The sequence below is a fragment of the Trifolium pratense genome, linkage group LG2, assembly GCF_020283565.1.
Source record: "Trifolium pratense cultivar HEN17-A07 linkage group LG2, ARS_RC_1.1, whole genome shotgun sequence".
Taxonomy (NCBI): Eukaryota; Viridiplantae; Streptophyta; class Magnoliopsida; order Fabales; family Fabaceae; genus Trifolium; species Trifolium pratense.
Window position 1 is genome coordinate 40,443,672 of NC_060060.1, and position 58,178 is coordinate 40,501,849.

The 58,178-nt window shown below is 32.5% G+C and overlaps 8 protein-coding genes and 1 long non-coding RNA gene across 9 annotated transcripts in view; 5 read left to right on the forward strand and 4 right to left on the reverse strand.

Annotated features, from left to right (window-relative positions):
* The window catches only part of LOC123908134, a 4,421-nt gene extending 2,162 nt beyond the window's left edge, over nucleotides 1–2,259 (reverse strand). The window contains exons 1-2 of the long non-coding RNA XR_006809559.1: nucleotides 1,355–2,259; nucleotides 1–1,317 (exon numbers count right to left, since the gene is read on the reverse strand). The exon at nucleotides 1–1,317 is cut by the window's left edge and continues 1,502 nt beyond it. This is a non-coding gene — a long non-coding RNA (uncharacterized LOC123908134). The remainder of the gene's footprint in view (nucleotides 1,318–1,354) is intronic.
* Nucleotides 2,260–2,348: 89 nt separating this feature from the next.
* Nucleotides 2,349–4,296, forward strand: LOC123908133 (myb family transcription factor PHL8-like). Its single transcript, XM_045958672.1, has 6 exons — nucleotides 2,349–2,780; nucleotides 2,876–2,952; nucleotides 3,065–3,119; nucleotides 3,202–3,277; nucleotides 3,392–3,461; nucleotides 3,542–4,296. Exons 1-6 carry the CDS (start codon nucleotides 2,627–2,629, stop codon nucleotides 4,160–4,162), a joined length of 1,053 nt encoding a protein of 350 aa, XP_045814628.1. The 5' UTR covers nucleotides 2,349–2,626; the 3' UTR covers nucleotides 4,163–4,296.
* Nucleotides 4,297–10,282: 5,986 nt separating this feature from the next.
* Nucleotides 10,283–12,032, forward strand: LOC123909039. The gene is made up of 4 exons (XM_045959816.1): nucleotides 10,283–10,791; nucleotides 11,013–11,205; nucleotides 11,362–11,455; nucleotides 11,526–12,032. Exons 1-4 carry the CDS (start codon nucleotides 10,448–10,450, stop codon nucleotides 11,834–11,836), a joined length of 942 nt encoding a protein of 313 aa, XP_045815772.1. The 5' UTR covers nucleotides 10,283–10,447; the 3' UTR covers nucleotides 11,837–12,032.
* Nucleotides 12,033–16,181: 4,149 nt separating this feature from the next.
* On the forward strand, nucleotides 16,182–19,532 carry LOC123910842 (organelle RRM domain-containing protein 2, mitochondrial). Its single transcript, XM_045962117.1, has 4 exons — nucleotides 16,182–16,487; nucleotides 17,838–17,906; nucleotides 18,135–18,241; nucleotides 19,230–19,532. Exons 1-4 carry the CDS (start codon nucleotides 16,319–16,321, stop codon nucleotides 19,329–19,331), a joined length of 447 nt encoding a protein of 148 aa, XP_045818073.1. The 5' UTR covers nucleotides 16,182–16,318; the 3' UTR covers nucleotides 19,332–19,532.
* Nucleotides 19,533–21,525: 1,993 nt separating this feature from the next.
* Nucleotides 21,526–24,394, forward strand: LOC123910054. Its single transcript, XM_045961082.1, has 2 exons — nucleotides 21,526–22,074; nucleotides 24,174–24,394. Exons 1-2 carry the CDS (start codon nucleotides 21,743–21,745, stop codon nucleotides 24,229–24,231), a joined length of 390 nt encoding a protein of 129 aa, XP_045817038.1. The 5' UTR covers nucleotides 21,526–21,742; the 3' UTR covers nucleotides 24,232–24,394.
* A 68-nt stretch (nucleotides 24,395–24,462) lies between these two features.
* On the reverse strand, nucleotides 24,463–29,664 carry LOC123910053 (organic cation/carnitine transporter 4-like). Its single transcript, XM_045961081.1, has 2 exons — nucleotides 29,078–29,664; nucleotides 24,463–25,778 (listed from the first exon to the last, which is right to left on the reverse strand). The coding sequence occupies exons 1-2, from the start codon at nucleotides 29,472–29,474 to the stop codon at nucleotides 24,604–24,606; spliced, it is 1,572 nt and encodes a 523-aa protein (XP_045817037.1). The 5' UTR covers nucleotides 29,475–29,664; the 3' UTR covers nucleotides 24,463–24,603.
* A 1,097-nt stretch (nucleotides 29,665–30,761) lies between these two features.
* On the forward strand, nucleotides 30,762–35,385 carry LOC123909078 (putative anthocyanidin reductase). Its single transcript, XM_045959853.1, has 6 exons — nucleotides 30,762–31,056; nucleotides 33,109–33,276; nucleotides 33,396–33,613; nucleotides 33,687–33,846; nucleotides 34,726–34,936; nucleotides 35,021–35,385. The coding sequence occupies exons 1-6, from the start codon at nucleotides 30,903–30,905 to the stop codon at nucleotides 35,172–35,174; spliced, it is 1,065 nt and encodes a 354-aa protein (XP_045815809.1). The 5' UTR covers nucleotides 30,762–30,902; the 3' UTR covers nucleotides 35,175–35,385.
* A 3,917-nt stretch (nucleotides 35,386–39,302) lies between these two features.
* On the reverse strand, nucleotides 39,303–42,046 carry LOC123909589. Its single transcript, XM_045960455.1, has 2 exons — nucleotides 40,905–42,046; nucleotides 39,303–40,433 (listed from the first exon to the last, which is right to left on the reverse strand). Exons 1-2 carry the CDS (start codon nucleotides 41,566–41,568, stop codon nucleotides 39,802–39,804), a joined length of 1,296 nt encoding a protein of 431 aa, XP_045816411.1. The 5' UTR covers nucleotides 41,569–42,046; the 3' UTR covers nucleotides 39,303–39,801.
* A 7,454-nt stretch (nucleotides 42,047–49,500) lies between these two features.
* Nucleotides 49,501–56,045, reverse strand: LOC123910252 (formin-like protein 5). Its single transcript, XM_045961340.1, has 6 exons — nucleotides 55,137–56,045; nucleotides 53,025–53,769; nucleotides 52,171–52,945; nucleotides 51,887–52,086; nucleotides 51,445–51,680; nucleotides 49,501–50,471 (listed from the first exon to the last, which is right to left on the reverse strand). The coding sequence occupies exons 1-6, from the start codon at nucleotides 55,299–55,301 to the stop codon at nucleotides 49,617–49,619; spliced, it is 2,976 nt and encodes a 991-aa protein (XP_045817296.1). The 5' UTR covers nucleotides 55,302–56,045; the 3' UTR covers nucleotides 49,501–49,616.
* Nucleotides 56,046–58,178: the final 2,133 nt, after the last annotated feature.

Consider the following 58,178-nt stretch of genomic DNA (forward strand, 5'->3'; position numbering starts at 1 on the left):
ACAAGAAAAAAAGTTAATAATCCAATCATTAAAAAATGCTAAAAAAAATACTTAGTTTTAGACGTACTCCCTCCGTCTCATATAAGTAAAAATTGACTATAAGTAAAAATTGACGTTTTAGAGATAGAAGAGAATAATTTACATGAGATAGGAGAGAGGAATAATTTACACTTAAAATAAAAAATTGTAACATCATTTTTTTTAATAAGGCGAAGAGCATCTAGGTATTAGGTGATAAAGCAGGCTTCGCCTCCATCCTTTATCTATATCTCTTTATTATATATATATATACAAAAATCGGGGGACATGGACCTAACCCAGTAAATCTACACAAAAGCGTATAGGACAATGAAACATGAACATACCAACCTCTAGATAATCATAAGGGACAACATAGAAGTCCTAAAAATTCTAGGCGAGTGAACTGACCGTTAACACGGAGACAATCCACGTACCTGCTACTCCCTGCAGCTACAGCAAGCAAGCGTGGCTTTTTCAAGCTAAAAAATATTGTAACATCATGTCACACCTATGTAATGTGATCATCTAATACTATAATACTCATTTAATAATACTAACATCGTTTCATCTATATAATCAATCTCATAATCTAACAAAAACAAAATTCTTTGTGTAGAAATTATTTAAGTTTATAAAAGTTATACTTCGTATAAAGTGTAGCTAGCTAGTCCAATGGCTTGATTTGGAATATTTTGTTCAACAATTGAGGCAGAGTAGCTGGGAATACACGGTGTTATAGTGGCAGTGTTTTGAACACCAATCATTGGATTTTGATTCTTGTGATCCAACTCTACACCACAACCCAAGAAATCTAAAAGAAAGACTTGATCGAATGGCTTTTTTAGATATGTTGTTGGCCATTATACTTTTCCTTTTTCTTTTTCTTTTTCTTTTTTATTTTTTGGTGAAATTTTCTTTTAATCTTCATCTTTTTCTTTCTCTTTGGAATAATTTCTTTGAGACTTTTGTCCAAGAGTGAGCCATTTTAGATTGCTTTCATAATGCAAAGAAAAGTGAACGTATTCCCACATATTCTTTGTATTCTTGGCATCTCATTGTGAATTGGGTATTCCCTTCATATTATATTTCATTTCCAACATTCAATCATATAAATTAATTTCCAACATTCAATCATATAAATTAATTAATCATGTTTTAATTTATTCCCTTTAATGGAAATTAAATTGTTGGCTTATATAAATTACTATTCTAACCTATGATGCACGGGTACTCCATTTAAGGGAGAGTACCAGTATCGGGTACGTATCCGTATCAGTACCGGGTACATACCCGTACCTTTTTTTTTTTTTTTGATAAGCATACATACCCGTACCTTAATTTATGCTCATACATGTACATTAATTTTTAAAAAAATGTCGTACCTCGTACTGGTACCCGTATCGGGTACCAGTACCGCACCTAGACAACATAGATTCTAACACAATTTGACACATGTGATCATCGCATATGTGGTTGTTAGATTAAGATTAAACGACCCAAACTTTAAATTCGATATTTACTTGTTTAACAAATTTAAATATAAATTGTTTAATCTCAATCCAACAATTATAAATGTACTGACCGCATGAATGCGTCAAATTCTTAGTTGCAATTCAATTTTCACCCTAACCTAATGATTAATAGGTTGGTGCTTAGTTTATTTTTTATTTTTTTACAGAAGGTTGGTGCTTAGTTATGACTAAAATGTGGGTTTGAAAATTCCTTAATTTGTTAGGATAATCTTAAGAAATTATGACATGTTAGATGTCTTGAACGGACACATAACTTATTAGTGTCGTTTTGATATGAGGTACAACTTTATATCTCTTGAAATGGTTGATTAGTTTTTTTTTTTTTCCTTATCATACTTTTCTTAAGAGAAAACACGGAAGCTCTTGGTCCAAAAATCTAATCATAGATTCTTTGATTCCTCCATCCCTACAAAGAACAAAAAGAATCTGCCAATTGCAATGCCACACACATCATATAAAAAGAAAACTACAAAATTAAAGTTGTTAAAAAGGGAAAGGAAATTTGAAAGAAAGATTGATTAATTTAGTTTACACTTTCAATCACCACAAAAACGCAAAATATCCAATAATACATCATTCCTATAATTTTTTTTCTTTTAAATTTTACCTGAAAGTTTATCACAGCATTAAGAAAGTAGCATCCATTATTCATTATGGTGGGCCTACCCAATTCAGTATGGAATCAAACCTTAGCAAGAAATGAAAGTGGGAAAACAGCAAGATAAAAACAAACCAAACACTTTTCCTTTATTTTTATTTTATTTTTCCTCTCCTTTTTAGACTCAAAATTGAGCTGTTTTCCTTTCATTGTTTTTGCTGTATCAAAGATTCTTTCCACCTCTTTTCAAGTCAAAGAAGAAAAAATAATGAAAAAAGAAAAAGTGAATATATGAAATATGGCTACAAGCTCATGGCATATATTCCCCCAACATAACCCCACTCATGCTTCCTTATATGGAGTGAGATCAAACAACATAACAACAACAGCACCAATTTATATATAAATAAATAAAAACTATAGTTGCCACATGTTCATGTATATATAGTAAGCTTAAAGCATCAAAAGTATATTTATGTTTCAGTCTCTATTACAAAAAAAGCAAATGGATCAGCAAAACCAAAGTATGCGTTTGGTTCTTTCTACTGATGCTAAGCCTAGGCTGAAATGGACTCATGAACTTCACCAAAGATTTGCTGAAGCAATTAACCAGCTTGGAGGTGCAGAAAGTAAGTGACACAAGACCTTACTATTTTAATATCAGAATTTAGATCATATCATAAGTACTAATTAATGTATTTTTCACACTATGCATATGTGACAGAGGCAACACCAAAGAGTCTTATGAGGGCTATGGGGATTCCAGGACTCACTTTATACCATCTAAAGAGCCACTTACAGGTATTTTGCATTTTGAAATTATTCTATCATGGTTTTTTTTTCCCCACACTGAAGCAAAAGATTATTTGAGTTTGAGCTTATTTGTATTTCTTGTTATTAATTATTATTACAGAAATATAGACTTGGCAAAAGCCAACAGGTAGAAACATGTTCTGACAACAAACAAGGTGAGTTACTGTATAACAGTAATAGAATGATTGGCAGGTTTCTGATTTGGCATAATCTTGAATTCTTGATTCATGGATGCAGATTACATAGAAATCCAAAGCACTGGAAGTCAATGCAGCAGAGAAATTAGTGTTGGAAACCAGAATCAAACCACTGAGTAATAGTTAATTTGAATTCGAGCGAATATTGGAGCGTCTTTTATTAATGGTTGAAGTAAATAAATAGTATATTATCTAGAACTTTCATTGATCAAATATTTTCTGTTTATTAGAAGCTTGAAGATTTCTGAGGCTCTCCAAATACAAATGGAAGTACAAAAGAAACTTTATGAACAAATTGAGGTAACACTAACAAATTATGATCTATATTCCGGATGATGCATTACATGTTAATCAATTTGGAACATGATTACAATTTTCAGGTGCAGAAACATTTACAGTTTAGAATTGAAGCTCAAGGAAAGTACTTACAATCGGTACTAATGAAGGCGCAAGAAGCACTTGCAGGACACGGTTCTTGTTCGACAACAGGTGTAGAACATGCTAATAAAGATGAACTACTTTCTCAGTTATTATCAATAATCAACAATGCATGTCCTAGTTCTCCCATTTCAGAACTAACAGAAACAAGAGGTTTAAGTTTAAACTTTGGTGAGAAGAAACAAAATAGAGGAACTATGTGTTCTCTAGAAAGTTCTCTTACATCATCTGAAAGCTCTGAGAGAAAAGAGGAAAATCAAACCATAGATGAGGCAGAGAACACTTCAAATTATAATAGTATTTCAGTTGAATTGCCACTAATTTCCATTGTAACAGAAAGTAAAACATTCAAGACTGATACAAATGATGAAGCTAGTGGGAAAAAGAGAAGTGCAACTACTGATTTTGATGGTGGTTGTGTTGATCAATCAGATGGAAAAAGATGTGGCAAAAAATTGAGGAAATCTGAGTTGTCACAAATGCTTGACTTGAACATAAAATATGAGAGAGACGTTGACTTAAGTTCCACAGAAATAGATTTAAATTGTAGTTCAAGCTTTTGAGTACAATGAAGATGGTTTATTGTAATATTTACATTTGAAACAAATTAAGTCACTCTCAGGAGCAAATTAATGTATAAACTATGTATATTTTATAATGGAAATGTATAATACTTATATGACAAATCTTTGTTCAATCTTTTTTCTTTTCTTAATCTTGTTGCTCATATGGGATCACAATGTCAAATAAAATTTACTGTAACTTTGTAACAAGCATCTATTGGTCTAATTTTATTATCCTTTAGATGCTTATGAAGACCCTACTACAATATTGGTTGGTGACATCAAAACAAACCCGATTTAGTGACCGATTTTAGAGACCGGTTTAGTGACTATTTTAGTGACCAGTTTTGTATAGTGTTGGTATTGAGTTTAAGCTTAAATGCAGTTTTGGCCTCCCAAGTTTCCAAATGGTTTGATTTTGGGCCCCCTAATTTCAAATGCTTGAATTTAGCCCCTCACTTTTATGGCCCCCTCTTGACTATTTTGACTAAAAATTATATTTTGTACATGTGTCTTAATTTTATTGGATAACATGAAAAGGTTATTATTTATTTAAAATGAAATTAAAATTAGGACAGAAGGTCACGTCACGTGAGGCTTTCAGTAACAATCTCGATGGTTACTGTTTATGCTAGATACCCATTTGGAATCCTTTTCCATTCTCAATCTCTAAATCACAGTTTGGACTGTTCAATCTTCCAATTTCCCCTTCGCTACAAATTATGATACTAAGTTTACAGTACACTTCAAATTTTACAGGTGTGTTATAGTTTCTTTCATATATACCAAGTTTCTTGCCACCCCCTATTAACCGTGGCTAACATTGTTCTGTTTTTTTTTTTTTTTTTTAAAGCTGCTATTCTTTCATGCCATTTTTTGTCTTTCTTTTCTTATACTATTCAAACTATGCAAATTGATAAATTTAAACTTTATTAACACTAAATTTATCTACGGTGCTAAGCTAAATTTCTCCAAGCCCCTCATACACGACAAAAAATTCGCAACATATTTGTGACAAGAATTATATTCAGGTTAAAATCAATGTCAAGAACTAATAAGAGTACATACATGGAATACAACAACTATCTGTAGACCCACCCAAGAATCATAGGATTGAAAGCCTAAACATATCCGTACGATTAAAAGGAGTGCATTTCTTTATATCTAGCTTGCAATCATGCCAATCAGCAGCATTTGGTGCCAAAATGTGCTTAATATGTATCAAAGAAATATATCTTGAGGATTAGAGAAAAGCCTTGTTGCATATCTAATGTTGAGCAAAACAATAATCTAATAATCTAACCTGCCATGAGTCGATTTCCAAATTTACAAAGAAGATTGGTGCAGTGATTTGTGATACAAATTTTTGAGGGAAAAAGCACTGCAGCATAGTTAAATATTCAAAACTATTATTAACAGAACTAAAGAAGGAATTGAATTACTAAGGTAGAAACATAGAACTATAGTTCACAAACTAACCAGCTCTTGTAGCTATATTGAAACAAGAATAAAACTCCATATGCATGTAGCTATATTGATAGACCAACAAAGATGTATGAAACCTGAGTAAATTGAGGTGTTATCTAGCAGACCAAGCTAGTCTGCAACCAACAAAATACCAGAATAAAAAACTGAATATATTATAATGTACAATATATCATTGTAGTCAGAAATGAATTCTAGATACCAAGTATCAGTTCTCTTCAGGTTTATAATTAAACTATCAGTGTTTGAAACCTTATCAAAAAGAGTACTCTTCCCTGCTCCTAATTCTTAGCAGAGCTTTTATGACTTTATAACCGGGAAAGTTGTATTTTCACGAGTAATATACATTCTCCTATTGATATACAAACCATATAGTATAGAAAAGAAAGAATCCCTACTTAAGATTATTATGATATTAGTCTAGGCCTATAAGCCTTCAGGATTATTGCAATAAAAGTCATTCAGACAATCACAATTCACAAAGAAAATTAGCATGAAATTTTGTATAAATTACAAAACATGTACATTAATAAGCAATGCCAGAATTTGGAACAGTCAAAGATAAGTTAAGAAAAAGCTAAAGAAATCAAAGGGCCACTCACACTAAAACATCACCAGCTGGACCAATTGCTTTGAATATAGACATATCAGTCATAGCAATACCATTAGCTGCTCCTCCTTGATGTTGTTCCTGTTTTCCAAATCAACATGACAATTATACACAATTTCCTCAAAATAAAATCTCAACTTTTGGAATGAAATGAATTGTAGAATGGAACAAACAATTACCACTGCTCTATATTGCATAAGAAATAAACCAGTGATTATGGTCACCTGAAATACAGAAGTACAAAACCACTATTAGGAGCAGAGGCCAGTACAATTACCACTATATCACATATATGTACAATTGTATCTGAAATTCAGTAAATCAAACAAAAATCCTCCAACACTATTAACTATCACAAATGTAAAACGCCAAACGCATGTGCCAACCACTTACAGCCGCTCTGATTTGGCTCAATCCTCTATTGCATGACACCTTAAAGTAACCATTGTTTTTATAAACCCCTACAAACAATCACACAAAAAAATATCACCCTCTGGAACAATTGGGATGTACTCCATCAACCCATTCAAAACATGATTTTAATACATGTATGCCTTTACAATCGAGTGACGATGGTAAATGACTACGGTGACAACGGTAGCAATCACACACCCACAATTAGGAGTTTAGGTTTACAATTACTCTGATATATGCATACATATCAATTGTGAACGATGATTTCAATTAGGACTTCAAAAACCCTATTTCTACCTGAAAACTTATTGGTACACAGAAATTGCAAAAATTGCAAAATCAGAAAAGAAAACAAATGAGAAAAGCAAACTAAAGCAAACTAATACACAAAATGATCAAGGAACAAAGTCAGGCCTCATGTCAGAGCATCATGGAGGTATACTAATTCTAGTACATAGGCCTCATGTAAGAGCATAACCCAACACAAATAAAGAGAGCAAAAACTGGGAAGCAGACATAGACAAAAACAGTTCAGGATATAGTGAATACTCCCTCCGGACACAATTATAAGCAAAATTGCATTTTTAGATTCGTTGAATAATTGATGTATCTGTACTATAATACAGACCAGATACATCTATTATTCAATGAATCTAAAAAGTACACTTTTGCTTATATTTGTGTCCGGAGGGAGTACTTACATAAAAATGAGAGAAGAGTAAGCCTGAGTATCTGTGTATACAGAATTCAACTTCTTAAACAAAGAAATATATGCACGACACTTTCAAATAGATTGGAATATTAGATTAAATATATATGGATATGCAAACTAACTGGTCAAGAAAGTGGGAAGATATACATATTTCATTGAGCCTCTGCTTTTTCCTCTCATCCTGCATTCATCACACAAAATAACAAAAAACTATTACCAAAAGTTAAGAAAAAAATAAAATTAAAGCAACTCTTTAATTTCATCTAAAGCATTCAGAGACTATATTTAGGATGGATGTCAACCCATCCCTGATTTTATGCAGTCAAAATGACTTATTCTTCTTCTTTATTCTTTATTGTGTCAACTAATTACAGTAATTATGAACCAAACAAGAGAGATATATCTGCATAGTGCATATGAAATGACAATCAACACCAGACCCTGTTGTTTTGTCTGGTGTTTTTAAGACCTTTGATCCCAACACCGGGCCTTGTATAATTTTATGCAGAGGTTATCAGAAAATACAATATTTTCCTACATAGTGGGATATCAAAATAACAATGTTATATGACATTACATGATTGACAACTTCTATAACAATAATTCAATCAATGCTCCAAAATTATTAGCCCAACTTTCAACATACTTTATAGGAAATTCAAAATGTGCTAATTAGTATCTATTAGTTTGCATATCCAATATGTACATCGTATCAAGGTAGAGCCTATCAACAATGATATGATTCCATGAATTTTACAGTCTTTAAGCCAAAGGATCCTACTATTAGTGTCAATTTTGCTTACTTTAATTCCTTTTCACCCAATCTAACCTTGAACGGTGACTTTAGGCATGGTTTTTACAATAATGAGCCCAAGTTATGGAAGTTTCAAGTATCAAAATTCCATAGGTTGAATTTAGAAAATCTGAACCTCTTTCTAGTTCTCATATTACAAATATCAACTTATATCATAGATGCTACATATTAAAGTCAGAATCACATAGCTTAGTTTCAATTCAACAACAATGTGACAATACGGTGAATCATATAGTTGCATGTTATACAAATATGAAAATAAAATTCGATTTACCTTTTAACCTATGTGAAGGGAGCAAGGGAATCAAATTGAAACCTAACAGGAGAAGTAAAATTAGGTTACAGCAAGGCAAAATTAGTAAAGAAATCTGAATGAAGAACTGTGAAATTCGAATGACGAGTCGTGAATTCAGAACAACTCGACGAAACGTGAAATCCGAACAAAGCAAAAAAGCAAGAACGGTGGCTATTGTCGATTAGGAAAACGATACCTTGAAGCGATAATGGCTGAACTCACTGAGCATAAACACAATTTTCGAGAGCGATTTCCGAAGGGATTGTGGAAATTGGGAAATTGAGAGTGAAGATTGTGCTGTCGCTGAAGAAAGAAATTGCGAAGCTATTCTAAAAATTGAGAGATTGGAAGGTTCTGAAATAGGGAAATTGAGAAAGTGAAATAAGAAAGGAGAAGACGAGTGAACAAATAGCGCGTATGTTTAAATGGAATTTTGTAACCAAGGCTCAACTAATATAGTAATACTAACCATGTTTTCCGCCAAATAATCCCATTTTTTTGACATGACATGGCAAAATGATGGTTATTTGTTAAAAAATCGTGTAAAACTATTTTACATTGTCGGTGCATATCAATTAAACTCTTAATTTTATTAATTAATTATGTGTTAATTTATAGATTTATGTGTTTTAGGTAGAATAATTAATTAGAAATAGAATAAGGATAATTGTGGACTTTATATTGGGCTTAGAGTTATGAAAGCGGGTGTTAAAATGAACCAAAGATATTTTCTCTTTAGGTCCCCACGTTTCTTTTATACCCCCTTATTTATATTTTTGCCCCTGCACGGTGTTTTGGGTTATACGAATCAAACTTTAAAAAAATTCGGTTAATAGAAATCATTCGCTTTTTTCTTCGAGCTTTGTTAACCGAAGTTAACTGATATAGAAACAGAAGCTTAACTTCTGATTTCAATTACGTTTTTTCTCCTAAACACTACTCCTTCATCCTCTTGTGTGCGATTTTGTGGAAAACTTCAACATCCTACCTCAAACCATTCTTAATCAAGTAAGTTCCATACATTTACATGCACTTTTTCTCATTCCATGTTTTTCTTATCACATGCACTCTTTTCTACGTTTTTTTCCCTCTCTGAGTAATTTTTTATCTCAAAATTCTATGTTTGAATTGTTGAATTAATGGTTAGTTGTTAGTTTAGTTAGATGTTAACATGAATGCATGTGATATTAGGTTCAATTTGTGTATGTCATTAGTTGGTATTACGGTGTACACTAAGTGTTTGACAAAATGTGTAAGTAAAATTCAATATGCTTCCATATGAATAATGTTTCTCATAGGTGTTAGGATTAAATGTTGATTGAATTATAGTTTGAATTTATCATAGTTTATAAGATTGTATTGATTGTGAAGATATTTTTCCATGTTAGGATAAATATGGAAGAAAATATTGGGAGAGGTAAGCATGGAAAGACAAGCAATGCAAATATTTCCGCTCGTAGAGAGCTTGCTGCAAATCGCCCTGCCAAACGAGGTCGTAGTAAGCAGCAAGGACCAACTCCGGCGCGAGGAACACATGATGCTGAGGCGGGTGGTTCGCGTACACGATCACGTTTAAGCCAAATTCAACGGGGTACATCTGTATTGTCCAAATTACCCTTCAGTTTAAATTCAAATAACATAATGGTTATTTCTTATTAAAGTCTTCCAACTATCACAATTCTTACAGAAATTTAAATAAGATACATTTTTTAATTACAAAACTTTATTAATCCCTCATTTTTAATTTCATAAAAGTTTTTTTTTGACATAAAAGTTTTAGTGTGATAAATTTGTTACCGAAATTTATTTATATTGAAAAATGAAAAATAAAAACCGGGACCGGCACGTTTGACGGGGATGGCACGTGTGATTGAATGATTATCCAGAACCAAAAAAATGAAACGATAAATAGGTAAACTAAGCGATACGATAGCATTACTTTGATTCGCGTGATAATGGGCGGGGGAGGAACCATGAGGACGGCAGCCAAACTCGCTGGAATCGGTGTAGCCAGGTCGGGATTCAGGGGATCACCGGCATCATACTCGGTAGAACATTCTGTTCGTAACTCGTCGCGTGCGTCATCTCCTACAAGAGTTATATCGCAGGGAGCGAAAACCACTGACGTGAAGCCGCTGCATACATCTGTATCGGAGGATTTGAATGACTGGGAATTCGCTGATGAAGGCGATCTGTTTATGTCCGGTGGAGAGCCTATGCCGAGAGTGGTGTTCGGTGATGTTCCTACCTTTCAAGAAGCAAAGGAAGCTACTGCTGAATTGAAGGATGCTATTGATCAGTAAATATTTTTCTATTTCAATGTTTCAATTAGGGTTTTTTTGTTTTCTTGTTGGATATTTCAATATTTTTGTTAGTTTCTTTTTTGGTTGATAATAAATAGTCAAAGGGTTTTAGTCTGAGTTAGATTAATTAACTTCTGTTATTTTTATAAAACTAAGATGTTTAATTTCCTGTGATTTATGTTAGTTTTTGTCTGATATCTTCTTTTTTACCTTCCAGAATTTACCTTTCATCTGGTAATTCTCGATTTGAGGGCTCATCTCCTGGTAGCGAACTATCTGTTCTGTCTCCTCCTGCTAAGGAACCAGTGACCAATTCTAATTCTTGTCTTGTTGAGGCTATTTCAAATCCCTCAGTGCCTAAGCATGCCATTCATGCTTTTCAATTGCTTAGCTCAAGTGCTGAGGCCCAGGTGATATACCTTATTTTCATGTCTGGATGAGAGATAGTCAATATTAATCAATAGTAGCATTTTTAATCTTGTTAGTTAGTTATGTGTAATATATCGAAATTTTGATGATTTGTTGAATTGACATTATACACTTGTCTTTGGTATCATCTCGACCAGACTGTTGTTCAATCCATTGCCTGTGACCCTAATATATGGAATGCTGTCATGCAAAATCCTGCAGTCACTAGTTTCTTCGAATCACAGCTGGCAGGTAATTGTTTTCTAACCGCTCTTTTGTTTATCATTTGTGCTGGATTTTCATGCAATGGTTGATTTTGCAGCTGCCGAGTCAACAAACGGTGCTGCTTTTTTCGCTTCTGAAGCTGTAGAAACTCCTGAAAAAGAGAAAGCAAACGAGTCTCAGTTAGACACTGTTTTTGATTTTATGGCTATTCTGCAGAATTTGAAGCTTACAGTTACTGAAATGGTAAGCAGAATGTCCAATTTCTTTCAGAACATATTCCCAACCGCTGAGAAAGACAAATCTTCAGCTGATGGAGCAAATTTCATGGATTATAAAAATTTGATGGGAGAAAGTTTCATGGGATTGGCAGTTATGGTGATTATGGTTGTACTGATGAAGAGAGTCTAAACACTCACCAGACAAATATTACGCAATCCGTCGAGCTTTCTTGTCGTTTTAAATGCTTGTTAAATATAATAAATACATTTGAAGCAACAACTTATGATCTAGGTAGGCAGTGTAGCTATTTGCTACTCCTTTATGCATTCTCTTAACATTTGAAGTATTAGTATTTTTGTTTGAGTAAAAGTGAAGTCTTGATGCATCTGTTGGAGTTAAAAAATTTACTGGAGTTTAATAATCTTACGCTTATTGCTTGAAAATTTAACGTTTTCTTTTTTAAGCCATTTCCTAGAAGTTTTGGAATGGTTATGGATTGAACTTTTTTATAAATTATTGAGTAGTGAGAAATTGTACTTTACCCGTGATGTAAGGACCAAACGGTTGGTCATGGACCAATCTGAACGTATTAGCCCTACTGTACTGTACTGGTAGATATGGATAAGTGATAGTGAGCTTCATTTGGGCACAAAGCTGAAAATGCTAAAGTGGATACAGAAGCTTCCTCCATGCTTTGAAGTTTTGGCTTCATTTGTGCATTAGTGCAGGGTAACATTTCTTATATAGAAAGGAATTTCGAGAAAAAAATATCAGATGCTTGTCCGTGCGTAACACTTGGTGTAAAAAGGATTTCGAGAAGGAATTTCTATTAATTTTTTTCTCCTTCTCCAAATCAAATTATTAGTAGTTATAACTTATAAGTCATATTTTTAGTGTTAACTTTTATATGTTCAAATAACATAGAAACTATCAATTTAGTCATTAAATTATCTTTCTTTTTTTTCATGATTTACATGCTGTTGCTTTTAGGGTGAGTCAATATTTTACATTTTTGTATTAAATATTTGATATTCTAAAATTCTAAAATTACATTTGGTCCGTGTTTTCTCAATCCCAACACTCGAAAAATGTATGTATTTTAATTTATTTTTTTTTGCTCAAATGTATTTTAAATTTTTATTAAACTTTCATTGCCATTAAAATAATATTAAGCATTTCTTCTTAAAAGCTTTGTATAATTTAAATTTAAATATTTAACATATATCTTAGAAATACGAGTGGTATACACTTGCCATTATACTTTTGTATTTGTAAGAGAGCAATTCAAATTTCACTAATAATTTTCTGAGTTTCCAATCTAAGAATATTTTTGAACCATTGCACAAAAGATTTTGGTATCTTAGTAAGGTTGCTTTTGAAATCCACATAGGCTTCGGCGAAAATAATGGTTGGCTCATAAGCTGACTGATAGTTTATAGTTTATAGCTGATAACTGATGACCGATAGCTGATAAGTTAATTGAAGTGTTTGGTAAAATCAACGGTTCAACTAGCTAATAATGTAAAATGACATAAAAGGACATTCTTAACTCATAATAAAATTGATATTAATTTAATATTTGAGATACTTTAATTATTTATAATTATTTATTTATAATTAACTTTTAAACATTTATATCCATTTATAATAGTATTTTAATTTTATTTCATATCAAGTCAATATCTATCTTCATTTTTTTTTGGTATAATTATCTTCATTACTTGTGCGTAGTATATTTAGTTTCATTATATACTCCATAAACTAATATTATATATATATATATAGTGGCGGATCCAAGACCTTGAGTCAGTGGGTGCAAACTTTTTTGCTCTACACATTTTTTATTTTATTTCTCACAAAAAATGGCACAAAAAATGGCACATTTTAGTATGTGAAAATATATTTGTCTATAAAAATTGTCGCTGCTATTAGACTAATGTTGATTCACTTTTTCTTTTTTTGACAAAATGTTGATTCACTTTTATATATCATATTTTGTCATTAGTCCTTCTAAATAATGGTCTCTAAATGTTTTTCGTCAATAAATTTGATCCTCGTTGTTAAAATAAGTTGTACACAAGATTCTTTGGTGTTTTAAAAGGCAATGATTTTGGAATTTTAATTTTTTTTTAGAAAGATAGGTTAAAGGTTGAGAAAGAAAACTTAAAATTTTGTTACTTATAGATATATTTTATTTTATTTTAAGACATGTAAAGAAAACATTGTAATGTTATGTCATTTCATTTGTGATGGCACGATAAAACTCACTTTTTAGGATATGCATGACAAATTTTTGTTCACAGTACAACTATAAAAAATATGAAAATACTTCTTTTATTGTCCTGTCCTGTGTTATTTTGTTTGTCTTGTGTTATTTTGTCTAGTTTTTATTGTTTCACGAATCAAACGCACCCTTAAATTTATTGGAAAATTGATGTATATGACTTATAATATAGACATTAATTTTTGAATGACCTAAAAATTGATTTTTTGCTTATAACAATAACCGAATAAAATATTATATATGTAAAGAAAAGCAATGTAGTGGGGCATTTTGTAAGAGAACAAATGGTGGCTATTGGTCAATCTCAAATGACGTGAGAGAGATGAGAGGTGCAAAGTAAAAATGTGAGGGTGGTCAACATGTGAAAAATTATCCTTATACATGGAGTTTTTACAAATCCAGTGGGTGTAAGTGTACACCCTCATTATAGGGTGGATCCGCCCCTATATATATATATATATATATATATATATATATATATATATATATGTGTGTGTGTTTTTTTTTCCTGGTAAATGTTATCTTTGAAATGCAAGCATTGACAATTGTTTTTCATTCAGTAGATTAAAAATTGATCGGTTGAACAATGAATAATATAAGTATATAAATTGAAATTGAAATGAGTCAAGTCGTAAAGGTAAAATATAAGAATTGGAAAGCAATCAGAACATGACTAACGTAATTATTTTATTTTATATTATAGTAATACTATAATAAATTACAAAGGATAAAATTGAATTTTTAGGTATAATGATTAGGGTATAAATGGAAGAAAAAATGATAAGCTAGAAGCTATAAGCTCAGAAGATACTTGAAATAGCTTTTGGAAAATAAGCTATAAGTCAGTAAAATAAACTATAAGCTCTTTCTGAAAAGACCGTTACCAAACAAGTCTTTTAATTTATAAGTCATATGACATAAAGTATAAGATAACTTTTTTGACTTGCCAAACAGACCGATAGTAGAGCTCAAACTGTACTCTATATCCCAAGTTCCACTCCCAATTGTCAAACAATGACCACACAAAGTAACCATCTTCCCCGCATTGATTTCATGTTATCATAAAATCAAGGTAGCTACCGATTAATTTTTTTTTAGCGAAGAATTGTTAGTTGTTAGTATTTACAATGTTATGTTAGTTAAACCTAGAGGTGGGAATAGGCTAGGCCGAGCTAGGCTTTGCCAAGCCTGAGTCTGGCCTGTCAAAAAATCGAAAGTCTGAGCCTGGCCTGTGGCCTATCATAGGCTTAAATTCTAGGCCTGAGCCTGGCCTTTTGAAAGTCTGATGTGGCCTGTTAGCCTGTTTAAAAGCCTATTTCATATGAACATATTTAAATAAATAATTATATTTATTTTGAAATATACTTATGAACTAATAAAATAATGTTCCATTTGATATTTTAGAGAATTTGACTATATATGTCATCATATTTCAATTCTAGTTTATAATAATACATTTATATATGTTAAAAACTAATGTAGATTAATAAACTTAAATTACTTAAAAAGTTAATAGATTTATAATTTAATCAAAGTATAAATTTTAATATATAAATAATAATCGTAATAAAAATATTATTCATGTTAACTTAAATAGGCCGGCCTAGTAGGCCTCAAAGGCTTTTTTAATGGCCTGCGGCCTGGCCTTTTTAGCTAAATAGGCTTATAAAAAAGCATTGGCCTGCTCTATTTAAAGAAATAGGCTGGCCTGGCCTGAGCCTATGTAGGCTAGGCCTTAAGGCCATGTAGGCCGGCCTGGCCTGTTCCCACCTCTAGTTAAACCCCCTGAAATTGTAAAATGTCAATCAAATTACCGCTTGCTTTATTTGCTCCGTCTATTTTGGGTCTCCAAAAACATATTGTTTGATCTCCAACCTCTTTACAACCAGGTGAATAACAAGGAACCAAAACAACAAAACTATAATCATTATCATTATCATTGATTTCAAAATCAGAACCAAGAGGTTTTAGCCACCCAATAGACCAATCTGAATCATCAAATTCATAACAAAACAAGAAACATCAATCACCAACATCATACTCTTTATCAATTTTTGTCTCATCCATCTTTTCTTTATCAAAATAGACGGAGTAAATGGAACACGGAGCAATTTGATTGACATTTTACAATTTTAGAAGATATTTACCTATTTTCAAATTTTAAAGGGTATTTAACGAATTTTAAAATATAGGAAATTATTTGGCATTTTAGGTTACTTGACCCGATCTATTTCCAAAACAAAAAAAGAAGAGTCATTTAGGTTACTTGACCCGACAATCAATCAGCCACCCAAACGGCTCGGTCTGTTCTCTCTCTCTCTCTCTCTCTCTCTCTCTCTCTCCATCAACCCACCAAGGGTTTTACATTTTTAGCTTAAACCCTATCCATGGCTTTGACGATGAGGGCTGCAGTGGCGGCGCCCCGCGGTTTACGCCGACTTTTCTGCACCAACCCAACCGCTTCTTCTCCCACTTTCCCTTTCACTTCAACGCCGCCTTCCGGAGCTACTTCCACTCGACAGATGGCGGATCCCAGCACCAACCTCTTCGTCTCCGGTCCGTCTTTTCCTTCCTAATTTTCTCTTATCACCGTTTCCCTTCAATAATTAATTATTTTTTCCTTAGCTTATTACTAAATATTATTATTATTATTATTATTATTATTATTATTGTTGTTGTTGTTTTTGTTGTTGTTGATTTGAATGTGTGTTTTAACGTTGTTGTCTTAGTATGCATATGAATAAATCTAATTTTTTTTTTTATTTATTTTTTATATAATGAAATCTATTTTTCCTTTGTTTGTTTGATCTTTAGAATCCTTTGAGTAAGTGATTTATTGTCATGTATTCATTTCAAAACTAGGCTCATTAGTCTTACTACTCAGAGAGTTACACATATGTATGGCATAGTTCTTAAGAAAGATCGAGTGGTGTATAAGGAAGCCTTTTCACCTTTGAAGGAGCCTTTTCCTAGTTGGTTTGTTAATAAGGAAGTTCTTGAAATGATCAACTAGAAAATACACTGTAAGAGGTAGAACTCGCGAACAAATCAATGAGTATAAGTAGAAACAAGAGGGGATTTAATCCTTTTAAGTTCTTGACTGTGTCTACATAAATGGTCTAATTGTATTCAGAAAATATTAGATAGATAACCTGTTTGGGTAAACAGCTTATTTGCAACTTATAGCACAAGTGTTTATCATGATAAATGCTTATGTATAAGCTTACATAAGCGATTTCTATAACAATAGTTAAAATAAAATTGTTTTTGTAAGCTATCTTGGAGAACTTATGACAATAAAAGTTGAAAAAACCTTATGATAAATGTCATAAGCTGTTTTTCCTAAGTTCTCCCTAATGTATCACAAACTTTATGCCAATAGATAAGCTAAAATAAGCCTAATCCAAATTGGCCCAATATAACCTTAGAGAAAGCTTCTAAGAAATGATCATTTCCCAATCCTTTCTCAAGTGTCTACTCGGAACATACAAGTATGATGGTCAAACTCAAAAGAACATACGGTCTAATAGGAACATATTTCTTACAAAGCAATCTCTGAAAAGATTTGAGTGAGTTGTGCATTGTTTGATTGCACTGTTGACGCCCTAGCTATTTTGATCTTAACCCACAAACTTAAAGCTCTGTTACCGTTTGGTCCCAGAGCAATGTTTTTGATACTCTAAATTTCCAGGACCCAAATTCCCTTAATTTTTCCTCTCTACATGCCATGCCATGCCATTTATGCTACAATTTTCATTTGCAATTTTTATCCTCTCTTCCCCTATGCCATAAGTCAATAACTAAACATAATTTTTTTTATTGCCTTGTGTCGACCTTTTTCCAATGCAATTTGTCACCTGAAATATTCAGTTGACTGTTGATTTTTTATGTCTCTTAAACTTTCAGGGCTTTCCAAACGTACCACAACAGAGAATCTGAGGGCAGCATTTCAAAAGTTTGGTGAAGTTGTTCATGGTTAGTTCTCCATCCCTAAATATATTTGAACTATTAAGCTACATGTCTTTTTTTATTTTTTTTATTTACAATGGAGCTGAGGATCGAACCCAGGACCTCTAGCATATTACTCAAACCCCTCACCACTAGATCAAACCTAGTGGCATAGCTATCTGTCTTTTTATTATGGAATGATGTCTTTGAAAATCTTCTCTGAAACTACAATGGTTTTCTGTCTGCCAATCTCAGCTAGGGTGGTAACTGATCGAGTCTCAGGTTACTCTAAAGGGTTTGGTTTTGTGCAATATGCTACTCTAGAAGATGCTGCTAAGGGCATCGAAGGCATGGATGGCAAGGTATGATTTATTAAACCCTTATGCCTGCAACTTTTGCAGGAAGACTGAGAAATGTATTTCTTTTAGAACATTGTTGTCTTGGATTTGTCTCTGCATTTGTATATTTAATCAAAATAGGACTTCAATATGAACACCTAAGATAAACTTATTTTATCAACACCACAACATATACACATCACATTGAACTCTAAGGCTTTGTTTGCGAGTTTGGAAGGGAGGGCTTTGGAGGAAGGGAAGTAGATGGAAAAATAGAGAATTCTCACATTTTTTCGGTGTTTTTATAGAGTGATAATAAATAAATGCTTATGATTAACATATTTTTTATTTTGAGAATATTATAACAACATAAAATAAATTTGAACAATTCATATAAACCCTCCAAAACCCCCCTCGAATACAATTTTTGAGTTCCACCAGATTAGAAGGTTTTTGTGTTATGAAGAAAAATGAACCCTCCAAACACCTCTCCTCTCCTCCCAAACATATACACTTGTTCCTCTTTTTTTCAAAACCCTCCCCTCCAAACTCGCAAACAAAGTCTAATTGTTTGACATTGCCAAGTGCCAACAATGCATTAACTGTTGTTGAAGCACAAATTTTCATGGACCTTTACTTATGTTTGCAGTAAATTTTATTTGAACTCAAGTTTTCTCAATTTTCGCCCTTCCTCTTGACATATAATTCAATGATCTAACTGTTCAACTACATTTAAAGATTTGCTTAATCACCCTGAACCTGTAAATAATTTTTTGATTGATGGCTAATCTCAAATAAATATGCATTGTTTGGCATAACCTCTAATGTAACTGTGAGTTTCCTTGACAGTTGGTTTGATGTTTTAATGAATTTTTCATAACCTTATTTTTGATTACGTCTGGGAAACCTTTCTTGTCTAGTTCATCTTCAAAGTTGATATCATGGTTGTTATTTTCTTACCAAATATTCTATTCCAATAATGCTGCCTGATATGTTTTCTCTTGCAATACAGTTTTTGGATGGCTGGGTTATATTTGCAGAGTATGCAAAACCAAGACCACCACCCGGAGAAGCTGCAAGTAATATGACTAAACAATATGGCCGACCTTACTAATTCATGGTCATCCAAAACATTTTTGTGCTTCATTGATCTAGTTCTGTTTGACGTTGCAAATCACAAAGTATTATTTATTTACACAATGGCATGGAGTATGCCTAGCTGGTCTTAAATTAACCTTCTAAGATATTGTTGTAATGCAAGATTTCTCTTTGAAGCCCTGAACATTTTGCGTTAATGATTACTAAGTTTACTTCACTTATTTATCTTGATTACATTGTATACATTTTTGTTCAATTGAGAATTGACATGAGCTGTATGTGGTCTTCAACCCTAATTAATGAGTTCGATTATGAACACTATTCACAAGCCTTCATATAAAAGAACACTTACATCCTATTAACACCACACTTTTTACCAACACTTTAGAATTTTCCAAAGTTTATTTTTAGAGGAAGCACTTTCTAACAAATTTTGCAAGTAAATATAGTCATTTTAGTCTTTGAAGTATTGTTACTATAGTTTAAAAATATAGTCATTTTAGCAAATTTTTCTGTAATTACACACTGCATCTGATTTTTGTTGACTCGATTGTTTTTTATAAAAAAGATAAGAGGTAGTGTCATTTGAGTTTTGCACAAACTCTTGGGTTTCTTCTATATTCATTTTCAAATTTATTCAACAGGTTAACTGTCTTTCTCAGTGTTGTGAGTCCTTTCATCTTCTAACAAGGTGCTATAATCCAACAATTATTAAACTTGAAACATGTTGTGTCAGAAAAAACACTTGACACATGGATCAAAATTAAGAATGCCCCATGAAAGCAATTCTAAAATGGACCAATGGTGTTAGTGTAATACCCTGCTGACCAAGTAACACGAAACACATTTAATTTATAATGTCATTGAGAGTAACCGAACATAGGATATTTTTCATTCAAACCGCTAGGTGTCACCAAATTTGGACAAATAATCTCGATATTAAGAATGTGTTTGATCCGCTAAAAAAACAGTGGATTGGACAAGACAATTTTTGTTGTATCCTGTTTGAATTATAAACTTGTAATTGGATTGGACAAAACAAGGCATGAGACGGGACAAAAACAAGATTTTTTGTTCTCACAGAGCCACATGACAATTTTTTGACCCAGTACAACTATAAAAAATACAAAAAAAAAATACTCATTTCATTTTTGAATATGAAAATATTATCATTCTATCTTTACGTCGTAACTTTATATTGTCCAATACTATCTTGTTATGTCATATTCTGTTCTGACCAATTCTTATTGTTTTGTGAATCAAACGTACCATAAAGAAATCAATGAATCATCATCTTGAAGGGAATTAAAAAAATGACGAAATTAAATGCGTTTTCGTTTCACAACGGCTTCATCTTTATTTGAATGTGTTCAAGACATGTCACTGTTCTTCCCCGGGACGTGGCAAAGAAACAAACAAGAAGTTTTCAGAATGGGAAATTGTGGCATTACAAAGAAAGCCACAACAGCATATAGGTTCTAGTGTTAGTAATTGTTGTGTCTTTGATAGAGAAATGCTAATGAGAATGAAATCTCAAGTATGAACAGAATCATCTTATGAATAGTACATGAGTATATTTGTTAGGGTTCCTAAATTCATTTGTCTATATGCCTGGTTATCATTTTAACTACACGAACTATGCGAAGCTAGGAATAATCAGCCGACTAGCCCCAATGATATTTGAAGTTCGAATTTGACCTTACCTGATCAGAATGTTGATGGCGTCCGATGTTGCTTCTCTTCCGTTCCGGTGAATGGGAGGGGGTTGTGTACCTGCAGGTGCTCTGACGCTCAAGTCAGGAAGAGTGTGAAGCAAATGTTTTCAGAGTAAAAGATTATGTACCCGACTCCTCTACATGAGAAAAGTATATAGAGCCCCAACGCTGGGTCAAAGCCCCTAATGGTCATTAAGTACCATCAATCCATGATGAGCAGTTAATGCTCATTATTCCGGTGGTCGGCCATTTCAGTAGGGAAATTATCTAAAATTTCTTCTTATGATAAGGACAAGAGGGAATAGTATAAAAGTATTGTCATTGACCTGACCAATATGGTAATTTAATTTAATCAAATTTTATAGAGTAGAAAAAAAACGGAAAACAAGTCTACTATACTATACTGGGTGAGTGGCTGTCCAAAACAGTAGGCCATAGTTTACACAGAAAACCGATAACGACAAATAATAGCTTATTTATTCGATACACACACACAGACACAATCCATAGGCCATAGCTATCAATTGCGTCTTTCTCGTCCTTATAAAATTAACAAAAACAGTTATCAGAGTTTTATCTAAGAAAAATACTATAAACAAAACACCAAATTTCACAATCCATTTTCAATGGAACTCGTTTCCCTCCACCGCCTATTCCATTTATAGCTTCGAATTCCTTCCATTTTCTTCTCATTAAACATATAATAATAATAATGGAAAATAGGTGCCGGATGAGGTTTTTTTTGGAGTTCGTTTATTGTTGTGCAACACCGCGGTCAATTCCGGATGAGGATCAGGAAAGGCGGCTAGTTCCGGCACCATCTACTTCTACAGCTTCCACATCCGTTTCTTCTAGCTATCGATATCCTAAGAATCAGAGAAAGGGTGCGCTGGATTGGAGACCTTCGTTAGGATCGATTTCGGAGGATATTGACGTGCCGGTGAAAAGTGCAGTGGTGTCGAGGGAGGTGAAGAAGAAGAAGCCTGTCACTCGCGGTGGTCCTACCAAAGTTTATCACCGGAGTTACAGCGATGATTATTACAGGTCAGTTAAAAAAAAACTCACTTAATCACACGGATTAACGTAGTTTCTTTCTTTGTTGTAAATCTTAAAAGTTGGATTTTTTTATATCCCATTTTTTTTTATGGATTTCTTTATTGTAGATTTTAACATAGTTTTTTTACGAGTTTTTTAATAAAAGAGTTTTGCTGCTAAAAAAAGACATGTTTTATGTTTTTGTGAGTTTGTTAATAAAAGATTTTTGTTACTATTAAAAAATTAAGGGTAAAGTTTTAAATTTTTCTGGAAAAAAGTTTTCTATCTTTTTTTTCGGGCACAAAATTTTCGATTTTTTCTTTTGGAAAAAAAGTTCCTGATTTTTGGGGGAAAAAATTTCGATTTCACATAAAAGCAATTCCAGAGTTTTTCTGGGAAAAAAATTTTCCGTTCTTTTTTCGGGAAAAAAGTTTCGGATATTTTTCAAAAAAAAAAGTTTTTGTTTTTTTATGGAAAAAGTTCAGATTTTTCCCAAAAAAAGTTTCCGATTTTTTGGGAAAAATAGTTTCGAAATGTTCACCTAAAAATTATTGTCGATACAAAAAAGAGTAAAAAAATAGAAAATATTTGAAACTTTTTTTTCCGAATAAAATATTGGATCTTTTTCAGAAAAAAAATCGGAAACTTTATTTTCGGAAAATATCCGAAACTTTTTTTTTTTGAAAAAAGAACGAAAACTTTTTTGTTCAGCAAAGACTCCGGAATTGTTTTTTTCTAAAATCGAAACTTTTTTCCTTAAAAATTTGGAACTTTTTTTTTGAAAAAAAAAACCGAAATTTTTTTTCCAAAAAAAAATAGAAAAATTTTATCCGGAAAAATTGAAAACTTTTTTTTTTCAAAAAAAGTAATAAATAATATAATACTGACAGTACACCATAATATCATGTACACATTCAATCCAATCCACATATCATATGGTGCACCGGTGAGAGACATGTCATGGTCTCCCACCCTAGCATTGGCCCATGAATGAATGTATGTGGCTTAACTACATCCATTTTGCAATATACCACAAAAAAAAGTCAATGATTATAAATGTAATCGGAGGAGCAAGTAATGATTAACAGATCAAAGTAGGTATATATCCCTATCCCTATTGCTTAAACAGGGCGTTATTTTGCTTATTCATTATACAGTTAACTTAAAGTTATCTATAAAAACTACTCATCCTAAAATGAGTGAGCCATTTTGACTATATATACTATTCACATATCTTACTTTGACCTCCTTTTTTTTTCTACTAATAAATAAAAATAAATATTAGCATATAAGATGTTGGATTCATCCCGATGAGTATTTTTAAAATATCATATTTTTGTAATTTTTACTATTATACAATTAAAAATATTAATCGTCAAAGTTATGCATTAGCATGACATGCGTGACGCAGTGGCTCGCTCATTGTGGGACGGAATGAGAATACACAGGCAACAACAAAATATTTAATAATACGGGGTTTTAGTTAAAATCAATTGGTACATGTATATAGGAATTAATTCAATGGATTATCAGAATTACTTGTTTTCCTTGTTAATAGGACATTATTTGGCATGTATTAGACACGTTTGTTTCAGCTTTAAAAAATGATTTTTTTTTTGTATTTTTGAAAATAGATTTTATAAAATTGTCTTTCAAAATATTACAAATTTTTTTATATTAATTTTTTCTAAATTGAAATACTAATTTTATGAAATAGCTTCAAAATTAAGTGATTTTTTGAAATTTGGATATCTAAAAATATTTTCAATAAAACAATAAAATACCTAAAATAATATTTTAAGAATAATCATTCAAACCAATTTTTTGAAGCCGATTTGATAAAAAAAAAACAGTCACGGAATGAAGGGATAAGAATAGGAATTATATATACTATAATGTTCCTACTAGATAGGATGATATTTTTTAATTTTGTTTGTCATTTGTTAAGTGGAGAGGAGCTATTATTGGATAGTTGTTTATATTTTTATTGTCTTTTGTTTTTGTTTCGATTTATGTCATCGTGATATATGAATGGTTTGAATATGATTTTCTTAGAATGTCAGTGTCAGTGTCACTAACAGTCTTAAATGTTTGGTATAAAATTGCAGGTCATCCTCTACTCCAATGATTATGCCAGCATTCTCTCCAACGCCATTCATGTTTTGATTTTGAATTTTTAAATGTGATGTATTTTGTGTTGTGTAAATATATGCTACTAGGCAAAAATCTTCTTGTTGAGGCAGTAAGTCACCACCTTGTAATTAAATTAAAGTAATCCTCTGTCACTTTTTTCTAATAAATCAACAAATCAATGCATAGCTAGTTCGAATCCTGATTCTCTATTTTGAATGGGTAATTTTTTTAGTGATTTATCATTTCGTCTATCTATAAAATAAAACAAAACAAAACAATACTGTAACTCCAAATTTATACAACAAATATTAAAATCCAAAACAAAACTTCAATAAGTATAAAAGAGGTATTATTTAAGTTGCAAGAAACTTCCTTTTATCCAAAAAAAAGAAATTGCAAGCAACTTCATACACTACTATCCTTAGCAGAGGTAACATCTTGCCCTGCCTCCATTCCAGTTAATGTATCATAGAGTGGTTGGTTTAGTGTCTCAGGTAACCAAAATGAAAAAAGCCCAGCAAAAACTCCACACAAAGCAAATAAAGCAAACGGCAATGAACCACCCAAAACGACAACAACTGGTGCCAATATTGCACCCATTTGTGCTGCTTGTGTAGCACACCCAAGTGCTGCATTCCTAACAACTGTTGGAAACAACTCTGATGTATAAATAAAGAGCAAATTATAAGTCCCTGCCATCCCAAATATTCCCAAAATTCCACACACCATTTTCACTCCTTTCCACACCCCTTTATTTGTCATCAAACTCCCCAAAAAACAAAAAAGTCCACTAAACCATAATGTCCCTATTGTTAATGGCTTCCTCCCTAACTTATCCAACAAAATCGCTGTTATCATGAAGGCTGGCATCTCCGCCACCGCGTTGAGTATTACATTAAGGTAAAGGTTTGTTTCGAGGTTTACTACATTTAGGCTTAGACCGTAGTACACTACTGAGCACAACAAGTTGATTATTATCGCTAAAATCAAACGTGATCGTGTTACTGGTGAACGAATCACGTCAACTAGAGACCCTGACACCGCATCTTTGTCCTCAGTACTATTATTAAATGAGGGTGATGATGATTCTTCGTCGAGTGTGAGATAAACTAGGCGTGGAATGCGGTTCCCATTAGAGGTAGCTATGGTGGACATGGTTTTCATGGCTTCTTTGATTCGTCCTCGAACAAGGTACCATCGAGGGGACTCCGAGATGAAGGGGAGGACGAAGATTAGGAATAAGAGTGAGGGAAAGGAGGAAACTATGTATAGTCTGCGCCATGTTGGGAAGATATATGCTATGCCTGATAGAACTGCTATGCCTGAGGAAAAGAAGTAGAAGGTTGACATGCCAGCGGCACCACGCATTGTGGGGCCCACGGGCTCTGTGGCGAGGACGAAAGCACAAAGGCCAACACCACCTGTGCTGCATCCGGTGAGGAAGCGGATAATGAAATAGGAGATGTAGTTTGGGGAGAATGCTGTCAAGATGCCAAATATGCTGTTTAGGATGCAGACCACTGTGAGAGATCCTTTTCTTCCTAGAAATGAATCTGAGAGATGACCAAAGATTCCAGCACCTATAAAAGGTGAATAGACCACCTCAAATTACAAAACTTGGATGACATTAAAATTAAGCTTAAAAATGCTTAATAGAAAAAATATACTATATTTTAAAAGTTACGCACTAAAATCATGAATTAATAATAAATAAAAAAAAAACTCGTAAATGAGAGTTAATGTTCACTAGCCAAGGGTACATTTTGATAAACAACTTATATATGTGAATGCTTATAATATTAGAGCTTTTTAAAACGAGAGCTTACATCGTAAGCTCTTATGCTTAATAAGCTATTTAAAACGAGAGTTTTTGGATGTGTCATTACATAAATAATTATAAATTTCAGATTTACCTTGCATAATTCATTTGTTGTTTTGCTGAGAATACATGTATTAATACTCTTACTTTGCTGAGTTATGTGGGGCTATGAGAGCCATTGAGATTGCTACTGATAATGGTTGGAGAAATGTTTGGCTTGAACCTGACTCTACTCTTGTAGTGCTTGCCTTTAAGTCAGCATCTTTAGTTCCTTGGAAGATTAGAAATAGATGGAACAATTGCATGCACAACATTACCACCATGAACTTCATGATATCCCACATATATAGGGAAGGTAACAATTGCGCTGATGCTCTTGCAAAAATTGGTCTAACTCTTGTGCACCTTTCGTTTTGGAATGAATTACCCCAAGCTATATTGGAAAGTTACTCTTATGGTAGACTTGGTAGACCTAAGTATAGATTTTCTAATATGTAAGGAGGTTAAGAGGTTTTGGTTTGGTCCCCTCCTTTATTTTGTATCTTTTATATATATATATGAGTCAGGATCCGTTGACACCAACTAGTTTGACACCAAATGTTACACCTCTCAATAACGTTTTAACCGATATAAATTTTATAAAATCCACCGTTGGATTGAAAGTTTACATCATATAGATCATTTGTGTAAAATTTCAAATAAATCCAAAATCATTTGATATGTTATTGAGATACATCAAAATTAACGGTTTTTGTATTTTTTTAAATGCCGTTAATCTTTATGTGTCTCAATAGCATATCAAATGATTTTGGATTTGTCTGAAATTTTACACAAATGATCTATATGATGTAAACTTTCAATCCAACGGTGGATTTTATAAAATTTATATCGGTTAAAATGTTATTGAGAGGTGTAACATTTGGTGTCAAACTAGTTGGTGTCAACGGATCCTGACTCTATATATATATATATATATATATATATATATATATATATATATATATATATATATATATTGAGGTAGTAGCACTTTACTACTCTTCTTTTTGTTAAAAAAAAAATCTACCTTGCATAAAAATAAATAAAATAAAATTGAGTAAAAAAATAAATTATTATTTTTTTGACAAGAAATAAATGGGATACTTTTAAAAAGATAAGAATATGCTAATATTGTGTAGAATTGAGGAGGCGAGACTCGAAGTAGATACTTTTTCATAAGCTCCACGTTAAGTTCTATGATAACCATATTTTGAGAGCTTATTAAAATATAATAAGTAATTTACGAAATTGTGATAAACACTTTTTATTAATTTATTCAAACAGTCATACAAACGACTTATATCAATAGATAAACTCATACAAGCTTAAAATAAGTCCTTCAAAACAGAAGTTTATTAAGGTTGAAATGTCCATTATTGATTGCTCTCAAATTGACATGATGACTAGAAAATTCATATGGAAGGGCAACTCCAACAAAGGGATTCATTTAGTTGGGTGGAATGTGGTCACTAAATCTAAGGAAGATGGCGGCCTTGGTGTACGTCTTGCAAGAGAAGCAAACACAACAATGTTGGGTAAATTGGTTTGGGGGTTGCAACAACAATCTGATAAGCCTTGGGTTCACATGCTTCAAGACAAGTATCTACACAATAGGCCTCTTCTCAATAGCAAAAGGAAATTTGGCTCCCCTATTTGGAATTCAATTTCTAAGGCTAAATTAGCCCTCCTTGACGGATTTTATTACAGGATTGGTGATGGAAACTCCTCTTTTTGGTACACTCCTTGGATTTCTAAGGATCCTCTCTGCAAATCATTAGATTATGTGGTAATTCAGGATAGTCAGTTACGCCTTAAGGATGTATTTTTTAATGATTCTTGGCACTTAAATCAGCTTTACACTCCTTTGACGATTGACATAAAGAATCTCATCTCAAATTTTCATCCTATGTTGAACGTTGGTGTACCCGATTGTTTTACTTGGAATGGTAGCCTGGATGACGTTTATACTGCATCTTCTGGTTATAGCTGGTTGTTGAAAAAGAAGCAAGAAAATCCTAACAATAAGTCATGGAAGTGGATTTGGAATCTTCGAGCACCGGAAAAAATTAAATTTTTTATATGGTGTATTTGTCATAATTCCATTCCAACTCTTGATATGTTGCATCATCGACATCTAGCCCAAAGTAATATTTGTTCCAGATGTTTAGCAAATGTAGAAACTACTCTGCATTGCCTTAGAGATTGTCCAGATGCTGCTCGTATTTGGGATGCTATTGGCTTTCGAAATGGTGAATTCTATAGTCAAATGAATCTTGATCTTTGGCTGAATAATAATGTGAAAGGTTCAGGTGCTCAGTTATTTGTAGTAGCGTTGTGGTGGAATTGGAGAGCGAGGAATATTGTCTGTGTTGGTAAAGAAAACATCAGTTTGTACAAAATTGTGTTGGAAGTGCACAAACTTGCTGATATTATTCATTCTTGCTTTCCTGGTTCAATTCAGACTAATGATTCCATGAGATGGATTTCATGGCATCCTTCTCGACAGGAGGGATATGTTTTAAATGTGGATGGTAGTTGTTTGGGCACCTCGGGCAGAACCGGTTTTGGAGGTTTAATCCATAGAAACGATGGTAGCTGGATCATTGGTTTCAGTGGCTACTTGGGCTTAAAGGGCAATACTTTTGCGGAACTTATAGCAATTTACCATGGCTTGAAGATTGCGAGAGACTTGGATTTTTCGAGCATCTTGTGTTATTCGGATTTCCAAACAGTCTTGGATCTTATTTTGAAGGGACATAACATCTATCATTGCTACGCTGTTGTTATTACTAACATCCAGGATATGTTGAAGTTGAATTGGGACATTACTTTATCTCATTCTCTCAGGGAAGGAAACTTCAGTGCTGATTGGCTTGCTAAGTTGGGTTCGACGAAAGATACCAAGATAAAAATTTGGGAGTCCCCTCCACCCTAGAGCTTAGTTTTCTTTTTGTCTTTTTTCTTTTTAGCCAATGTACAAAAAAAAACAATATAAAAAAATTAATTAGAGAAGTAACTAACCGATCATACAGCCGGCGAAAAACATGGCTTGAACCAACCCAACTTTAAACTTATCACCACAAACCAAACCCCATTCCGCTACTGTCGAAGAACCGATACCTCCGACCCATTCCCACGAACCCGGTTCAAGTTCACACACACTCTTCGCCGCAGAATCGCAACCCGAACCGGCAACACCTTCTCGACACCGCCATTCCGGTTCACGGTCAGCAAATATCATGATCATTGTATGGAATGCTTCCAATGCCCATGCGAGACTCGTCAATACGAAATGCTTCAGCTGCCATCGTCCAAACTCGCCGCAGTAATTCTGAAGCATCTCATCGATGCATTGTTTCTTCGGTATAGAATCATCCTCCGGTGATAAGAGCGGAGATTGGAACTCTGTGGTTGGCATTATTATTGAATCTAAATTATAATGAAACTCGTGTTTGTGTTTGATCTGTTCCTATGCGCCAGTTGTAATTTGTGATGTTCAGATATTTCAAGAGGCAGAGAACCATTGAATTTTGGTCACATCGTTTGATTGTCGTCAAGTTTCTGCATTTCGAAGATTGGATTGGTTTTATTTTATTTTATTTTTTGAAGATTATCTTCTTGTTATTATTTATTTTGTCTTGGATTTTATCTTTTTAGAATAAAAAGAAGAAATAAAAGATAAAAAATGAGAGAGACGGAGATCAATTACCCTGGAAATTTAACTAAGTTCAACCGGAATTAGACATTCTTGTCTATTACATTTAAAATGTATAAATTTTGTCCCTTACGTTTTCACTATTTGTATTAGTTAGTCATTTTCGTCACTTTTATCACATGTGACAAACAATTTACATATGTGGGCTGACATGTGGACACCTGAACACGTGTATAGTTCAAACGGTGTTAGTGAAAAAACTGGCATAAATGACTAACTAATGCAAATAGTAAAAACGTAAGAAACTGAATTGATACTTAAAATCATTAGGTTGGATGTCGTGATATGGTAACTCGGACTTCTTCACTTGCGTGTGAGTTTTTTGTTTTAAAAAAGATGATATTTGTTATTTCATAAGTTGATAATGAAATTTTCTTCATGTTTGGAGTTGATTTTGACATGATTTGAAGTTTCCTGCACGATTGGTAAGGATAATGAAATTTGATGTTCACTTTTGTTATAGTATAATATTTGGCGGAAGAACAATAAGAGATACAAAGTTAATCAAAGTCCAAACAAATAAACGGACTCGACAACCAACTATGATAGTTTGAAACTAGATTTATATTAGTTGTCTTCAACCACCAGTAAAAATAAAGTTTGACCTTGTCCAGCAATTAAAGAACGGACATCTTTGAATTTCTGAATAATATGTGATTTCTAGTTTGTGAAAAAATGAATTGAATCATAAATAATTTGTGAGACCAAATTAAGTATTCGCTTTAATTTTTTTTGTCTAATAGTTTAGTTGCTAGAAATTTCACTTTAAACGTGAATAAGTAGAGTTCGAACTTCGACTCCTATGTTATTACCTACCAACTGAGCTAAGTTCAATGAAACTATTCGCTCTAAAATTTAATTAATTAATTAATTATTTTTTATTTTTTTATATAAAGATTTGGGTCTAGATAACATTTCTGTAAATATTATACGTGTCTAGATGATTCAACTCATGTATTTATATATAGCACCACACATGGCCTGCCTTGTAGATGTTTGCCTACTACTAAACTATATATTATTATTATTATTATTATTATTATATAGTAACAATAATAAGAGCTGGGAAGGGAGAATAAATAGTTGAAAAACACATAGTTGGGGTGTTTTTGGTGGTAAAGAAGCTAGGAAATGGAGGAAGCAGCAAAGGTGGTGAGAAACAGTGGACAAATTGTTCCTACTGCTAAATACTGTGTTACAGGAGCCACAGGCTATATTGGCTCATGGCTTGTTGAAGCTCTTCTTCAAAGAGGTTGCACTGTTCATGCTACTGTTAGAGATCCTGGTTAGTATCCTCCTTCAATCTCTCTGTTTATTTCTTCAAACTACAGGGACAAAGAATAGAATAGGATCAAAGAAATTACTTTTTTTTTTTTTTTGTTTACAATGTTGACAATGAGGATCGAACCTAGAACATCATGCATACTACCCAAATCCCTCGTCACTAGACCAAACCAAAGGTGACGAATCAATTTGAGTCCATATAAAAAAATAGGCTTAATTGCATTTTTTTCTCCTATTTTCACCATTTTGAATAATTAGTCCTCCTATTTTAAAATTTGACAATTTTAGTTCTACGTCAATTTTAGTTGATAGTGTTTTAAATTAAGTTTATAAAGAATAACGATGTTGGTATTTTCTAATCATCAGATCATATACCACATCGGTTAAAACATATCACATCGCAAATTTATAGTTAAAAAATATGACGGGCTGACCAAAATTGTGAAATTTTAAAATAGGGATGTATAATAATAAAAATATGAGGACCAAATATGCAATTAAGCTAAAATATAATACACACAATTGTCTTTTACATTTCTATACAGAGTATCTCATTCATTATTTTTATTTTTATTTTTGTCATGATTTATCATATTGATTAATTAAGGAACTAATTTCGGTTCATAAATCCTCTCTCAACCGAGAGAAACATCAAAATTGCTAGTGTCGGACACTATGACCAAGGTTCGAACCCGATCCCTCTACTTTGTGTATGTCAGTTTCCAATGATTTTCCATTTCGTTTATCTACCCAAAAAAAAAGTAATTTCAATATTATTTTATATCGATGACGTGACCCGAGAAAAAAATAATGAAACACAAAATTGCATTTTACTATTTTATTAAGTTGAACACTGTCCCCGAGCTCAGTTGATTGAGATATCATATTATTATATATGTACGGGTAATAGTTCGAACTTCAAATATACTCTGGTATCCAACAATGTTTGTTGGCTATCAGTATTCCCATAGACAAAATTAAATATAATATAATATAATATTCTCGTAAAATATAAGCAAAATAGTTCAAAGTAAAAAAAAATAAATTAAATGCTACATCAAATACATCTGACTTTTTGGATTTTTGCACATATTTTGTTAAGGAATGGGTGGGTTTGTAAAATTTGATAATAATAATAATAATAATAATAACCTACCGAGTTTGATAAGATGAGGGGGTTCTGAACAATGTGGAGGGAGAAGAGCAATTTATCAAATACATGTTCCCTTATATAGTTTGGGCCCATCAGATACTTGTTGGATCAAATGCTTCAACAACTCTGGCCCACTATGTTTTATGCTATTCGGAGGTTTCCATCACTCTCTTATTTCCTGAAATTTCGTTTTTGCCCTTGAGAATAAAGTTCGAAACGTTGATTCCGAACTTTTTATACAGTATTTTAACGGGAAATGTTGTTATGGACTTTTTCTAAACTAAAAAAAAAAAATCAAAATTTACGTCACAAACTTTATTCTCAGGGGCAAAAACGAGATTTCAAGGATAAGAGACTGATGGGGAGGAAGAGAAAAAGCCATGCTATTTAATTCTGCTTAACATTAATAGAAATAAAATTGTGCAATCAATAATTATAAAAAAAAAAAAAAAAATTGTGCAATCAACTTAATTAAATAGTAAAATGCAATTATATGTTAACCATTTGGCTTTGATCTCACGAGCCCGCGTGGAAATTATATGTTTTTAAAGGCTCCCTGATATTAGTTTCTATTACCTCGAGGAATTAATATTTGCAGTTGCGCAACAACACTGTACCCAACAAAATATATTTGCTTATTTCATTAAAAAGTGGTGCTTTTTCATAGTTTTCTTTGATTTTGTATAGGAAACCACGTACAGAAAGAATAAAATTTAACATAATAAAAAATCATGCATATATGGCAAACACTATGATTTGCCAAAGGCAATTCAATATACGATTAATAGAGACAACATTAACATAATTAATCATTCACAGTCAACAGTTTTGGTAGTAAATTAGTCTAAAGCTCATTAATAGTCACATGATTCATAATTTCTCTTTGTTTCAATATAACAGAAAAATCGTTACACCTCCTGTCATTGTGGAAAGGCGGTGACCAATTGAGAATTTTCCGTGCGGATTTGCAAGAAGAAGGAAGTTTCGATGATGCCGTAAAAGGATGTGTTGGTGTGTTCCATGTTGCAGCTTCAATGCAGTTCAATGTCAGTGACAAAGAAAACACTGGTAACGCAATGCATTCATAATTCAAACAACCTAACATATACACAATGATTTTAAAATTTTGTCTTTTGAATTGTAAGTTGGTAACTGACACATATTCTTACTCTGTATTGAACTTGCAGAGGCCTTTGTTCAAGCAAAAATAATTGACCCTGCAATCAAAGGAACCATAAATCTTCTCAAGTCATGCTTGAAATCAAATTCTGTGAAAAGGATTGTTTTCACATCTTCCATAAGTACTATTACAGCTAAAGACAACAATGGAAAATGGAAACCTATTGTTGATGAATCTTGCCAAACACAAACTGAGATTCTGTGGAATACACAACCAAGTGGATGGGTAAGTACAAGTAACGGTATCGTCCACAAAGTTCAAAATTGGTTCATTGAGTTTTATTATTTTGTGGTGGCAGGTTTATGCACTTTCAAAGCTTCTTACAGAAGAAGCAGCATTTAAATTTGCACAAGAAAATGGCATTGATCTTGTTTCAGTTATAACAAGCACTGTTGCAGGACCATTCTTCACTGCTAATGTACCTTCAAGTGTTAAAGTTCTATTGTCACCACTAACAGGTGATTTTATAGTTAATTTACATGTCATGCATCCACACACATTCTAAACTAGTACTTCTGTCTGAGAGGAAATAGAGTGTTTTCAAAACGATCTCTATCTTTTAACTATCATGTCAGAGGATAAGAAAACATGTGATCTGTCTCGTAAGGGTAGCTCAGTTGGTAGCTATCCTGAGCGCTAGGTGTCCTCCGGGCAGCATTTTTCTTGTGCAGATGGGGTTTTCTTATGTTTTTGGGTTCCAATCATTGTGTCTCTTCGTGGATTTGATTAAGATGTTTTGTGTCATGATTATAAGTGAATAAACACATCTCTTGATTCCAAAATCTGATCATATATATCATCAATAGGACCTAATTTGATGAAAGGTTGTTTCTCATATAAAGTGGTGTTTTTCTCCTATAAATAGTGCATCTTATTCACCTGAAAAGCACACGAAAGTTGATCAGATTATTATCACCCTTTATTATCCCATTCTCATACTCTAAATCATCATCCTCTCTTCTCTAATGCATGAGAACAAGTGATATACACGTTTTGGAATTTCTACATGCAATTCTAATCATCTTCAATCTTCGTCATCATCTTCTTTTTTCCAAATTTTTGCAACTCACATATAACAGAGAATAGAAAATCCGTCCAAGACACGATACCTCACAATGCTAGTTATGAATAATGTACTCCATAGGATCAACGCACCATTCAAGACACGATACCTCACCTCTGCCCTAGCCAAAAATCATCTCAGTCCTCATCTTAATGTTAGTGCCAAATTCCCTGAAAATCTTTAAATTGCACCATATACAGACTTCCACCGGAAAAAAAAGTACTGCAAGATCCTTAAAATATATAGTGACCAACTCTATCATTCACGTTTATAGGTGAAGCTGAAAACTACAAGATAATATCTGCTGTAAATGCAAGAATGGGGTCAATTGCTTTAGTTCACATTGAAGATATATGCAATGCTCACATATTTTTAATGGAACATGCTAAAGCAGAAGGTAGGTACATATGCACCACCCAAAGTTGTACATTGTCTAACTTGGCAGCTCTTGTTTCCAAAGAGTATTCTTCTCCGAATACGCATAGGTAACGTTCTTTTCTTCATTCTACATGTATACTAAATCCTGCAGATTCATATTTCTGATGTAATACTCCTACATATATCTGCAGCAGGAAGAGTCAGAAAAGTTATGACAAGGTTCCTTCTGAAATTTCCTCAAAGAAGCTAAAAGATTTGGGTTTTAGTTACAAGCATAGCCTTGAAGAAATAATACATCAAACAATTATGTGTTGCCTAGATTATGGTTATTTACCTTCTGTTTAGCTACTAGTCTTTCAACACAACTCTGTACATGATTCAAAAAGTAGTTGAGTTTCTTTTGTAACAGAAAACAAAGTATTGAGCTTTTGTATTTTCGATGCAAATAAATAAGGCAAAACAGCTCCTATGTCCTTTAAATTGATTTTAAGTTTCAAACACTCTTACCATTTTTCCATCAAGATAACATTTAAATTACATAATGACTGTTACAAAATTTAATCAATCAAAATTAACATGATCTGTTTTACTTAGTGACCTAGCTATGAATGAGGGTTTGATTCTGATACTGAGTGGTGAAACATTTTTATAGTATATATCATTCAATGATCATGTACACAAATTTATTTTTTATTTTTTAAAACTCGTGTATCTGGTCCAATGATCGACTAATTCGAGGGGACCAATACCACCGCCCACTTGCGAGGGCTCTGTTTAAACCCAAAGTTTTTTTTTTTACTCTCTATGGACTAGCCACCGAAATTGACACCAGAGGGAATCAAATTTGAGACCTTGAGAGGAGTACACTCCAAAGTCTCAAGTCAACACCACTATGTCAACCCAAGTGGGTTGATCATGTGCACAAATTTGTAACACCAAACCAAGGGGAGTCCGGGAATCTCGAAAGAAATATCAGGTCAAATGTTTCTGGACCACAAGAGAGGTATATACACATCTCTACCAAAACCTTAAGGCATTAGGTTAATGGGTCACCTTTCTTATAAATCCAACATTTTTTGAGACGGGAAAAGTGGATTCTAGGGACGAGAGTTTTTAGAGAGAATAATATATTTATTATGAATTTGAGATATTTATTTTATTCACTTAGATGACTATATAAAGACAAGTTCACCAATTGTTAGTTGGTTGGCGTTGAACTTGGTAGGGAGGATCACGGTTTGATTCCCGCAACTGTGATCGGGAGGGGGCTGAAACCATTTGATGCCACAACAGACATTCGAACCAAATTAAACTGTTGGTGAAAAAAAAAACAAACAAGTTGGTAACAAATACCAATCATCGTGTATAAATAGAAAAATAATAACTAATGTATCTGAGATAATTTTATTTTTTTGTGTGTAGTTTAGTGGCTAAAAATTTCACCCTTAAGATGGATAAGTGGGATAACCAGGATTCGAACCTTGATCCCCTGCATATATAATGCAATGTCCTACCAATTGAGCTAAGCTCACGGGACATATGATTAAAAATAGATCTAACTATGTCTCCGTGCATATATCATTACATCTAACTATGAAAAATAGCAACTAACTAATATTAATCTATTTTTTAAAATAAACTAATAATCTAATACTTAGTGATTTTTTATGATTCATAATCGATGTGAAACTTAACTACTCACATTTGAAATCTAATAAGTTCAATGGTGCAAACTTTTTGAAAGATAAAAGATTAAACTGACAAGAAAAAAGATTAAATAAAGACTTATGGAAAACTTCAAATGAAGTCAACTTTCAAACCACTAACTTACTTTACTAGTGTTTTTTTTTTTTTGGCTTTCAATTTTACTAGTTTTGTATACACTACTTTTATCTTACCTTGGTTATAAGAATAGTATTTCATGCCCATCATTAATTATACATAGAAACAGAGCCCTGATTCTTTCAACATCAAAAAAAGAAATAGAGTCTTGATGCCAAAAATTTCAGGAATGATATACGTTAGTTACACACTTTCACCATCTCTTACCCTTATTACAATTATATCTCATAGCTAACATTAATATATCAATAGAAACTATACCCTTAGGCCAAAAATTTCAGGCGTGATATATTGCATCTCCACTAAGGTATTGATGAATTCAAAATTAGCAAAAACTTATAGTTGTGTCGGGTCTAATGTGAATCATCAAAATTAAATGATGGTTGGTCCATATGTTGAGTGATTGAAGGTTACCTTAGATGACAAAGAGGCAAACCTGCTGAATAAATGTGACCAAATTTAATTGTACTTTGATGAGTAGGTTTTCTGAGTCTTAGAATGGGGACCAAAGTCTCCTACAAGAGACCAACCCTATTTGAAATCACTTCAAAAAATATCTAAGCTAATTTTGATTAAGTAATATCTTATCAACTAACTCCTTCATGATTTTGGTAATGCAGTTATATTATGAGTAGCTGTGAATCATTTTCACCATTATTAGATAGCTGATTTGTTATTTGAATTCTTCACTTCGTTTACATTACATTGACACTTTCTTCAAGGTTTTTCCTTTTTCCTATTTTAGAGAATACCCTAAAATTAGTCATCCAATCACACTGTTCTTACAAAGTTTTTATTACTAAGTTAGTCTCAAATATTTGACTTATCACCAAATTATACTAATGTGATATCACCCTTAATTTATTTTTTTGGTAAACCAAAGGTATGCTACGCGCGCAACTGCAGAGATTAATCCCCTCGAAGTAACTGAGATTCATATTTTGGTTTATAACAATTACTACATATTTGTCAGTGGACAAAAAATTTGGGTAGATACTGACAAGTTAGCAATCATTGCTATGTAAATATGGTCCTAAAGATATACTAGACTAGAGCTAAGGAAATTTCGTTAAAAACTGTAGCTACGTACAGCCCAAGCATAAACACAAGAAGAAAGGTTAAGTTGGTAAATCTACTAGTAGTTTTTGGTTCTAGTCTAGCATTGATGTCTTTATCTTTCACTGTTTTTTCCTTGGCATTATTGAATATCTATCAACAACTAGTGATGTATGCATCAAACATTAAAAAAAGAAACCTATCAAAACTAAGAAGATTTATTAGTAAGATTTGCAGCCTAATTTGCAAGTTAACCGCAACAACCTCTTCATATTTTTCAAACTAGTACTTGAATTATCAAATTTGAAATATCCATAGGAGTTGCATTCAATGACCTTCATTACCAAACCAGGAAGTGTAAGTAATGATGGTTAGTACACATTTATGAGATGCATGTGGCGTTTCAAATTAAAAGCTGTGCAGATGTTACTGCAATGAAGTGACATTACCAACCTCTCCACCTCAGCTAGGTACACGCTCTTGGGAGTTATTGCCCTCAAACTGACTAATTAGTTTACCATGTTCACATCATACTCATTTATGGATCTTCTACCGCTGCAATATGGTTTTGCAACGGTAGCAATTGTAAAGTTGCAACAACATATTGCAACTTTAGAAGTAGAGCGGCAACATTGTGTTGCAGGTGTAGGGACCTTCAAACAATATACTGCAACTATAGAGGATCTAGCTTTGGTTGAGATGTCCCTGCATTCACGTAATCACACATTCAAAACACGGGGAAAATATGGTCCGTTTGATTAAAATTGGATGGTTCATATCCTGTAATTGAGCGATTACAGGCAAGACAAATCCATGGGGGGTCCAGAGTCTTGACCTTATCTTAAATGGTAATTGATCATATCAGGATGATCCAATAAAATCCTAGAAAGGATAACTGAAAATTAAGCATTAACAAAACATCTACAGAACCAAAAAGGAGGAAAAAACAAAGCCAACTATATGCCTAAACTAAGAACAATAATCATACTTCTGAGTTCAAAATTTCAAATCCTTCTTTTTATTTGTCCACAAGTTTAGAACCGCCTTTGTCAGGACTTATCTAAGGAGGGTCACATGCTATAAATTTAGGATACTAACATTAAATACAAAATGTGACATCTTGCCATATATATATGCACTAGGTAGGACCTTTCACACTTTGAGGTAGAGTTAACATATCCTTTATAATAATATATATTGGACAAAAAAGAACTGATTAGCATATTATAAATCTATATAACCCACTTATTATCACATTTGGACCACTTGTATATTGAGTCAATTAAGACTTCATTCATTTAATGAGCACTCATGTAATCTAATATTCAATACTATTGAAGTAAACCATATACACATTCACACTTTGTCCTAAGGCTACTAACTAAAATTAAATGGACAATACAACTAAGATTCTTCCATCTTTCAATTTGACAAGCAAGAATTTGATTTCAAGAGCTTAGTTGGTTACTACTACTATTACCTATTTCAATGACTATTTTATTTATAGACCCTTAATTAATTAACACTGACACAAAGATAGAACCTGCAAGCAAGCAACTACACTGTGCATTCCAATGAAAATAAACTATGGATAGTTATTAAATCTGACCATAAATTTGATGACATAATTTTACATTACAAGTCTTTCATATTTATTTCTGGTTGTGACAATTCAAATTTCTTGCTGCAGATGTAAAAATATTCACTGTCATTAAGAAGAAAAAAAATACAAATGTATGAATAGGAGGTTCATACAATTAATATTTAACATGAACAAGCATTGGTGACTTGACAAAAAATAATCAAAAATCTTCAAAAGTTGTAGGGCAAAGAACCTCCATAGAAAGGCCAAAATAGGGGGGATGGTAGGGGTTCATAATACTACACAATACAGTATGTAAGTGCATGTTTGGAAATCATGGCGATTTTGAAGAAATCACAGTGCTGTGGTGCTTTTGTTGAAGCTTTAATGTGTAGTTTTTTAAACTAAAAATCATGATAATACACGGTGATTCTGCCAAATTCACTGTTAATCCAAACATGTACCGAGAGAGACTCTAATCCTTTTTTGGGTTCATGGTTTGCAAATTACCACAAAACAAGGAAGAAGAGCTCTAGGATTAAGCAAATAAAGCTCCTCAATATTTGAATACAGACCTACTTTTCCAGCCAATGAATCAAATCCAGTTTGTGCTGCCATTTCTTGAATGTTCTCAAGTGGCCTATGAACCCTACCAGCAATTACTCTGCATACTATCAATGCTTTTCTTAATGATGGTTCATTATCTAAAATCTCTATAGATTCAAAAGCTCTTCCACTTGTAGATGTTGTGAAAACACCTATGCCACCTTTCAACTCCTTCTTAGCAGAAAAACCACTCCTAATAATTCTACAAACACAACATTTTTCTGATAGGCATAGGCTTGAAGAACCATTGAGACCAAGAGAACAAGAAACAGTGGTTCCATAGAACCTTAAAAGTTCATTCCCATCAGCAAGACACCTAGGATGCTTCTTCTGGAGTTTGCTTGCTTTGATTTTCACCATTTCCCTGTATTCTTCAAATCTAGCTAAAGTTTTTTGCATGTTGTGTACCTTCAAAACTCTTTCAATTCTACCACAGTTGTTTTCTGACTTTAACCAACTTGTCCTGCATATTATCTCCACTATTTTCCTTGATGAATCTCCTTCCACAAGTTCAGTAACTGCACAAGGGTAACACAGAAATTTGCTCTTAAAATTCAAAATTTATGAAACTTAAAATATGTCAAAAGCTTGAAGCCACTAAACACTCAATTGACTAATAAGCACAAGTTCAGATTGAATCATTCGAGAGAATCCGAGTACGAAATAATCTTCAATCAATTTTGAATTTTGATTACTATCACCAACTCAGGATAAAGTAGAGATAAATAGACACTTTTATTTATCCTATATTTTGAAGATAAAATTAATATCTTTTGGAGAATACTAACAATTCTAAATTAAAAATGTATCAGCTTTGCTATCACAAATTCAAAAAGTGTGTTGATTTTATAAGATTTGTCACATCTTACCATAAAAAATCTTATGCATATATCTTATAAAGACTGAGGCCAAAAAGTTTGTGGTCAGAAAAATGTTTGGATAACCCAATGCCAAGAAGAATTAAATAAAAAAAAAGTACCATTACTTACCAGCATGTTTGGAGAGATGGTGAGCTTCAGCAGCTTCCCATTTGTTAAAGTGTTCACCACATTTGTGACAAGTAACAGTTGAAGAACCATTAGAATCTGTCTCAAGGGACATCCTATTACTTGAATGAACACCAGCAGCAGTAGCACCATGAAAACCAGACCCTTCTGACAAAAGAAAAGGAGATTTCCTTGGAGGAGTTGAAGAAGTCCTAAAAGAAGGGTTAAAGTAATGCATTGTAGGGTGTCCTCCAGGACCAGGTGTACCAGGTCTTAAAGTACCAACAAAAGTTGAAGAACCACCACCACCACTACTACTACTACTACCACCACTAGCATTGTTTCCAATACCTTCTTGAAATCCAGTGATTTTTAACTCACACCTTGAGTTACTCAAAATAACTTCATGAGTTATTGGGTTTAGAAACTCACTGCTACCTATAGATCTTGGACTACAACTTGGTGGCTTTTCAATATGTCTTTTGCTTCCATGAATAACATCTTTTAGATTTGCTATTGACCTTGAACAACCTGATCTACCTCCTCCTCCTCCTCCTCTTTTTGTTAAGATTGTACTCAAATGTTTCCTTGTTTGTGGATCATGTACATCTGATGGTTCTGATTTGCAATGTAGTGACTTCTTCAAAGAAAACCACACTGTTGGCATATTTTTGGTTTTCTTTCTTCTTTGTTAGAATATATTATATTAGATTACAAAAGGGTCCATTTTTCTCTTTGCAAAATCTTCTTTATCCTAAGCTGAGAGAGAAAATGAAAACAGAAACAAACAGATAAAGATAACAACTTTAGTTGATTTCTGATTATAGAAAACAACCCTTTTTTGTTATATGAAATTTTCTTCCACTTTCCATGCATCAAAAGGGTTATCTCTAAAAACACAGAATGAGATGAGTTGTGTAATATCCGTAGGTAAGAAGAACAAGCAAATGAGACAAAAGGGTGTGAGATGTATAGTTAAAAACACGGGTGTGTGTTTACTGATTTGAAAGAAAAAAAATAAATAAATAAGAATCTTTGGCTCTTTATATTTGGACAAAACATCTACTGAAACACTGTTGTAAAACTTAAATGTGAGTTACTAATTTCTGAACATGTATTGTTTTTCTTTTTCAAACTTTTTCATTACATTGTACTAGTACTCTGTCTTTTTATTGGTTGGTAAGGTTGTTTAATATAGAATTAGTGTATGTTTTAGGAAACTAATTATAGTGTGTTTGGTTCTGCGGCGGAGAGAATTGATTTTGGCAGAATTGATTCTGTAAAATTGATTCTGGCCAAAATTGATTTTAAGCTGAAGTGGTTTATGTTTGGATATATTCATGAAAAAATGAGTTGAACAAAAAATTTGAGTGTAAAAATCAATTCTAGAATCAGAAGCTACGATTTCTAGCTTCAAGTAGAATCAATTCTGGAGGCAGAATCAATTCTACTTTTGAGAAACCAAACAAGTCAGAATCAATTCTACACGTCCAGAATCAATTCTGGATGCTCCAGAATTGAAACCAAACATACACTTACTCTTTTTGTCGTAAGTTACTTTGGTCAAATTACACGATTTAAGAATTGTAGTTAATGTTGTATAAAAAAAAAATTATTAGTTAGTTTACAAAATTATCTTTCATTAATAGTATACAAAAGATAAACTGATGAACCGAAAGAAGAGATAATAATAAATAACTAGTTTAAAGACCCTTGCATTCGCACGGGTCCATTGATTTTTATTTGATATCTAAGTTTGTCAATATGTTAAGGTAGAAAATTTATTTAGAATTAAATATTTAAAAATTTATTATATAATATTGTTAAAATATAAGTGAAATTATTGTGTTTTTTCTTGTAAATTTATTTATTCAATTTTTTATGTTTCAGTGATAAATAATTGTTCCGTGTATATTTTTAATAAAAAATTATAAGTTTTATTAAGAATATTTAGGATAATTTAGTAAGTTTGATACTATTTATGTTGATAGTAAACACATGCTGATTGTCAGAACACGCTCTCTCATGTTTGATCACTTTACTTGAAGCAGCTTTGAGAACCGTCTGTCCTACAATAAAATCTCCAGTCGTCAATCCCACAAGTGGAGAAACTCCAGTCAAGTCCACACATGCATGTTTCCCTCCTACCCAACCGTACACCAGAACATCGGCTGACCTCAATGTAGATCTCCCCTCCATTTGGTCAGTCAATAAATTCACAAGCGTCTCTTTCTTCACATATACTCCTGCGCACTTGAAAACATCAAAAAGAACATCTCGAACAATGTCATGTCTGTATTTATAGCCTTAAAGCTCTCGACAATGAAAATGTATTGTTTTCCTCTTTCAACTTTTTACTCTGTCTATCTCAATTTATAAACAACAAAAGACTCTTTTTTTTTCCTCCAAATTATAAGTAAAAAAATAATTTTTATCTATTATGTTGGTTCAAAAATTTATCTTTTTCAAGATGTTTTTTACTTATTACTGTGAAATTAAATATAAATTGCATTTAATTTGTCGTCTTTCTTTTTTCATAGCCAGTGATCAATAAAAATTGTTTTTATATCTTCCCATAAAATTTATTCCAATAAAAAGTTATGCTCCAAATTACATTTGTATTTTTTTTTAAGTTTAAAATTGGGTTAGTTTCCGTTATATATATAAAATAATTACACATGAGTGAAAGATAAACGACAATAAATGAATTGGTTATTCATACCAAGATTATCTTATACCTTAGGAACATCTACTCCCTTCGTCCTAAAATAAAATGACCTACTTGGTCATTTCATACATATTAAAAAATTTATAAAAAGTAAAGAAGACATATGCTATCAAGTATCCCAAATACATGATCATAAAAATTTAAAGGGTCATGCTAAATAGTATCATCGGAGCACTTGTTAAGCATACCAAAAAATGAAATAAAAATAAAATTAATATTGAAATGACAATTTTTTATACTTTTGAGGTATTTGAATACACGTGTTTCAAGACAAAACTTTTATTTTGATATGCTTAATCAGTGTTCGGGGCACTATTTAACATTTTCCAAATTTAAATTATAACTTTTCTAAAATAAAATCTTTTATTTTCATTTTTTATTTCTTAACAAGTGCTCCAAGAGCAAGACCCAAAAAAAAATAGTATTTCTACTAAAATAATCTTACTAAATAGTATTTGTGTATTTTTTACTTAGTATTTGTGTATGTATAATCAGAAGATGTTGCATTAATAAAAATATTGATGTAAGCGTAGTATAGCCTTAATTAAAGGGTAGAATTGAAAAATAATACTCACTCTGTACCACAATATATGTCGTTTTATTTTTATATTATCAATGAAGCATTTAATGTTATCTTTCAGTTATTCAATTTTTTTTTCATACCATAAATAAAAGACAATTTTGTAAATTAACTCATAATCTCTCTTTTTTCCATAAAACATTCATTACACCTTTCTTAATATGCGTAAAAATGTCAAAGCGACGTATATTATGGTATAGAGGAGTAATAATTAGTATTATACTGAAAAGTGAAAACTAAACAAATCAGGGGACAAATTTTTTTATAAAAAAATATTAAAACTCATTTTGGGAGAGTGAGCTAGTATAAATAACAATGTAATCTAGAAACGACAAACAAAGTCGAGATAATGTTGGGCGTTAGGCTCTTTTCTCTTGTTAGTTCATTATATCTCACATCTCACATATATATATATATATATATATATATATATATATATATATATATATATATATATATATATAAAAATGGAGAGTTGTTAGGGTTTAATATGTTTTTTCTCTATAAATTCTTAAATTTTGTTTTTAGTCCCTATAATAAAATTTAGAAAGTTTTCGTTCTTCAAATATTTTCTGTCATAATTTTTGGTAATTACTTTTCAGTCAACTCGTGTATGTCATTTGAAATTTTTAATTTTTTACACAGTCTTGTTTAGTACATTATAGGAGTCTATCTTGTAGAAATTTAAATTTTTTTTTTCTAACAAGAGATGAATTAAATATGAATTTTTTAATTTTTTGTACTTAGAAATTCATAAATAATTAATCTTATATTAAAAAATTCTAAATCTTTGCAAGAGAGGTTCTTATAATATTATAAACATAAATAAAAAGATTTTTTTTTAAAATATGAAAGTACACAATTAAAATGTAAGGACCAAAAATTATGGTAGAAAATACTTGAGGACCAAAAATTGCTAAAAAAATATTATAATGACTAAAAACAAAATTCTGAGTTATATGAATTAAAAACTTACTATTTAACTCTTTAAGATTATGATAGCAGGTAGCCCCGCTCTTTATCTTACCTTTTTAATTAGAGAGATCTATGGAACTTTTACTTCTTCTCATCCTTAATTTTGGGGATTAGTGGGGAAACAATAATGAACACAAACTTGCTTAAAAAATAAAATAAAATAATGAACACAAACTTCACAATAACAATGTGGCACTCGTACTTGAAAATGATACTCTCTCTCTGTGACATTATTTAAATAAAAAACATCTTTTTAGATTTATTGTTTTATTAATATATTTTATTTATATTATAGACCAAATACATTAATAAAATAATAAACTTAAAAATAAATTTTTTATTTATATAATGTCACGGATGAATTACTCTAATAAAAAAAATGTGCTCTTATATGAGAGCTCATTATTAGTTTTGACTTTTGACCATTACCAAGTTGTGAAAATCGAAAAGGTGGTGAAACAGATGCAAGATATATAGAGATTTGAATGTGGGAAATTGGACTACATAATCAATAAACAACTTTGGCTATGTTTCCTCTTAGGATCCTCAGAAAAATTTGGCTATATATGTTCTCCCTCATTTTCTCTTATATTCTTTTCTTGTTGTCGTTATGCTGCCCTTAATTAATTTATTACATAAAACATTTCAAAGTGGCTTCTGCCAAGAAAATTAGAAAGGTTTTTTTTTTAAAAAAAATAATGAAAATCAGTTGTGTGTTATTGTAGAGATTAATTTCTCGAGTCATGTAAATGGACGGCAAATTTTACCTAAGAGTTTTAACGATGCTGCATACTTAATTCAAAAATCGAACCCAGAATTTTGATTAAGTTAGAAGAGACATGTGTAATCTCATCTAAGTGTTCTTGGATAAAAATTTAAAAAATGTTTAAGATAAAGTATAAATTTTAGAGTTTAAAAGGCCATAATTGAGAGTCTAAATAATTCAAATTACGGTCATGGAGGAGAAAGGGGCAAGGCAAAGAGTGAAACATGGGAAAGTGTTACACACACAGAGTGTCCCTGATGATGATGGTTCGGACACGTGTTGCTTCAAATCCATATTTTTCAATTCAGTGCTTAAATGCAAGCACATGATACCTTTACAATTTTGCCTCTGGATGGACCATTTTCGATCAATTCAAAAAAAAATAGTAATAAATAAATAAATGTGAAATAGCACATGATCAAAACCTTAACTCGAGAACCAATAGTAAGTTGGTTCAATGATAATTGACGTTGAACTTAGTAAGGAGAATCACGATTCGATTTTCCAGAACTACGATTAAGAGGGAACTAGAACAACTTGATGTCAAATTAAAACTGATACAAATTAGATTAAAGTACTGATGGTGAAAAAAAAAAAAAAAACATTAACTTGACAAGGCTAAATTTGACACTGCATCTGTTATTTTATTCTCATTTTGTTACCATGTTTTCAATTTAAGGTCATCTTTTATGGAGGAGTGGTGGAAATTTTAGAGGATTCATGCTGAAAATTCAGTGTCCTATAAAAATTTATGCCATTCAATAAAGATCAAGAGTACTGTTAAGAAAGATGGGTTAGTTAAATGTAAATGTCTCTTATGCTCTAAAATCTCTATTTGTTTATTTTTGGAAAAAGTTATCTACTTTATTAGTTTATTTTATATTTTCTATTTGTTTGGCGAATCAAAAGTACAAATGCTTATTTCATGAGGGGGATCTAGATATTGTATGCAGTCAAAAATGCATACAGTCATGTAGTCAGAGAAAGAATATTCATTTGATGATTAAATCCAAATCGATTACAATAACATTAAAGGATTACAATAACATTAAAGGATGGTGGACAAATTCATACATTGACCTTTGATATTCGTTTCTCTCTTTAGCGCGAATACTTTGAATATTTGGTAAGGACTTCATAGAAATCAAATATATAGACAAAGAAAAAAATTATTCGCTTCTCTCTATTTTTTTAATCAATTTGAGTATTGAAAAAAAATATACAATTTGAGTATAAAACCGATTTAAAATTGGTTTAAGTGAGTAACCCAATTTTTATTACAAACTGGTTATAAACTGGTTTCAAATCGGTTATAAACCAAATCCAATTTGGTTTTACAATTTTTCATTGAAATGAGTTTTGGAGCTAAACCAAAACATAAATTAAGCTTTGCGTGGTGTGATTTTTAAACTATGCACACCTTAGGTTGAACGGGTCACCAATACCAACACTCTTACTACCAACTTAATTAGACTTACAAATAGGGATATAAATGAATATCCATTGGGTAGATAGTTTGATATATGTACCCTCTCTGTTGGATAACTATAATATTCATATCCGCACCATATCCATGCGGGTATCCGCTAAACGGGTAATCCACAAATTTTGAGTTATCCACGGATATTTACAGATATCCATGAATAATGATTTTTTTTTTTTTTTAAAAAAAATAGTGATTTTTGTAAAGATTTTCTTATTGACGCATAAAGAAATTTTTACATTTCCCGAAAGAAAAAAAATTCATACATTTCATTTATAATAAAAACAAAGTTCTAATAAATTTAAAAGACTCTTTTATATTTAATAATAACTAATAATTTTTTTATAATTTCTTAGTTTACTAACGGGTACGGATATCAACGAATATGGATATCATTCAATCTGCATCCATATCCATTAACTAACAGATACTTAAAATATCTATTTATTTCATCCACGGATATCCATTAAACAATCCGCATTCCATGTCCGTGGCACATTTTATTCTCAAATACGGATATTTTTTTAACATCTTTCTACCTTTAATATTGACAAACGCACACATAAATTAATTCAAGACGAACAATATTGTTATTATTAGGGTAAATAGTGTTATACCCCCTGCAAAATAGGCGAGTTTTGCGTTACCCCCTGCAAAATATTTTTTTGAGATTACCCCCTGCAATGTCAAGATTCTTTGCGTTACCCCCCTGGCTCAACAAGTGGGCATATGGCATGGAAGAATCTTGACGTGGCATGACACATGGAAATTAATTTATTTTTTATTTATTTTTAATTGCCAACTCATTAATTAATGTGGGTTTTTAATTAAAAAATTGTAAAAAAAACTTAAAAGTTGTTATATTTTTATGAACTTACTTAAAAGAAAGTTTTTTTTTTTTTTTTACTAAAAGTTGTTATTATATATATATATATATATAAAAAATTCTTATATATATATAATAACTAATAATAGAGTAACCAAAAAAAAATGAAGATGAAAAAAAAACTAACAATAATAATAGTAACCAAAAAACTAATAATAATAATAATAATAATAACTAATAATAATAGAGTAACCCAAAAAAAAAACTGCAATCACATAGTAACGCAAGAACAATCGCTTTGCCCTAACCCCCAAATTGAAATTGAAAACGAAGAACAATCGCTGCATATGAACGGAACGAAAAAAAAAAGTTTCTTTAAATAAAAAAATTTCTTTAAAAAAAAAGTTTCTTTAAAAAAAAAAGTTTCTTTAAAAAAAAAAGTTACCGTAAAAAAAAAAGTTTGTTTAAAAAAAAAAAGTTATTTTCATTTTTTTTAATTAAAAAATAAATAATTACTGAGTTGGCAATTAAAAATAAATAAAAAATAAATTAATTTCCACGTGTCATGCCACGTCAAGATTCGTCCATGTCATATGCCCACTTGTTGAGCCAGGGGGGTAACGCAAGGAATCTTGACATTGTAGGGAGGTAATCTCAAAAAAATATTTTGCAGAGGGTAACGCAAAACTCGCCTATTTTGCAGGGGGGTATGATACTATTTACCCTTATTATTATTATCATTATTATTTTGAGGCATGATGAAAGATTTATCTAGATATCTGAAAAAATAATTCGAAATTTATATAAACAAAAAGTAATATGCTGCATTGTGTCCCCTTTTAAGAAATACATACATGAACATAATCAAATAGAATAAATAATTGTTAAAAAAATAAAATAAAAAGACCCTACAAAACTATCCCTTTAAAAGTGACTTGAAACTATGAAACTAATGAATAATCAGACTCTGAAAAAATTTGTACCAAAAAAAAGACTGAAAAAATCATCATAATAGGATACAACAATGATGATAGTCAGTAACTGTATAACTTGATGTAAATCTTTAAAGGTGGTCTCAGGTTAGATTTCCACTTCAGCCTTGGTTGTACATATCTCATTCTAGTTTGAAGTGTTAATATGACAGCCAATTCCACAATTTATCAAGAAACACGAGTAAATGTGTAACCATGCTCCCTGTAAATATAAGTTAAAAAGAAAGAAAGAAAAAAACTTTGAATTCAAATTCAAATAATATAAATCCTTCCAATAATAGAAAAGAATACCAAGTCTTTAACTACAGGCTGTACAAGGATATGTTAGTAAAGACAAAAATTACAATACCATTTCCAACTTGAATCTATGGACTCTCATCATCTGAACTAATGTCATCTATCCTCCTTTCAGTGATAGCCGGAAAAAGCCGCTGACGAAAATCAGAAGGTGGTGGACGTGTATCAGATGAAGACGATCCTCTTGAAGTTTCTTGTTTTACAGGTTTTGATGACTTCTTCTGTGCATCTCTCACCTCCTTGCATACCTTATCCACCATTAGTAAGAAGTCTCTTACTATTACAAATAATCGCAAGCCATCGTCCTTCGTTGCATTCCCGTGAAAGTAATCGCCCGTGCTCTTCACCAGAGCCATGATTTTCTTCTCATCTTCCAGCAGTTTCTTAACATCAGCCTCAGCATTTTGGAGAAAACTTTCCAATGTCTCACGAAACCCTCTATCATCTTCCACATTCTTCAGGTTTTTGTTCAGTAGGTCTTTGGCTTTCACGAGACCGTGGCCAAGTTTGGTAGCCGTAGCTGTTAAGCTGTCCGCATCTAGAACAGAACCTCTCTTAACATTCTCGAGCTCACTGCTCAAGTGCGATACCATCTCAAGACCAAGTTCGCGGTAGTGGTCTTCTATTTCACGTGTGTTATCTTCAACAGCCTCGTCCGTTTTAATATTGGACAAACCCTGGCTCTCTTTTTCCGCTCGGGCAGCTTTTATGCCCTCCGAGCGGATAATCTCTTGAACTACAAAGTGTAAGAGTGTAGTCTTGCCATCTGTTCCTTTTACATCGGATAATTTCAAAAGCGTATCAAGTTTAAATGCTTGTGCACCACCACGGTATGTTCCGTCGTTCATACGGTTTCCAGTTTTGAGAACGGCTTCGAGAAGCTTGTGAAACAGCCGGCTGTTTCTTAGTTCCTTACAAGCAACCTGACATATCACATGAAAGTTGCCAGAAAGATCAGATTTTTTCCCGGGTTAAAATGTCATAAAAAAGAATCAGATGTAGGGGGAGATATGAAGCATGGGTACTCCAAAAATGGTGAAGTACACGTACCGGGTACGCACCAATACCGGGCATGCGTATGGTACTCGTTGGGTACTTACAAATCCAAATCCATTTTTATTTGGTTGGTTCGGGGTGGTGGATACGGCAAAAATGTGCAGGTGGCATAAAATATACATATTTTATTTTTTGGGTACAAAAGAGGGCCAAAGGCCCAAATATTTTAATTTTTATTGCATATTAATTATTTATCTTGCTTTTGATAAAAACAGTTGAGGCGGTGGACAAATTCACTCAAAACATAATTATTCTGATATTCTATATTAACATACCCGTACCTTAAATTTTTTTTAAATTCCAAAAACAAAGGAATTAAAGTGAGGATGCACGTTACAGTTACAAAAAAGTGTTGTGTGTATGTGATGGTACTCAGCATAAAAATTGATTTACCAGGTTCACCAGCATTTCAAATAGTGAAGTTTTAAAACCAATGAATTACTAAATTGAAACGAGTCAAACTCAATGTTTCATATTAAACTATATATTTCTTACAGTGTAGGTACAGCCATATAGCATGTATTTGAAATATATGAAACTATAAACTACTCAATAGTCAATACTTAATGCACACAAATTAATTAATAGTCTAAATTCTCTAAAATTTTGCATACAAAACAAAATATTAAGTTGGATTAGGCGAGTTAAGGAAGTTTAACAGAGACGTGAAATGATCACTAACACTGTTTTTGTGTATGTATATTGGACGACTACACGGTAAAGCCATTCTATGATCTGATTTAGATTTACTCAACTATACGCTTATTAATTTCATACCAAATATGTGATAGAAAGAGCATGAGCAATGCAACTGAAGGGGTGATGCAATTTAGATCATACCTCTAAAACTGCAAAAGACTCCATAGTAGTAGTGAGCTCCTCTTTAAATGTACACATAAAAAGCAGTACTTCCATTCGCTTAAAGGCAAAGGGAATGTCAACCATGGATTTCAGGAAACGGTCAGCAGGCCCAAGTTGAGACAGATTACCACTAAAAAGTCTAAGCTTAAGTTCTTCGTCTGATGTTGGCGCCATCTTCAACAAGGTTTGAAGGAACTCCGACGGTAGCTCATTTCCTGATTAGCCAACGACTGGTTAGAAAGATTTCATACAGGTGGAAAAGAGTCGCCTGAATAATTTAGCTTCTTAATTTATATGTATACTTTCATCAAGTTTCGTCACTAAATCAAGCAAGGGATAATTTATTTTGTTCAAAATAACCTAATATCCCTATTACAGTTATCAGCATTTTCTTAGGAAAATCAAAGGAACAAGATATCACCTTCATAGAGTGCATCACAAACTTCTTCCATTGTCACATTCAATGCTCGCAACAGAATTAATAAATTTTGTGATTTCTTTTTGTCAACGATCTGGATATACTGAGGTGAAGGATCTTGGGAGGAGGAAGACTCCTTTTGTCGCTGACCATTATTTACAGCATTATAACCAAAAAGTGTCTCTATCATCTCTTCGTTAAACCTGTCAAATTGTCATTTAGGAATATTAGCAGCTATTGATATACTATAATCTGTGCTCAAAATAATTTTTGGATTTATTCCTTACTGGAACGATCCTGATTTGATCTGATTCCAAACCATTGATTGATCAGAATTAGCTTGAACCTTATCCCAGAAAAATGGCTTTAGTTTGGCTTTGGAAGTATCAGCTCCACCTTCTGCACCTGCTTCAGCAATCGCTGTAGCTTTTAGTCCACCAACCTTTGGGCCAACTGGAGGACGAGGAGGAGCTACACCACTCTTAGGAGGAGGAGGAGGTGGACGAGGACCAGGTTTAGCACCATGTGGTGCTGGTGGTGGAGGGGGGGGAGGACCAGGTTTGGCACCAGGTGGTGCAGGGGGTGGTGGAGGACTAGGTTTGGCACCAGGCGGAGCAAGGGGTGGTGGAGGACTAGGTTTGGCACCAGACAGAGCAGGGGGTAGCGGAGGACGAAGAGCAGCAGGTTTGGCACCGGCTAGTGTTGAATGTGGGGAAGGAGTAGTAGGAGGTCGAGCACTGCCAACACCAGATTGTCGAGGAGGAGGAGTTGCAGCAGCAGTAGATACGGCATTATTACTAGAAGGCCTAAATGAAGGTGGCTCAGGGGGGAGAGGATTCATTCTTCCTGGAGGAGGTCTTAAAGGTGGCATTCCAGAATGGATAGTTCCCACTCTTCCAAGAGGAGGTGTCAATTCAAATGGTAATCCAGCAGCAGTATGAGCTCCTATTGATTGATGTTCTTGCACCGAGGTCTTCTTGTTGTCTCCTAAATTATCACTTGATGACTGAAACCCATGTTTCTCCCCTTTTGTCGAATTTCCAAAAGCATGATTGGAAGGACCTGTAGGATAAGTCAATATTGTCACAACTAGTAAAACACATTAACAAAGTATGAATGAACTGTAGTATATGATATGTACCAAAAGAATAGTCATTCATGCTCAAGCTCAGAAGTGGCCTCTCATCATTTTGTCTAAGCCGGCGAGTCTTACGAAGGCATAAAAAGAACAGTGCTGCAGCTATAAATATCACCGATATAGTTATAACTACAGAAAGAACAACTGTTCTTTTTGTACTATGCTTATCATCCTTCCCGTTCGTGTCAGAAGATGGAGGAGCAGAAATATCAGCAGCTGCTGGTGGTGTAAGCTTCGGGAAAAATGGGGTTGGTGAGAAAGAAGGAGATGGCGGCTTAGGAAGTAGAGGCACTGGAGCAGGTGATGGAGATAGACTGGGTTCAGACGATGGAGCGAGAATGGGCTCAGGTGATGGAGTGAGACTCAGTGTAGGTGATCCAACTGCGGGGTCTGAACTAGGTGGTTCTGATATGTGCTGGAGCAAAACACGGACCAGATTTCTTCTAGGAATACTGGATGTGGAAAAAAGATATCCCGTATTCGTGACATGCCATTTCTTGGAATCATTGTCTTCTCCTGAGACAGATAATAGAAGATTATTTTTTCTCAAACAATGAAGAAAGTTTTCCTTGATTTGAGGATGGCAACCATTAAGCAATTTTTGGATGTCTGCTTGTGCAAATGGTTGAATTGTTGAACTGAGTTTGTTGGTGCTAGCAAACAATTCCAGTGGGAGGCATAAATCACGATATACCACTTTCTTTAAATGAATAAAATCTTCACAGCAGGCGGTCCTTAATACCTTTGCCTGCAGTCATGAAACTTGAAACTTTTAGAGTTTGTGAATTCATTAATTGGTCATGCTTATCATGCATAAGGTAAGAGAAGTTCAGAGTGCACTCTGGTTGAATGAGAAGCATTAGCAGCATTCGTAGATTATACATTGTAGTATCATATTTCTTCATCAAGTTAATGTGTTTCCCGTGCAAATATAGCACATTTAAAAAAATTAATTACAGGAAGATTGTCTAATGGAATGCATATGCTCAAGCAATAAAATAGCAACCATTTGGTTCGCCCAAGTATGACAGATGATCATAGAACAATCAATGCCGAGAAATTTAGTGTCAAGTGACTTTAGCAATAATTACATAAGAAAAGTTATAAATTTATCTTTCCAAACAGAAGTAATTGTTCATGCTAATTATTTGAAAGGTAAGAGATTTTCATAGTGCAATCAGGTTGAAGCAAAAGCACTTGATGCACTCATAGATAATAGTATCGTATATCTTTATCAAGTTCATGTGTTGCCCATATAAATATATAACATGTAAAAAATTAAATACTGGAAAATTGTCTAATGGAAAGCATATATACTCAAGCAATCCAATAGCATAAGAAAAGTAAAACTTGGCAAATATGAGATCTATGGTGATCTTTAAGAAACTTGGGAAAATAGGTTCTGCAACTAATAGCTAGGAACATACAAAACGAGGAAGACACGGTTTAGTATCAGAACCCAATGTCATGATGGAAAATAGTGGAAAAACAACAAGTCTAGTACACACTCCCTTCTTAACCTTTTCTCCACATGAATAATAGCTACACAGAAGATAAGCATATAAGTAAGACCATCCTCTTCTATCATGCTACCTAAATTCTGACAAAAAGTGCAAACTAGTATAACTCTGTAGATGGCAGTGTTGTCAATCGCGGATTGCGGAAAATAGAGGCTCCGCTACGCAATAGTGCCATTATATCTATAGGCACTATTTAACATTTTGTACTAAATACTGTATTTGACAACATTTTGTACTACAATATTGCGCTGCTATTTAATAACACGGGTTGATGGGTAGGAAAAACGGGAAATAATTAGATTTAATGTAAATGGCATGGCCTCTATTAAAGCAATGTCCTTGACATGCAGATATCCATAGTTGGACTGTAGGCAATATAGGGCGAGTAACAGGACAACTTCAGCAGAGGCTCAACCAAATAATAAGAAACACCACACTATTATTTTCATCGAGAATCCATTTGAAACCTCGAATTTTCTGAGTTCGAATTTTATACAATTCTGGTTTTTTTATCATTTTAACTTCAAAGCAAGCACCAAAGTAGATATGCATACAAAGCAACCAATATCCAAGTAACAAGTGAAGGAAGCATTACCGTATGCTCATCTAACAATTCAGATGCTGAATCAAATAGGTCTCTAATAAAACCATCTTCTTGTATTTCCTTCTTTTCTATAACGCTAACTGCTGCTACTAGATGCAGAACTAAAAGAACACAAAAACTAAACTTTAAGACAACCATATATTTCTGAATTCCCATTCCAAGTGTTTGGTATTTTTCTCATTTCATCAAAGAACTACACCCTAAACAATGACAACTCTACAATCCCTTCATCACTAAGAAATACAATAAAAAAAGCCAACTTTCAATATCTACCACCAACCCACTTCAATTCCTTAGCATAACAAAAGAATTATGCAAAAATCACAAAGGATTTTCCAATAAAGATAAAAATTTCAGAACCAAACACAATTAACAAAGCATAAAATCAAACCCCAGAAAATTTTCCCTCTTGAACAAATATTCCAACTTTTACTGAATCAGATCAAGTAAAAGACAAAACCCACCAGAAATATCAACTAAAGAACAAGAAGTAACAAGAGGGGGTTGAAACATCAAAATAAAAAAAAAGTACCCTCAAGAAACAAACAACCCTAGAAATGCAAAATACAAAGTTGAGCTACAAAGAAAGATTCAAAAAATGGGTGTTTGCGTCTACAAGGATCCGAAGTAAGCAGCCAAAAAAAAAAGTATTATTATTTGTTTTGTTGACCGCGAAATGTTGAAGACAGGAATGTTGTGTTTGTATGCAGAGCGTGTTGTGTTGTGTATAAGAAAGAAAAAGAGTTTTAGTGAATGAGAGTAGAAGGGTGGGTGTTTAAGGAAAAAAAGAGAAAGTTTCTTGGGGGTAGACTGACTAGAGAGAGAAGAGAACATTACGCGTAAAGGGCCGTCTAAGGAGGAAGCAAAGGGTTATAGTTCTAGATTCGGACATTGCCAAGCTGCCACCAACTCTCTCTCTAGTCGCACTCGGTCTTCCTTTTCGTGCTAAGTTAAAATTCATTCAAATATAAAATTAAATAATGAAAATAAAACATATATTCTCCTTTGTTATTATTTTCTTTTTATTTTAGACTAGCGGGCCAGGCAGACGCGTTATGTACCAAAAAAAAAAATACGCCTTATGTTATGGTGAGTTTGTTAATAAAAGATTTTTGTTGCTACTAAAAAAAAGCAAGGGTAATATTGGTATTATGAAAATTCTACCCAAAAACTCGTGTATTCTTTTTATATATTATAGTATAGAATAGATATAGATGAAAAAACCATAAAAAAAAAAGAGAGGAAGTTAAGGGCAATTATGGAATAATTAAAAAACCATAAAGGAAGTTAAAGACAAAATGGACAAAAAAAAAATCCAGCCCAAACTCCCTTATCCCCTTTATATATTGTTATAGATATAATATAGAATAGATATAGATGAAAAAACCATAAAAAAAAAAAGAGAGGAAGTTAAGGACAATTATGGAATAATTAAAAAACCATAAAGGAAGTTAAGGGCAAAATGGACAAAAAAAAAATCCAGCCCAAACTCCCTTATCCCCTTTATATATTGTTATAGATTAATCGGTAATCCCTGAAATTAAACTCACATCACATATAATTGTAAAATTTTGAGTTTGAACACGACATCTGGCCTAATTCTTTTTTTTTATTATATCCGGCCTAACAATTTCAATATTAAGTAAAAATAATATCAAAATTACACCTAAAAATTTTATCTTATTTATCTAAATAACACATAAATCATTTATCTTTCTAACGAAGTGGTGAGTCTACATTATAATCCTTTATCTTTCTATTTTTCAATTTTAGTTCTTTTTCTATCAAAATAGGTACATAGGCATGACAATAAAACTCATATCCGCAGGTACCTGTCCAAACTCTATCCGCTTTGACGGAAAAAATCTGAGTTGACTGAGTTTGAGTTTTCCCCGATTTCAAAAGATGGGATTGAGGCGGATAATGATTAATGGAGACATTTATATCCACCCCAAACCATAGAGGTGAGAATAGGTCAGGGCGGCCTACATGGCCTTAAGGCCTAGCCTACATATGTTTAGGTCAGGCTAGCCTATTTCTTTAAATAGAGCAAACCAAAACTATTTTATACACCTATTTAGTTAAATAGGTCAGGCTGCATGCTATTAAAAACACAGCATACTAGGCCGACCTATTTAAGTTAATATGAACAATATTTTTATTACTATTATTATTATTTTTTGACACAATTACTATTATTATTTATATATTAAAATTCGTACTTTGATTAAATTATAAATTTATTAACTTTTTTATTAGTTTAAGTTCATTGATCTACATTAGTTATATATATTCGATCCCAAATCATGAACCCTAAGAAATAAGAATCACAAATCATCACGTTCGTATTAACATCACTCGTCTTTATTTGCTCCCTCTCAATCGTTCATTAACTTTGTTCTCAATCGTTAATATTTTTTTTGGTAACATACTGATTTTTAATTATATAATTTTTTTTGCCAGGATTTTTAATTATATAAATGTATAGAGGTTAATTTTACTGTTTTTTATTATTAATTAATTATTTAATATTTTTAAAATATTTGATGTAAAAAAATTAAAGACATGAAAACGTTTTGTCAACATGAACATTGTCACGTCATTAATGAGTTTGACACATCAGCAAAAATTTGATCAAATTGAGTTCGAAGACTAAAATTCAGAAAAATCTAAAATAGGGATCAAAAGTTCAGGTTTTTCAAAATAGGGGATCAAAAAATTGGCTTTTAAAATAGAGGGAACAAAAGTTCAGATTTTCCAAAATAGGAGATTAAAAGTGCATTAAATCATTAATTAAAATAACAAAGCTCAATCAACGACAATATCCAGAATTATAACAAAAAATCAAACCAAAACAACCATAAAAATCCAAAAGTGTGATGCAAATAAAGTGTATCATAGAATATAAGACTATGGCTTTAATCTTTCTCAATTTTCACTTGCTTTGTATTGGGTGCATCAGAAGTTGAAGCCACAAAAGAAAAATCTCTCTTATTTGTTTCCACCTCATCCGTATCTACAGTGAAATCTATA

What these genes read in the sequence shown, in the direction of transcription:
- LOC123908133 (XM_045958672.1), top strand. Translation starts at nt 2,627, where the DNA reads ATGTTTCAGTCTCTATTACAAAAAAAGCAAATGGATCAGCAAAACCAA. An exon ending in ATCTAAAGAGCCACTTACAG is followed by an intron (nt 2,953 to 3,064) that starts GTATTTTGCATT and finishes TTATTATTACAG; the next exon opens with AAATATAGACTTGGCAAAAG. An exon ending in ATGTTCTGACAACAAACAAG is followed by an intron (nt 3,120 to 3,201) that starts GTGAGTTACTGT and finishes TCATGGATGCAG; the next exon opens with ATTACATAGAAATCCAAAGC.
- LOC123909039 (XM_045959816.1), top strand. Translation starts at nt 10,448, where the DNA reads ATGGGCGGGGGAGGAACCATGAGGACGGCAGCCAAACTCGCTGGAATC. An exon ending in TTGAAGGATGCTATTGATCA is followed by an intron (nt 10,792 to 11,012) that starts GTAAATATTTTT and finishes TTTACCTTCCAG; the next exon opens with AATTTACCTTTCATCTGGTA. An exon ending in CTTCGAATCACAGCTGGCAG is followed by an intron (nt 11,456 to 11,525) that starts GTAATTGTTTTC and finishes TTGATTTTGCAG; the next exon opens with CTGCCGAGTCAACAAACGGT.
- LOC123910842 (XM_045962117.1), top strand. Translation starts at nt 16,319, where the DNA reads ATGGCTTTGACGATGAGGGCTGCAGTGGCGGCGCCCCGCGGTTTACGC. An exon ending in CACCAACCTCTTCGTCTCCG is followed by an intron (nt 16,488 to 17,837) that starts GTCCGTCTTTTC and finishes TTAAACTTTCAG; the next exon opens with GGCTTTCCAAACGTACCACA. An exon ending in GTTTGGTGAAGTTGTTCATG is followed by an intron (nt 17,907 to 18,134) that starts GTTAGTTCTCCA and finishes TGCCAATCTCAG; the next exon opens with CTAGGGTGGTAACTGATCGA.
- LOC123910054 (XM_045961082.1), top strand. Translation starts at nt 21,743, where the DNA reads ATGGAAAATAGGTGCCGGATGAGGTTTTTTTTGGAGTTCGTTTATTGT. An exon ending in TACAGCGATGATTATTACAG is followed by an intron (nt 22,075 to 24,173) that starts GTCAGTTAAAAA and finishes ATAAAATTGCAG; the next exon opens with GTCATCCTCTACTCCAATGA.
- LOC123910053 (XM_045961081.1), bottom strand. Translation starts at nt 29,474, where the DNA reads ATGCCAACCACAGAGTTCCAATCTCCGCTCTTATCACCGGAGGATGAT. An exon ending in TTTCGCCGGCTGTATGATCG is followed by an intron (nt 25,779 to 29,077) that starts GTTAGTTACTTC and finishes CACCTTTTATAG; the next exon opens with GTGCTGGAATCTTTGGTCAT.
- LOC123909078 (XM_045959853.1), top strand. Translation starts at nt 30,903, where the DNA reads ATGGAGGAAGCAGCAAAGGTGGTGAGAAACAGTGGACAAATTGTTCCT. An exon ending in TGCTACTGTTAGAGATCCTG is followed by an intron (nt 31,057 to 33,108) that starts GTTAGTATCCTC and finishes TCAATATAACAG; the next exon opens with AAAAATCGTTACACCTCCTG. An exon ending in TCTATTGTCACCACTAACAG is followed by an intron (nt 33,847 to 34,725) that starts GTGATTTTATAG and finishes TCACGTTTATAG; the next exon opens with GTGAAGCTGAAAACTACAAG.
- LOC123909589 (XM_045960455.1), bottom strand. Translation starts at nt 41,568, where the DNA reads ATGCCAACAGTGTGGTTTTCTTTGAAGAAGTCACTACATTGCAAATCA. An exon ending in CCATCTCTCCAAACATGCTG is followed by an intron (nt 40,434 to 40,904) that starts GTAAGTAATGGT and finishes ACCCTTGTGCAG; the next exon opens with TTACTGAACTTGTGGAAGGA.
- LOC123910252 (XM_045961340.1), bottom strand. Translation starts at nt 55,301, where the DNA reads ATGGGAATTCAGAAATATATGGTTGTCTTAAAGTTTAGTTTTTGTGTT. An exon ending in AATTGTTAGATGAGCATACG is followed by an intron (nt 53,770 to 55,136) that starts GTAATGCTTCCT and finishes TCATGACTGCAG; the next exon opens with GCAAAGGTATTAAGGACCGC. An exon ending in CATGAATGACTATTCTTTTG is followed by an intron (nt 52,946 to 53,024) that starts GTACATATCATA and finishes CTTATCCTACAG; the next exon opens with GTCCTTCCAATCATGCTTTT.